Source organism: Vulpes vulpes, chromosome 7, assembly GCF_048418805.1.
Source record: "Vulpes vulpes isolate BD-2025 chromosome 7, VulVul3, whole genome shotgun sequence".
NCBI classification, from domain to species: Eukaryota; Metazoa; Chordata; class Mammalia; order Carnivora; family Canidae; genus Vulpes; species Vulpes vulpes.
Window position 1 is genome coordinate 28,404,100 of NC_132786.1, and position 56,324 is coordinate 28,460,423.

At 43.7% G+C, this 56,324-nt stretch overlaps 1 protein-coding gene across 1 annotated transcript; it reads right to left on the reverse strand.

The window, feature by feature from the left end:
• Window positions 1-2,123: 2,123 nt before the first annotated feature.
• GPAT4 (glycerol-3-phosphate acyltransferase 4) lies at window positions 2,124-34,594 on the reverse strand. Its single transcript, XM_072763467.1, has 13 exons — window positions 34,453-34,594; window positions 21,468-22,469; window positions 13,357-13,426; window positions 12,887-13,187; window positions 12,035-12,109; window positions 11,170-11,259; window positions 10,941-11,034; window positions 10,233-10,348; window positions 9,134-9,189; window positions 8,537-8,622; window positions 5,166-5,294; window positions 5,000-5,079; window positions 2,124-3,157 (listed from the first exon to the last, which is right to left on the reverse strand). Exons 2-13 carry the CDS (start codon window positions 21,894-21,896, stop codon window positions 3,049-3,051), a joined length of 1,635 nt encoding a protein of 544 aa, XP_072619568.1. The 5' UTR covers window positions 21,897-22,469; window positions 34,453-34,594; the 3' UTR covers window positions 2,124-3,048.
• Window positions 34,595-56,324: the final 21,730 nt, after the last annotated feature.

The following is a 56,324-nucleotide window of genomic DNA, read 5'->3' on the forward strand; positions in this document are numbered from 1 at the left end:
GGCCCAGGTGTCACGGACGTCGGAAGCACGCATCCCACAGACCACGGGGCTCCGGGCAATTCCAGGAGGGTGGGCGGGCGATAGGCCCAGAACCTGTCTGAGGAACGACGGGACAAGCGCCTGCTGCTGCAGGTGCTGTGTGGGGCGGGCCCCCTGCCACCTCTCAGCCAGCCCTTCATGACCTCCGAGGGGCAGCAAGGGGGAGCGGGGGCTGACGCAGTGAAGAATCAAGTTCTAAGGTTGGTTCTCCTGTCATCTCAAACCACTCTGTCAAGCTGTGCTTGCACAGCTCTAGCCTGGCTGACGGCCTTCTACCAAGCTTCCTCTGACAGGGGGATTTCACTAGCGTTTTTAGAAAACCCCTTCTCTAACACTCACAGTTGAGTGGAAACAGCTTTCCAAGATCCACATTCAAATCCACCCAGCCCCACCCAGGTCCACTTCCCCTAGAACACGGAGGCCTCTCCTTTACACCTGGGGCAGCCTCTGGTGCAGCTTCACCAGCCCTGTGTTCTAGGAGAACCAAGATGGATACAGACTGACCGATCTCTGAACCCAGATGACTGGAGAACCTAGAGCTAAAGTTCGAACCATGGTTTTAAAAATTATAGACACTTGCGGTACAAAGAGCTTGGAAGGCCTTCTAGCCCAAGTCCTTAATTGTGGGTTAGGAAATCGAGAAATAAACTCAAAACAGCAAATGAGTAGCAGGTCTGTAAGTGGGATTAGAAGCTGGCCAGTGCTCACCCCACCAACTCATATCACTGGTTTTATCCAGGATCCTCCTCATTGTTGCTAGGATCCTGAGAGTGAGTATTCGGTACTTGACACAGCTTTATGTGATCCTGTCGTCGTTCCCATGTGTTGGAAGGCTTTACCACCCAAAACCTGTCCAGTTATCCCAGACCAAGCATTTGACTTACGGGTAACACGGGGCCTGCAGGTCCTCAAATCAAAAGGATGGAGCAGGAGTGTCTCCATGCTTGTGACAAAGCACCAAATAAAAATGTTAGAAATTACTTTTCTAGGGGTATAATTCACAGCTCTTCTTAGTAAAACAGTAAAGTAAAATAATCCTTGCTTAGTTTCCACAAGTATTTCTTTACCAGCAGTGATTCTAACCCAGGCTCTTGTAACGTTCTACTAGGTCATCGACAGGCATTTTTTTTTTTTTTAATATTGTTTTGAGGTTTTCGCACCATCTTTCCAGTGCACCTAAGAAAATCATGATGTAAATTTACTAACAGAGTTTTATAAAGAACTTTTAAGAGGGAACTTGATCTTCAAAACCAACTTTAAAGATCATTCCAGAAGATTTTTAAGCACTGTAAATACTGCCTCCTCTAAAGACTAAAAACCACGTTTACTCCTTGGAAAATAGTTCATAAGAGGCTGTTCCTTACAGTCAAAAGGGGGATGATACTTGAGAGAATAGTTGTTTTACTGGTTAGCGACAGGGTAGGTAAGGGGAAATGGGCGGCCAGTCAGAGATATAAAGGAACAGGGAGCAGTCGGGGCAGGAGTCAGATGGAGGGCGGGAAGACAAAGTGCTACCCAAGTCAGTGCTCCTGGGGCAGGGCTGCCCTCCCACATCATCCCCCCAGCACAGGCCTGAGGCCAGCCTAGGAGAGGTGACATGTACCACAGCTGTGCCATGCTGGAGCTGGTGGGGTTACCTGGCTGTGCATCTGCCTTCACAGTGAGCGCAGGTGGGCACAGAAGACCCGTGAAGGCCACAGTGCATCGCAGAGCCTCCTGCCCGCCCTGTCCCCTCACTAACCCTTCTAGTACCTCTGCTCCTACCTGGCTCGGTACTCCCCGGCTGCTTCCACTGTCCTTACACCCAGACAGCCCTGCCCTCCTCACAGGCCTCAGATCCTAGGCACCCAACAGTGGAGAAGCCCATGTCTGTCTGTGCTGGAAGCTCTGAGTTAATCAAGGGAAGTGCAAATATCTGATAGAAGTAGTGGCTCCTTCTGAATAATACTATTCATCATTCCAGAAGTCAGTGGATTCCCCGCAGTCTGGGGTTAGGGTCAAGTCAGAGAACAGTAACTGCTATAAGAAACATGTTGCTTAGGGCCACATCCAGGGGACAAAGAGTGAAGGGAAAAACCCCTCAATTAATTGACCATCAAAGACAATTTTATTTACTCACAAAAACAAACCCAGAGCCCTTTGCAGCAGCTCTAAGCTCAGACCTTTTCCTGCCATATTTCATGGACCTATATTTGTAACACTGGGCAACATGTCCTTCAAAGTAGCACTTCAATCCCCACAACAACCCTGTGAGGTAGGTATCACCACCCTTCCCCTCCTGATCCAGGTTACAGATGGGGAAACTGAGGCACGAGTTAACAAAGAGCAAGTCACGCGGGAGTCGGGGGCGAGCAGTGGAGTTGGAGTTTGAACAGAAAACGACTCTCGGTTCCCACCACGCACTAGTCACTGGCCCACCTTGCTTCTTGCCATCCCCTGGGGTGACTACCCGTGGGCAGTGGCACAAGAATTAAAACCTCATTTTGCCGAAGGCACCCACAGATGACAGTTTCCTTTTATCGGGTCTGCAGAGCTCCAAGGCTTGGGGGTGGGGGCGGGGGTGATGTTTTAGCTGAAGCAAGCCACACAGCCTCAGCAGTGCGTCTCCTCATGGACGGGTAGGCCCTGTCCCCAGCCGAGTCCCTGGTGTGTGGCATCCGTAACAGACTGACATCCTGGTGTCCCGAACACGGGAGAACACGGCCGACTTCCCCACCACTCAGCCCCACGCATGTACGGGTGGAGAGGTGGCTTTAATGGCATTCCTCCAACGGACTTAGTATAAAAGAAACAAGAAGGCATCTCATCCTGGGCAGCGACCCCCAGCAGGGTCCACCTCAGCTGCTCGCCCAGGGGGCCTGGGCCAGTTCTGAAGAGGCTGGAGTCCTGGGATCCAGAGCGGCCTGAGGAGGATGCAGCAGTGGGGGCCGGGGGGGGGGGGGCGGCGGTGCCAGCTGGCTCACGAGGCAGGATCTGCAGTGGCGGCTCTGGGCAGCGCGAGGCGCGGGCTCAGGACCGGCTCCTGTCCTCGTGGTTGCCGACGATCATCTTGCTGTACAGCTTCTGCTGCTCCTCTTTGAACGTGTCCTTCACCTTCTCCCTCTTCAGTCCCCCATCCCTGATGAGAGAAAGTCTGACGTCACAGCAGAGAAGGCCTCCTATCCGCCTCATGGCACAGCCGGTGCGCTGCGCGGCTCAAACCCCAGGACAGCCCATCTGAGCAACGGTGCACCACGGCTCTCTCCCTGCTGAGGGTGACCTCAGACACCGACCCCGCACTACAACTCCACTGTGTCTGCCTAAACCTCTCACGTGTGCCCAAGGGTCAGAACTCCCTGCTTGTCTTCAAGGTACCTAGTGACGGCTCAAACCTACCTACCATGGAGCTGCCAGCACTGCCTGCTGCTCACACAACTCGCCCTCACCCTACCAGAGATAAAGACGTATTCCGGCATCATGGAAGGCAAGCCAAGCTGTAAACCTGATCTGTGAAATAAAATCTGCAGAATTCAGACCCAGGGATTCAGGCCAACAACGAATACGAGGGGAACTACAAGTCCTCACTCCTTCCAGGCTTGATGGCTGGTGCTGGAGAAGTTCTAAGTCACTCTCAGAGTCCCCAGCATCTCCCTTGGCTACCCCCAAATCGATCCCCTAGATCTGGATGTGCTTCCCCAAAGCCCTAGTCCCACCCGTCATCCCAACTGCTCACCTACATCCTAGAATTAGCACCACCTACCTTCAATGACTAACGGAAACCCCAGTCCACCTTCAGGATTTCTGCTACACCTTTATTTCCCCTCTGAGTCATGGAGGTAGTAGTGACAGAAAAAGTCTGACGAACTCTATCGCTAGACAGACCTTACACTGTGCGCCCTTATATGTGCAACACCCTTTACAATCCACAGCAAAGGCCTTTTAAAAGGTAGCCATGCTTGTCTTTCTAAGGCCCTGCCAACAGGGAGTGTGGAGCAGTGGTTAAACATTCCAGCCCTAGCAGCCTGTCACACCTGAGTTCAAAATCTGACTCCACTGATTACTCCATGACTCTGAAAAACAGTTACCTGACCTCTCTGAGCTGGTGTGTCATCTGTGAAACAGGAGTCACAATTCTTACATGACACGGGTTTACTGGGAGGATGGAGTGAGGTCATCACCTCCAGAGCCAGCAGCACAATGCATGGCTCACAGTGAGGGATCAATAAATGAGCACTTTTTAAAACGCCATACCTGAGTACCACGCCATTACCTAAGAATCCACTTCAGTGTAAAATGTGCATTTCTACATTTTCCCCATATCCTATAGAGCTGACCCTTGTGCTTAAAACAAAGGGTCCTAGAGGGTGGAGTGACTTTCCTGAACCAGCATTCCTCCCACTCAGCTCCTGTTACTTGGAGTCTAACTATCTCACACTCTAGCCCGTGGGCCAAACCTAGCCTGATACCTGTTATGGGAACACAGGCATGCCCATTTGTTTATCTAGAGAGACAAGGACCGCCTGGGGGCCCTGGGAGACTGAAGGTATAGTCAACTGCTTCAGTCCAAGCATGCTGCGCTCTCTGTCCCCAAGATCAAGGGACCAGGGGCACTACTGAGTTGGAACTAGGAGAAAGGAGTTAAACTGCTCACTCTCCAAGGCCGGTGAGCTTAATTCTCCACACCAGGGTGAGATGGATTCTTTGTAAGTGGAGTCAACAATTCAGCATCTGCTTTAGAAAGTCACATTCTGGACAGCCTGGGTGGGTGGCTCAGCGGTTTAGTACCTGCCTTCCGCCCAGGGCATGATCCTGGAGTCCCGAGATCAAGTCCCACATCAGGCTCCCTGCATGGAGCCTGCTTCTTTCTCCCTCTGCCTGTGTCTCTGCCTCTCTCTCTCCCATGAATAAATAAAAATCTTAAAAAAAAAAAAAAAAGTCACATCCTGCTAGACTCAGCTGATAAAACCTGGCTCTGACTCACCACAGCAGGTCCACGAGCCCCCCCTGCCTGGCAATGGCAGATTTCACCCTATTTGCAAACTGGACGGCATCTTCATCTGTCTGTAAGAAAGAATAAATAAGACACTCAACCCCGGCTGGTGTCACACAGCAGAAAGCAAAGACTTCTACACAGTGGGAGTACTCACCTCTCTGGTCATGGGAGGCAGGTACCAAACGCTGCAGACAATGGCCCAGCTGGTCATCATTCTCAGTAGGTACGTCACCATCCCATATTTGCTGCTATTCCAGAAGGCATCACCAAATTGAGGGTCATACTGAAACACAGTGGAAAACGGAATGGTAAGAAGTCGGTAGTTCTAAGAGAACGTGGGTGTCCACAGCAACTCTCATGACTCATCACCTGGGGTGTTATCAGTCCCAGAAGGCCACTCTCAGACCCCCTCTACCAACACTTCTGAAGTAATCCTACACCCGGGCAGCTCTGACCTCCAGCAATATGAGTCCCCCGATGGACTCAAGATTCTGCTGCAGACCATCAGGGAGGCCTCCCCGAGCTGCTTTCCTCAAACAAATGTCCTCCCTCTTTGACCCATCTTCATGTCTTCCTCACTCCTAGGTGTACGGAACTCTCGACATACTCAAGGACACCCCAAACCAGAAAGAACAGGATTAAGTTACCCCAGATTTAACCATGAGAACATCCACCGTGCGTGCTTCACCTCTCCCCACACAAACCCGATCTCCAGCACTGTGTCGTTCACTCATCAATACTTCTCCACACATCTCACCCAAACAAAGATACCAACTCTTTAATATCATTTCTGCTCCCCCTGACCAAGGACATGCTTCTGTAAGGACACGTCAAACAAGGCCAACCGTGTGAGCAGGAGGCCCCGCTGTGCCAGCACTGCCGGCATTCCTCAGGGAACGGGCGCCCACTGACCACACACGAGGCCTCTGCCCCGCATGCGCTGCACTTCCTACCAAGCAGCAGGCTCACCAGGTACTTTCTTTGCCAATGACTCTCAGGAAGCAAAGGCTGTACTTTGGTGACACGTTGTGGGAAAGGTGGCTGCTGCCATGACCCATAGTCCCACGAACAGAAGAAAGATTTAAGTGGCAGGTAAGCAGAGTGCAAGAGGTGTGGGAGGAAGTCCCGTAAGAAGCAATAGAAGGAACAGAGTGTCCTGCAGCTGCTGGCTATCACACACTAGACCCCAAGCCGTGATTATAAGGCAAAGACGAGAACCAGAGTGCAGAAAGAGAAACGGAGGACGGAACTGCAAGAGTTCTCCTACAGGACCAAGCTGCCACTGTTGTCGGAAACGCCCTCTTCCGGGGAGAAGCTCCAGAGGGAACACTGGCAGGGATGCCGTGGGCAGTCTGCCCTTGATGGGGTGCGGCGGACTTCGAACAATGTAATCTCTTAGGCTTTTCAGGCCTAGATTTTATGATTCTCAGAACAGAAATTGGATAATTATGCCCAGCGGTAGACCTGACTACAGGAAAGAGGACATTTAGATTAAATCACAGACTAAACCAAAAAATTTAGATTTAACTATAGAAAGCTTTGCGAGTTTATGAGAAGAATGAGTTTTAAATAGAAGCTAATGCTTATGTTTTGAAGAAACTGGTATTATATTTTACAAAGCACTCTATGGATAAAACAGTTGACATTATATCAGAGAGCCCTTTGTTTACAGAGTTGATTCTCTAGTCCATACGGGACTGACAATGCAGAGAGAAAACCAAAGCAGAAACTCAAAATAACAATAAATTTCTCAAAATCAAATAATTTTGGTGGAAATATAAGAGCCTTGAAACTGTTAAGGTTACCCAAATTTGGTTACCAATGAAGAATTTATAACAACTAGCAAATTTGTCAGAGAGGAGTTCTTAGTCATAATTTATTGGGCTTTAATAATAAATCTGTGGCTAAAATGAAATTATATGTAAAATTACATGCTTTTTTCTTTAAAGAGGAACCATAACTGTCCTAGGGGTCTATGGCTCAAAACTGTAAGAACCACTGCTCTGGGATGCGTGGGGGAACTCAGTGGTTGAGCATCTGCCTTTGGCTCAGGTCATGATCCTGGTCATGGAATCGAGTCCCACATTAGGCTCCCCACAGGGAGCCTCCCTCTCCCTCTGCCTGTGTCTCTGCCTCTCTCTGTGTCTCTCATGACTAAATAAAATCTTAAAACAAAACAAAACAAAAAAACCCACTGCTCCACAGTAGGGCTCCCAAAGCAGGTTCTCAACCAGCCCATCAGGAGCACCCAGGAACGTGTTAGAAATGCACGTTCAGAATTATTTTCCCAGTCCCTCCAGGTGATGCTGATACAGCTACAAAGAACCGATGTTCTGAGCAATAAAAGAAGGGCCTCTTGTAGTAACTTGTCTTTAACAGAGACGTACAGGGAAGCACTGGGCCCCGCATACTGCGATGCAGGATGGGATGCACGCACAGCCGCCACTCCCCAGGTCCTCATCCATGGCAGACACTGCTCACAGACCGTTTCCTTCCTCTCTGTTCTCAGAGATGGCACTGTCAACAGGGGGCTTGGGCAGCCCTAACCCGTGGATTAGTCAGTTATCCTACAGCCACTATTCACCTACCATCCTGCCCTAGTGCTCTGCCTCCCTGGTCAAGGGGAGTGCTAGTAAGCCAAAGAAATATTTCTTCCTCAACTGCACCAGCGGGGCTGACCTTTGCAAAAGTATGGAGACTGAATTCTAAGTATAACAGGCACAAATTTACCTGCTGTTCTACCCTGATCTCAGATTTCAACTCCAACACTGTAAACATACTGACAACAGCCTGTGGTATTTAGAAACAATAATGTGAATAGTAACATTCTCTTACAGATGGTACAATGGATGGATTTATAAAACAAGACCTGTGAAGGCGGAGAGAGGATGGAGAGAAGGGGGAAACTGCCTCACTGAATCCCATCTCCCCAGTGAGTCTGAACAGTTAGAGGTACAAGATCCTAAAAGGTGGGGGACCCTAGACAAGCTCTTTAAGATGCATTTCATTTTTATAAACAGTTCTTGGTATTTAAGATGGTACCACAGCCCAAAGTAGTGGAGCTGCTTCTTCCTTCAGTATTAAGGAAACACCCATAGCCATCCGTGCTTGCCTTTCCACTGCAGTACAAATCTAGCTGGGCCAATCCCCCCACTCCCTGCAGTAAACCTCCTCAGCAAGTGGGGTACCTTCCACTCCTGGGAGGTTTATGAAGAGGTCCTAAGTTGGGGGCAACATGCAGAGCTTGTGAAATTTGCAATTTCCTGAAAGCTGTGGTGGCAGCGAGGTGTGGGCGAGGAACCAGCTGTTCATTATGACCCTCCCCTGCCGGTCCACTGGGTTTTCAACTATCAACAATTCAACTCTCCTCCTCTACCACACTCTACCCACTCTACCCCAGCTCACGCTGCTCCACTGGAGACCAACCCACTGCTGGTGACACCAGCTTCCTCTTCCCCTTACTCTTGCTGTATCCCGTTCACCGTAGTGCAACAGTGACCACATGTGCCCTCAGGGGTCTTGTACCTTGATAGCAACAGGGTAAACCGTGGCTCCAATCTCAAAACTCCCCTTTTTGAACATCATCACTGATGTATTATTGATGCAGGTTCCTAAAATGTACAAGACAGTCAAATGTGATTTCTTTTGATCCTTTACCTCAGAGATTAGGAATTTAAGAACTAAATATAATAGTAAAAATTCTAATGGCTCTTCAAACAGGATAAATCTGTCATCTCCCTAGCTTAGGAATGAACAAGTAAAAAGGATAAGCAAAACACTGTACTGTTTATTACTCTGCTAATACAGGGTCACTTTCCCCAATTAACACACGCAGCAGCCAACTTGGGAACTCTCCGTATAAATCCTACAGGAAGCTGAGACCCCGCCGGCAATATTACGGAAGAGATGCCTGCATTGGGAAAATGGCATCCTCAGTTCACACGCTGAACTTCCCCGAGTTTTTAATCCCATCACCAATTTAGTGGAGGACTGAACGTCATTCAGTGAAAACAGATAACCCCAGCCAGAGTTGAGGGACTTGGTTCTGAGGAAACACCAGAGTCACCACCCTGCATGGCTTCCCCACCCAGCAGCTCTCTGCAGTGATCGACCCCTTCTTACCCTCTGGGAAGATGAGAATGGGTAGCTTGCTTTTATCCTGCACATGCTCAGTCAGTCTTTAGAAAAAGAAAATAAAACAAAGGTTCAGATAGCCTTACATTCGTCATCATTGAAATGCACTTATAAATAATCTACGCAGATGTCACACTGGATGTCGCATAAAAGCAAGTTAACAAATAGGACTATCTTTTATAAACCCACAGTCTAAGTCTCATAAAGACAAAACTTATAAAGACAGGGAAAATTGGGGGTCCCTGGGTGGTTCAGCAGTTGAACGTCTGCCTTTGGCTCAGGGCGTGATCCCTAATCCTGGGATTGAGTCCCGCAACAGGATCCCTGCAGGGAGCCTGCTTCTCCCTCTGCCTGTGCCTCTGCCTCTCTGTCTCTCATGAATAAATAAAATCTTTAAAAAAGAAAAGAAAAGAAAAGAAAAGAAAAAAAAGGGAAAACCAGAAGACTACTATTTAATTCCTACAACTGTTCAGTTAAGAACTAAGGTCTATGTAGAGGACAGTGCTCAGACCTGAAGAACATGCCTGCTACAGAGCCTGCAAACAGCACCCTCAACAACATGTGTTACGAGACTTCTGGACTTCCTAAGAGCCATGCTGGGTTGAACCTGCTGTCCACCTGACTTAACACTGTCCCTGAGAGATGCAGTAATGGGAATCCACTGGCAGCTTCATCTGTCCCTGTAGAAGATGGTCTCAGCTGAGTCTTCATTCCCCTCAGTTTCCTGCAAAGCTCTGGTATCTGCATTACTTGTACCAGCTCTACATTTTTTCCATTGCCTGAACTTTGTTTTTGTTTGTGATAGTGAATTCACTTTGAGATTTCAAACAGCATTTAAAGTTCATATGTTGTTTATTACAATGAGTACAAGTAATAAGAAAGGGAAGAGTTGCCAACAAGTTGGCAAATACTTCCAAGGTTTCTATACGTTTTATATTCCATGCTTTAATGAAAAATGTTTCCTTATGAACACAGCATGGGCTCGGTGTAGAAGACACCAGGATTTCACTGTGGAGGGATAACTACCTCTACAACGCACAGGTTTCTCTCTAGGGGCACACAGAGCAACAGGATCATGGGGATTTACCTTTTAGCCACCAGGTGGCGATCTTTCACTTCAGAACGCTCAAACCAGACGTGCGGGCAGGCCTTCACCATGGCTCTCTGAATCACACCCATAAGTCCCCCGTGCACTTGACCCACCTAATCTCACACAAAGGAATAACAGGGAGTGAAGCCACCCTCATGCAAATCCCCACTCTTTGGAAGAAGCCTCCGATCCCAAAAGAAAAGTACCCCAACTTCTCACCCTAGAACATTTAATTGATAAGCACAGGTTTTTCACTATTAAGAAACCATGACTCGACTCTCTGAATCTAAAGTTTTGCCTTTTATTTAGTGATATCAGGATATATGATTAAAAACACAGCCAAAAACCCAAAAAAGAAATAATGAAGCTGAATAATCCCTTATGTACAAATGCTTTTCCTGGACAGGTTCTCCAATGCTCTTGAGCCCACTCCCTTCAAACTCTCATTCCCTGTCTGCCTATACATCCAAAGTTCAATCTCCAATCACCCTCTTACTCTGCTCAGAATAGCTATCAAGGTTCCAAGGAGTTATCAAGGCAATAGAGACAAAGGCAACTATCTAAGCTGGGGCCTGAGTGTAAAAACATGCTTCCGTGTTTACACTCATAAGCAAGAGCTCTGTGAATGGTCCAGATACACCCCAGCCCTGAACATTCATTCTAAAGCCCTTACTTGCCCAGGAAAGCGACAGAAAAAGGTCTTACCATGGCATAATAGCCATCACTGGCCAAAATGATGACGTCAATAGGAGAAGTGTGATTGGCCACGCAGATGCCACCATTCCTAGGCCTGTTTTCCCTGTGTATGCAAAGCAACAAAAATTCATGTAAAACAACTCGTCTAGAACTCAGTCCTTACCTCACCCACCGGCCAGCTGCAGATGGGTTGTTTTGCCAGTGCCATTTCCCTCTGTGCCACAGAGAGTGTCCTTACCTGTCGTGGTAGGTAATGATGGCTGTCAGGGCTCGCACGCATATCCGGTAACACATTAAGTGAACATGTTTACTCAGGAACTCCTTAAACCTGGTATGACAGGACAAAGATTTCTGTTTTTACTTTACACATATGAAGTCAGGAAGTTATGGATTCGAACAATGTAACTATCACTGCTACAACCCTTTATGATTGCAAAGTCTTTTTATAAATATCAGTGCATATGGTAAAACTCTACAATGTGGTAATGCCATTATGCCTACATATGAGGAAACAAATGAGAACTGCATAAATTCACCAAAGTTACTGGGTTTAGAATTTACAGCCCTCGAATTTCCAGTACAAGGGGAGTCTCCTCGATTACTTTCCTTCCCAGTCAATGCCTAGAGGCAGGGCAAACGACAGAGACTCTAGCCTCACCAGGGTTTAGCTAGCCCTAAACTTCCAGAAGGAACAAATTTCTCCTTAAAAAACAAAATACAAAAAAAAAAAAAAAAAAAAAAAAACGACACACAAAATACACACATACACACACACACACAAGCCCTACCTACATTCTTATCTTTTTACCAATTTATCAACACAGCAGAATGCTCAAAACTAAACAACATGCTGTAAAATCTGCTGGCCCTGGACTCCACGGTTGTGAGGTTGCTCCTTCATCTTCAAAATGGGAAGAATATGAGTGTTAGAGGGAAAAGAACAGTAACTCATCAAGATAAATGCCGATGTCATTGTTCCCACTGAGTTGTTTTATCTCTGTGAGATGCCATGGGTCTGGTTGTCCCCAAAGGAGCGGCCTGGCTGGAGCCACCGTTTACAGAACTAAGTACCCTGCAGACGTGGACTCTCACACACCACTTACCTCCCGTTCGGCAGGTATCCCACCACGGTCGTGCCTATTACCAGAAGGCTAATCCCAGTGAAGGCAAGAGCTATCCTGTAAGAATAAGACACGTGAAAACACAGCAAACAAATGCTACAGACAGAATGTAACATATGAAGATGAAAGTGGGCGTCATGAAAACCACCAAGGCCTCATCACCTAGGATCCAGATAAGAGTTCCATCTAGAAATGAGAGCAGGCCTAGCATAGCCAGAGATCATTTTAATTCCAAGCTGACAGTGAGCTATGGAGCTGGCTCTCCACTGACACAATCTCCTTAAGCATGCAGCAGCCAGAACGATGGAAATGCCTACTGGCTGCTCTGCCCCTAGGCACCTGCTGTTCCGCTGTCTGACCCTTCCCTTTGGCTCTACACCCTAGCAGAAGCATAGCTTCTCTGTGGAGCAACAGGAAGTAGAGTCTCAAGATACCAGCAGCCAGCACACCATACTCAGAACTGCACTTGGTACAAACACCTAAGAGATCAATATTGCCTCTGTACTAGAGAGGCAGGCTTGTGGGAAAGCACCAGCCACACCCGGGGACAAGTGGCCAGAAAGTACACCACGTTCCCTGTCCGTGTTCAGGCCACTGAGGTAAGCAGCCTGATTTTAAGAAACCCAACTATTTCTGTCTAATGTGCAGAGAATCCAATGGCCTTTAAAAGATGACCACCAGTGTACCCTTCCAAGGTCGGATGCCAGTGACAGAATCATACTCATGCTCCTTCCTAATGCAGGAAAGCAAAGCAGGGTGGCACAGGTAGGTCAACCCCGCCTTGGGCGCAGGACAGCAGCTCAGGCCTTTTGTCCCCATGGGGCCTGATCTCACCTGAGTGGCAGAAGGAAGCAATAGCGAATCAGCACTCCTAAGCCCCATAAGACAGTGAGCCGAAGGCTGATGTACTGGAAGTTATAGTTGGTTCTGCTCAGCAGGTTCCAGGACTCCAATTCCTCTGCTGAGAATCTCTTTGTCACCTCATCATCCATAATGGTCTCCATTCCTTTCCGGCAAAAGTAGAAAATGTCAGAGAGCTCAAACTCTGGAGTATTATCCAGAGCCTTACTACTACCACTTCGACGAATTTCTTTGATCTCTTCTTCCAGCGAAGTGGGATCTTTTGCAATGATTCCTGCCAAAGAGAACACCCATGTCAAGCAGCCTGCTGCGATGGGGCACGTTAAAAATATTCAGAGTCCATTTCCTCCCTCTGATATAGTGAAGAGTATGTGTGGAATTAAAGCACTCAGGAATCTGTGTCAGAGGGATGCTCTGGGGCCAGGAGCACCAGCCAGTCTTACCGTTGGTGTAGGGCTTGTAAAGTTGATGGTTCTTCTCCTTGGCTCCCCTCTCCATCCTCAACGTGGCCCACTGTGGGGAGAAGCCACAACACACAAAATGAGATCCTTCTTCGTACACTGAATGCCTCTGTTTCCATACTGGGAAAGTCTCAATCCCAGTCACCTGAGATCGGACTGTAGCTGAGAAAGCACCCACTAGAGAAGGAAAGCCAAAAGCTTCTCTTCTAGAGCAGTTCCCTCCTTGATGACAAGGAACAAAAGATGAGTCACCTATAGTAAAGGCCTGGGGACTCAAGAAGTTTGGGGTGATCTCTTGGGCCTAGGTTCTCTCTGCCTAAATCTCTGTCTTCAGGGTACTCACAGACTCCACTAGTGCTTCTTCACTGCCACACAGCAGCTATTCACCAACAGCAAAATCCCACACCCTCTAAGCAACTGCCTACCACTGAAGCTGCCTACTTCCTGAATTACTCCAAAAGCAACAATTTTAGTTTTTGAGTATTTAAATAATATATATGTCTAGACTGTCCATCCACCTCTGCATTTAACTCTCCACCTGTTTTCTTTTTAAAGATCTTATTTATTTATTCATGAGAGACACAGAGAGAGGCAGAGACATAGGCAGAGGGAGAAGCAGGCTCCATGCAGGGAGCCTGACGTGGGACTCGATATGGATCCCAGGATCATGACCTGTGCCGAGGCAGACACTCAACCACTGAGACACCCAGGGGTCGCTCTGAGTAGCCTTTTAAACAGGAGGACCCCACAACCTGACTTAGAAGCGTTCAGTGTTAAAGAAAAACACACACAAACACCTTTTGGAGATTTAAAAAAAATCTTATTTGATAGTCCCTCAAGCAACTCATCCCAACACTCTTTCCCATCTACAGAATAGGACTAATAGTCCATCAACCTCCTAGTTCATGGGGTCACTTGGGAGCAAATGAGATCACATGACAGAACCTGGACACTGCAAAACGCCCTCATGTCCTCACTGTGACTGGACTAACAACGGACTCTAGAAGAGATCTAGAAAAGAAGCTTCTTCCGAGAGCCTCCTTTCTTTGACATCCATCTAACTCACTCTCCCACTATTCCACAACAAGAGAGCCTGTCTCTCCCACTATCCCACAAGAGGTAAAAACGAGCTCGCTAATCCCAAACTAGAATGTTACCACTGCATAGAAGGTTATATCCATGGCAAGTCAGAAAAATAGAACAGATATTTTAAAAGGTACCTTTTCAAACTTGTTTCCACAGTTATGTAGGGTGGGAGAGAAGCCTACATTCTGTGACACAGCAAAACCCACAGTCCAAAGCATTTGGTGTAGATTCTGCTGGCAGAGCCTCAAGTATCAGCAAGACTGCTCTGGATGGTTTAGAAGAGCCAAAAAGCAGGACATGAGTTTTTTTTGTTTTTGTTTTTTTTTAGAACGAGTTTAATCAGTGATCTGACCCTGACCTCATCTGGAAAAGAGAAAATTTCTTCAAACACAACTGTCTAGAAAAAGACAGCTTAGAGTCATCCACTCAAAGAGAGGTCTAAGGCAAGAAAAGCCACATAGCCCATTTTCTATACTTTGGACATTTAGTGTTTTGTTTTGGTTCTATGCATGGATGATCATTTCTAGAAGAAAATGTAAATGAAACTCCTACAATGGAGGAAGGTAGATTCAACCTGGGAATTCTATCTAGGGAAGAGGTGAAAAGGGCAAGACAGTTTACAGCAAGCCTGACATACAGACACAGGCCACTCTACCAGAGTTTAGGGTTTTCTATCTTGGCCAAGACTGCATTATACAGCCAGCATAGTGAGAATCAGAAAAACTTGGTTCTGTACTGACAATTCTGACACTCAGAAGAGGTTGCAACAGGCAGGTAATATATGACTCTGAGGCTCTTGAGGACTAGCATTTAAGTCTGTGAGGACTGCTTCACTCTGCAAAATTCAAAATGGTGGTGGTGTTTTACTTGGAAGGGTACAAGTTAGATGAGACCCTGCATCTCCTTGCTCTTACCATAGAGCTGTCGTAAACATCACCTTGCCCTTGTGCCCTGTCCATCCAGCTTCACTCGTTCACACTTCAGGTATGTTATAAGATGCTTCTGTCTGGTCACAAGAGTTGGGGGGGGGGAGGGCAGGGTTGGAGGAAGCTGACAGTTAGCTGGAAGAATCGGTTCAGGAGGAGAGACTGATCCGTGAATTGGACTGCTTCAGCCTGGTGCAGAAGACTGAATGAAAGGGCCCTGCACATGACCCATGTCTGATAACTCCACAACTGGTTTCTTGGAGCTGTCATTTTCAGAAACATAGTGTTCAGAAATCCAGAATAAAATTAAGAATCCTAGGCCCAGAGCTCATTCCTATAAACCTCCTCTCCTTCCCCTGATGTGAGATGACATTTACCATGCGATCCAGCATCAGATTATTAAACGATTTCCTTCTTAGCGTCCCCCAGACAGAAGAGACCATTTAAGGGCATTAACAATGCTGCACTCTTAGGTAACATTAAACCCAAGGCAAACCTTGGCAGATGAAAGGCAGGCCCAGCTCCTCGAAAGGCAGATGGTTCAATGGTGTACTTGTGCTATTCATTCTATTGAACACTACAATTTAGGAATTATTCACAAGTAACATCCAACAGACTTTGCGAGACCAATCTTAACAGAAACCTCTCCTATTTTTCAGTGAGTCCCCACTGCACTGTCCCATACCAACCATATATGCCCACAGAATGAGACCCTTAGGAAATTCAGGCTCCCATCATCTAGCACCTCTATTCCCCTGCAAACACTATCTCTCTTGTACCAGCTCTCTTTTCTCCCCCTGCTTCAGCTGTAACCTCTAAGTAGCTACTAGCAAATCTGTAGATCTTTACTTCACTCAAGTGTCAACCTCACATTCCCAATCACCTGCTGGTCACTTCCACATGCAAGTTCAACTAGCCCTCACCAGCATGTTGCAAATAAAAGACAACATACCTCCTCCCAGCCCGGAAAGTGCTCCCTTTCCTCCGACCCTCCTCTTGCGGCCCTGGGATCCCTCTGTTCATCCAAGCTTTCCAGCCTCCCATTGCTCATCAAGTCCTATTGATCCTCCCCTGAAACGGCACTCTTTCACAGCTGCCTCTTGTGATGTCATTACCTTTGCTCCCTAGATCATTCTCTTGCCTATTTTAACAACAGCAATTCAGTTGCTCTTTCCTCCCTTCAAATCACCCACCTGCTGCCAGTCTGATGTCACTTCCCTGATCAAAAACCTTCAATGCCTAAAGAAGCATTTGGTTTTATAATCTACCTCACACCCACCACTAAACTATGTACAGTATCTAAACAAGACCGTACCTTCTCATCTGCACTTCTAGAATGCCTTTTCCTTTTTGAGATCCAGGTCAAATGCCAACTCGTATATGAAATGTTACCTACCCAATTCCGGCAGATTTCATCTTTCCCTGTGTATCTGAAATAGCATCCAATTGTGAATTGATTGCGTATGCATATACTTGTCTTTCTTACTAGACTCTAAATACCCTGAGGGGCAGGAGATAGAACCCACCCATGTTCTCATTCCAGCAGAGTCTGACAGAGGGTTCGGCACCTAGTAGGCAGTCACTAATGGCTGCATTTAACTCCCCGTATTTCTCTTCATCAAGGTCTCCACGTGAAAAGATAGAGCTGAGACGATACAACCTACAACTAACTACTCTCCATCACCTGCCCGGCCAGAGTCAACATCTCACCTTCTTCAGTTCATTCTTTCAGCTATTCAGGGTTATGTTAAAATCATCTTTCTCAATGTGATAGAGAGGACATGCCTGACATGACCTTTCACTACAAGTACATGAAGCAGGTGTTATGACTTCCACTCTATAGATGAGGAAGCACGTGGTAAAATCTGACGACTTAGGTCAAGTTTCAAAACTTGTCAAAGAGCCCTAGATTTGAACTTAAGGCCCACTGGCTCAAAAACCCATGCCCATCCCACTATAATCCCACCGTACAGCCTCTTCAACAACCACTACTGGCTTTCTAGGATGCTCCATTGGCCACTCCTACTTTGGAATTTAATGTTTACAATTGTAACCTTTACAACCATCTCTGACTGACCTGATCAAGCCCTTGCCCGTGAGGCAAAATCACCTAGGCCATTTCTTTCCAACTCTCTATTTCCAGCTTTCTACTTTTTCTTTTCCAAATCATTCATCCTAAACTCAGTGGAAAGCCACTCTCAGGACTTCTACTCCAAAGAATACCATCATCACTGTATTGAGAGAAAATCTAAAGCACAAACATTAAGAAAACAAAAGCACTTTTTTTTTTTTTTTTTAAGATTTTATTTATTTACTCATGACAGACACAGAGAGGCAGAGACACAGGCAGAGGGAGAAGCAGGCTCCACGCAGGGTCTCCAGGATCATGCCTCTGGGCTGAAGGTGGCGCTAAACCACTGGGCCACCAGGGCTGCTAAAAACACTTTTAAAAAAGAACATTGCTCGGGATGCTTGGTGGCTCAGGGTTGAGTGTCTGCTTTGGCTCAGGTTATGATTCTGGAGTCCTGCAACTGAGTCCTGTATCAGGCTCCCCGCAGGGAGCCTGCTTTTCCCTCTGCCTGTGTCTCTGCCTCTCTCACTGTGTCTCTCATGAATAAAATCTTAAAAAAAAAAAAAAAAAAAAAAAGTAAAATAAAAAACACTGCTGCCCTCTACACACAAAAATCTGCAATTCAGCATTCACAGGACCTCCACTTCAGTTAAGTCTTCCAGGACAGGGGATTGGGAAGACACTGACCCACCCACATTCTCCCCCTGGCAGGTATAATGAGGTTCTTTTATATAGAAGGATGTGCTGATTATGCGTAACTAGTTGTTAAGCTAGCACTTGCTTAGTTCTGCCAAAAGCACAGGTATAGGTACTGCATGAACCAATCTAAAAATGGTGGATAAAATCACAAAGAAAACACATATACAAAATTATATATACATGTTATTACACAACACATGAACGCAGCTGCCAAAGACTGAAGAGTAATACATGTACAAAAATGTTAAGGTATTGTAAGCTGTGGAAAGATGAATGATTAACATTATTTGTCTGGTTATCTACTACTACATAACAAGCCACTCTCTAGCTTAGAAGCTTAAAACACCACCACCACTGACTTTGCTCATGAATCTGCAAACTGCACCAAGTTTGACACTGGCTGGGGGGCTGGAAGCTAAGGACTGGATCCCCTGCAGATCTGCTCATGCCTGTGTATGGCAGCTGATGCTGGCTGTCAGGGCTTCCCTGGGGCTGTGAACTGGAATACCTAACACATGGCCTGCCTCACAACATGCAGAAGCATCCCAAGAATCAGAAGTTACACTGCCATTTCTAGCCTGATCTCACGTGTTACACAGTGTAATTAATGTCCACCACATCCTGCTTATCAGAAACACAGTCGTAAAGCAGGCCAGTACCCACGAGGAAGTCAACCAGCCTCCAACTTTTGGTGACAGGCATTAGAATCACTTAGAGAGTTTTAAAAACATACCCATACAGAACCATTAAAATCAGAATCTCTGGGGGGAGATTCTAGTGCTCCCAAACAAGCACTTTTAAAATGCTCCCCAGGTAATTCAAATGTGTAGTTGGGGGAGACTCACAGAATTAAGATGATCTCTGAGCTTTCTTCCAGCTCCAAAATTATATATTATCAGCCGGATTCAGGAAGGATGAAGAGGCTTAAAAAGGTAAAAAATAAAAGTCGATTAAAAAACACCCACAAGCAGGGCGTCTGGGTGGCTCAGTCAGTTGAGTGTCCAACTCTTGATTTGGCTCAGGTCATGACCTCAGGGTGGTGAAATCGAGCCCCACACTGGGCTCTACTCTGTGCTGAGCAAGGTGCTTAAAATTCTCTCTCTCTCCCCGTCTCATCCACCCCCTATCTGTGCTCTCTCTTTAAAAAAAGGAAAAAACAAACAAAAATGCCCACAGACATAAATTTATTTTAGATGTATACATGGATACACACATGTATACTTTCCAAGCTCTAAAACCAGTTTGGCCAAATCCAACTTGTGTCTAATACTAATGCTGATGTATAGAGCATTCAGTTCTTACTATCCATTAAGGTCAACTCAGAACAGTAGGAGAGTCAGAGAAGACCAGACATTCCTGCAGTGTCACCTATAACCATACTAGAATGGTATAAGTCCTTTCTAGCCCATCCCTAACTCTAGCTTCTAGCCAGGATGTAATAATCATCCATGCAGCTCAGCAGGACAGCACCCAGGGTATCCAGAACCCCTTCCGTGCCTAATATACACATCTCTAGGAATAACACGTGCAAATCCAGTTCTTGAAATCTTAAATCTTGAGGTCAAAAATGGGTACACAGAAATATACACACAGATACAGACATTATTTCATAACCACTTCTAAATCACTGTACCTCAAACTAGTGATTTTCAAGATGTGGTCAGCAAGCAAGTCTCTGAAGGCCCAAGACTACCTATCCCATGGAATGGCCCAAAATATATATTTAATGAATTTCAGCTATGTAATTATGATCTACGCTAAGTCACAAGAATATACATTTAAAAATACAGTCACAATTAGAAGGATTTTAATTGACTGTGAACTTTAAAATATTAATTTTGGGGGACACATTCAAAATGGAATAGAGAATATACAGGGACTCTAGGCCTTTTGTGGCCCAAAGTGATCCAAGTTAAAAAATTTTACCTACTACAGAATAACCCTAGGCTGATAACTCCATGATTTTTATGTTTTAAAAGCAAAAATCGCCATACATCTATGAGTTAACCACTTGCTTATAAACTTGAATGAAAGCTAAGCACCATTCAATGTTGTCTCCTAAAAGTTTACCAGATATTCTACTGACTCTCTACTGGTTTTGCACAGTTGGAAATAGTTGCAAACAGTTGTGGAAAAAGTTCCACAGTTGCAAGAGAGCATGAATAGTAAGTTATATGGTCCACAAGAATCTGGGGCTCTAATGAAGAATTACTTAGCCTGAAATTTAAGAAAATTACATTTCATGATGAATTAAAATAAATACTACACATAAGCAAAATAGCTGGTCCAAAGGCTGACTAGATCACCACTTCTCAAACAGATTCTAATTTAGTAGGTGTGGAGGGGACCTGAGACTTCCACCTCTAATCAGCTCTTAGGTGACACTCATGCTGCTGGCATCCATACCATTCTGAGTAGCAAGTAACTAGATAACCCCAGAGACCATCCGTAGGGCTCAAAAATCCTATCACTGAAAACACTGCTATAGCAACAGTACTGACAACAGGCAAAAGGTGGAACCAGCTCAGCCATATCCACCAGTGGATGAATGGATAAGCAAATTATGACAGAGATACACAATGGAATATTATTCAGCCATTAAAAAAATAAAAATACTGCAATATGTCATAATGCAACCGAATCTCAAAAATGTTATGTTAAATGAAAGAAGGCAGTCGTAAGAGAGCACATTTTTTTTTATGATTCCACAAATACAGAATATCCAGCATGGGTAAATCCAGAGCTAGAACATAAACTCACGGTGGCCGGGGAAGGAGAATATGCAGGGTAACTGCTTCATGAGTGGGGGATTCCTTGTGGAGTGATGAAAGTGTTAATGAAGTAGGTAGAAGTGATGGCTATACAACACTGTGAATACAGTAAATGCCACTCTAATTGATATTTTTATGTGAAAAAAATCCTATTCTTATAGGAGTATTAAATATTGAAACCCAATATTCAATAATACATGTAAAAAATATTTCCCATTATAAAGTAACATTTCATACAGCTCACTTAATCTTTCAGACTCTTTAAAATAAATAAGCAAGGTGTGGACTTATGGAATAGGTTCCTTTGCTCACAAGAATCAAACATCCAAGTACCTTAGCTCGAAAAGAAAGTTTGCTAGAGGCTTTCACAAGTACACACCTAGGGAAATTGTTTACTCAAGACGCCACTTCCCATTCTCCCAACTTTCTCTGTATGCAATCAAGAGATAATAACCTGCCAGATAAGAAAAAGTCTTTACTAATATAGCAGCATTTCTTCCCTCCTTGGTGAAGCAACCATTTGTAAACAGCACAACTTACCGCAAAGATTTTTAACAAAGTTTTCATGTAGAGCTTTCGGATACCAAATGAGACTCCAAAAATGGCCGGGACTATGATGAAAACAAGAAGGAGGGTGAAGAGGACAGTCAGGGAGATGCCCAGAAGGTTGACAATCAGGCTATCAAAAGGCAGCAACAGGAACATGGTGGAGGATCCAGGCAAGGCCAGTGACCCCCAACTCAAGAACAAACCACCGTCTTCAGATGGTCCTGTCAGACAGCACCAGCCTGGGAAAGAAAGTGAGTCCCCATAGGACAGCAAACCCCATTCCAGGTTCACAACATTTGACTGCCTGGGGGCAGGAGGAAGTAAAAAGGGCCACAGGAGACAGTCCCAAAATGCCAGCGCTCCCCAGAATAGATGGACTTTGGAGGTGAATGAGGCAGGACCAATCTTCCATACAAGCATCCGAGTCCAGGTGCAGTTTCTGTGAAAGTGAGTACTCAGCGAGGGAGGGATCTCTGCTCTGCTACCCTTCTGCTCCTTCCAGTTTTCCTTTTTCTTTCGTGCTCCAGAGCATTTAGCAGATCAATGTGTCCTGAAGATCTGTCATTGCCAGAAGTACCAAGAAGAGTTCCAAGTTGGTGCCAGAACAATCTTGATAACTTCTGTGGAGGGGGGTGACTGCTGGCACTTCACAGAGAAGGCTTCTGAACTTGAATATGTGGAAATTAAATAATTGTTTTACTTAAAACTCCTTCATAAGCTGAAAACTGTGTTCATCGTAGAGTTCATATCTGGCCCCATTCTTCCTCTGGAGAGGTTCCTGGTGCGTGCTGCTTCCAGGACCCTCCAATGTGGAGAGCTACAGTCTTTGCCAGTAGGATACAGATGCTGGCACACAATGTCTCATGCTGCCTGTGTTGAGTGTCACTCCAGGCGCATCCAGCATTGGTTTCCTCTGGATATTCTTCTCCCTAAGGCCCCCTTCTCAGCAGTGACCTGGGTTCTTGGCAAGAAGTTGCTTACATGCTGCCAAAGCTGGGGGTGGAAACAGAAACACCATCAGTCACACAAGTCAAGAGGAGAAACATCAATATGCTTTGGGGGTGGGGGCGGTTTTAGAGGAAGCCTAGATTCAGTGCCAGCTTCTCAAGTCATCAAGGTCAAAGGGGAGAGGCAAACAACAGGTGGCAGGCGCAGATGTGGAAGGAAAATGGTGAAGTTTCATATAGCTTCAATTCCAATGATATGATCTGTGGCCAACTTTCTGAAGAGAAAATATATTGATAGAAGCAACATTTCATTTATATTACAAAAAGTCTCCCTCCTACTTGTCCCCAACTACCCAGAGTTCTGTCTGCAGATGCAACCATGTTACCACAGCTTCATATTCTTCCAAGGTATTCTGCGCTAAGATGAAAAAATCATAACTGATGTTTTCTACTCACCCCCCTCACCCTGATAACAGTAACGATGCCATACTCTGTATACTGTTCTTAAACTTGCATTTTGTTTTGGTTCTTTAGCTTACCATATCTTGGAAAAGCGCTCCATCAACACATGCAGGGCCCCCTCACTCTTTACAGGTGCACAGTTTTCAACCTAAGAGTATACCATCGGGGCTCCTGGATGGCTCAGTTGGTTAAGCGGCCACTCCTGGTTTTGGCTGAGGTTGTGATCTCAGGGTCATGCAATTGAACTCTGCATCAGGCTCATCATGCTCAGTGGGGAGTCTGCTTGAGATTCTTTTCCCTCTCCCATTGCCCCTCTCCCCCGTGTTTGCATGCACACACTCTCAAATACATAAATCTTAAAAACGACAACAAAAAAATGTACCATAAGTTAGTTAACTGGTTTCCTAAAGTTGGACACCAATGTTCCCACTTTTTTGTTATAAATACTTGAATTAGTAACCAACTGCATACATGATTTAGCATACAAAATGCAAGGCAAATATAAATATACTTTCACGATAAATTCCTAGAAATGGAATTGGAGGAGAAAAGGAAATAGTTTTAACTTTACAAGATATTGCTGCATTTTCTACATGGAGATTAAACTCCCTCAGTTGTCTATCTCCTCACACTGGTCACTCTTTTTTGTTTTAAAGACTATTCTACTTAGGACAGTTTTGGGTTCACAGCAAAACTGAAAGGAAGATACAGAGATTTCCCACATATCCCTGTCCCTACATATGGACAGCTACCCCCATTATCAACAGTCCCACCAGAAAGGGACATTTGTTCCAAGTGGCTGATGAACCTACAATGACACATCATAGTCACCCACAGCTTACATCAGGGTTCACCCTTGGTGCTGTCCATTTTAGATGTCTGGACAAATATATGACATGTATCCATCATTACAGTATCATACAGTATTTTCATTGTCCTAAAAATTCCCTGTGTTCTGATTATTCACTCTTCCCTTCCCAAAGCCCTGGCTACCACTGATCTTTTACAGTCTGGATAGTTTTGCCTCTTCCAGAATGTCTTATAATTGGAATATTTTCAGATTGGCTTCTTCCACTTAACATAGTCACGCATGAACACCACTATTTTAAATGCCTTACAAAAGTACTTCAATTTTATATTACTTATCCCTAACCACAAGTTACCAATGCCAAGTCCTGCACATAGGAACATCCTTTCAAATCTCTGGCAAACACACTGGGGCTTCACACCAATCACCTTCTGTTCCATTCCTATACATTAGGAAGTTCAAGAAATTGAACAAATAAGCAGGTTACTACCTTTATCTTAAATTTTGCCTGGTGCCTTTATAGAACTCTCAGATACCTTTCACAGGTTCTTTTGTAACATGTCAACATTACTTCCTTTTCACCAATTAGGAAATAAAGACAGAGACAGATTCAGTTCTTCTGACTCCTAACCCAGTAATGCTCCCATTACAGTCTCACACATTTAGTGATTAAATTAAAAGAACATGCTATTTTGTGGCACTGAGTCACAAATATTAGCTCCTAATTTGATCACCATCACTGCTAACATTTATTGAATGCTAACAACACGACAGATCTTGAGCTAACGTAACAAACATTTTACATCACTGACCCTCACAGAGGTCTCACAACCCTGTTACGGTGGAGTTCTTGCTACCACTGCTATTTTACACAGAACAAAAATCGAGGTTTAGAGGATTAAGTAAATTTCCCAGAATGACACGCCTACTCAGTAGGAGAGTAGGAATTTAGACCAGGGTATCTGTCTCATAGCCCATGCTCTTTGCCCTCCTAGCTCCCAAACCACCCTGAAATAAATTAACACTTCCCTCATGCCAGGCCTGCTCTACAGAACTTCTTGTGGTCACAGAAAAACCACAAGGCAAATCTGGATTCATGTATCAGAATTTGGTGTTCTCAGAATCCAAGGTACAAACCTGCTCTTTCATTTTTATAAACTGGCCAAACTGACTCTATATGCCAGATTTCTCACAACAGCCCAGTAGAGGTTGAGGAAATTAGATATATTTCTGAGACTTAATTCAATTTGCTGAGTCACTGTATTCGTTAAGCCTATCTAATTCCAGCTTAATTCTAGGGCCAAATCTCTGTTCTACTCTCCCATTCCTGTCCCCTTGTCCAGAATTCCCATGGGACATAAGCAGCAAAATCTCTCTCACTGGCCAAGGTTACCCTGAGTTCTATGGACCCAAGATGACAGACACTATGGTCACTGTGACTTCCCATGACAGAGTTTAGATCTCTTTTCTTGAATCACAATCAACTAAGAATTCCCAAGGTTATTCTGGGTTCATGTCCCCAAAACATTAAACACATTTAGCAATAAACTAATTTCTTCACTTAGCTCAGGGGTTGACAAACCACAGCCCATGGGCCAAAGCAGGTTTTGGTCTGTTTTTTCTAAGACTCATGAGCTAGGATTGGCTTTGACATCTTTAAAGAGCTGTAAAAAAAAAGCTGTAAAAAAGAATAATTTGTGACTGAGACCACTACCAGCAAACCCTAAAATACTTACTATCCAACCCTACACAGTTTGCCAACCCATGACCTAGCCACTACTTTCTCCCCCAAGAGGCATTGAACTCTTCTCTATGGTCCTGCCCCACCCCTTGAGTTCATGTTGATGAGTGCCAGACTTTAGAACAGAGAACAGTAACCTAGCCAAACAAGTTATCTGGCCAATGCTAAACAATCCTCACATAAATTCTTAGAAGTAAAGAGAAACAGCAAGCAAACTAATTATCAAACAGAGTTCCAAACATCTTGCTGGATTAGCAGAGTAGCCACTGAAGCCAGAAGACTGGTGCCTTAGGCCCCCTTAACACAAACAGACCACAATGCCCAGATAACTGCTCATTTAGGAGAGGATATCACTTTGCTTCAAGTAAATAGAACCATGATTCCATAAACATGAGGTAGTATTTGCACATTCTCTTAATTTCCATAGCTTTCAGCCAAACTCATAGTTATCTGACCAAAGTTCTCCCAAGGGGCCAGAGAGAAACATAAGAAACAAGTAGTTCTGAGTTTTAGAAAGAAAGGTGGCTACATCCTAGGAACATGACAGAGCTCATCACTAAGCTAACTAAACTTTTCAATCTGGACCTTTAAGCTCCCCCTCCCCCCAAAATGACCCAATTTCCAGTGCTCCTCAGTTCTCAGAGTGACAAGTTCACAGTCAACAAATATTCACTGGGAACATAGTATGTGTCACACATTATGTCAGGTGGAATATAGTGGTGAATATGCCTAGAGACAAGTGTTCAGCAAATAAATATACAGAGTCATAATTTCACACTTTAATGATTGTTAGCAAGAAAAAGAGGATCCAAGAAGAGAAAATAACAGGGGAAACTTCATTTAAATCAGGTCATCTAAACCAATTCTGACCCAAGCACTAGATAGGGACTACTATGATTCCCAACTGCAGAATCAAATATAGCCAACCCTTGAACAGCAAACAGGTTTGAACTGTGCACGTCCACTTATATAAGGATTCTTTTCTAATACAGTGCTGTATTTTCTCTTCCTCATGATTTTTAAAAATTTGTATTTATTTATTTTGAAAGAGAGGGAGCAGAGGAAGGACAGACGAGGAAGGAGAGGCAAAGGGAGAGAATCTCAAGCAGACTCCACACTCCACGCAGAGCCCAGTGCAGATCTCACAACCCTGAGATCATGACCTGAGCTGAAACCAACAGCTGGATGCTTAACTAACCAAATGAGCCACCCAGGCACCCCTTGTTATGATTTTCTTAAGAACATTTTCTTGTTCTAGCTTACTTTTTTGTAATACGGCATGTGATAAGTATACAAAATATGCATTAATTGTATCAATAAGGCTTCCAGGCAACAGTAGGCTTTGAGTTAAGTTTTAGGAAGGTCAGAAATTACACAGAGGTTTTCAACAGTGCAGGGAGTCAAGGTCTCTAACACCCATGTTGTTCAAGGGCCAGTTGCATTCCCTTTCAGCTAGCTCTCTGTGACACAGCCTACTTACTTCAGGAGATCATTACTACCAGAATATGTCCAGAGAGAGGCCACCTACCAACTCAAAGGAAGAAAACGTACCATTTTATTAAACATCAACACTTAGGTTACACAGGGATAATGCATTTTTTAAGCATACCAAGCACAATGTCTGTCACGTATTAGATCTCAATAAATGGTATGCACATCATTCCATTAGGATCAGAAGAAAACCAGGGTACTGTCTTCAGTTTCTGTTCTTTAAAGACAGATTGATTTATTTATTCATTCATTCATTCATTCATTCATTCATTCATTCATTTAAAAGAGAGAGTGCACACACATGCACCTGAGAGTACATGAGGACGTGTGTTTGAGTGAGGGGCAGGATGGAAGGAGGAGAGAGAATCCCAAGCAGACTCCCAACTGAGAACTGAGCCCCCAACCTGGGGACTCGATCCCAGGACCCTGAGATCATGATCTGAGCTGAAATCAAGAGCCTGCTGCTCAACTGACTGAGCCACTCAGGTGCCCCCATCTTCATTTCTAAATACCAAACTAAATACCAAACTTTAAGAGAGCAAGATAGAGAGGAAGGCATTTCAAAGTAAGTCACAAAACCCAAAGACCAAAAAATACTACATACTACATGTAGCATATTACATGCCTAGCAAGCACTAGGTGCTCAATAAAAAGGTTAGTTGTAAAGCATAGAATTGTGAATTAAAACTAGTGAGAGAGCAAAAAAAAAACAAAACAAAAAAAAAAACCTTCTTTTATAAACTACCATACTGGTGAAAATGAGAAAATATCCTCAAATACTGCTAGTTGGAGTGTAAAAATGGTACAACATCTATAGAGAATAATTTGGTAAACGCCATTAGAATTTTAAGTGTACATAACCTTAGTGCCAGCAGTTCTACCTCTAAAAATTTACCCTAAAGACAAATTAGAGGGGTGCCTGGGTGGCTCAGTCAATTGAGCATCCAACTCTTGATTTCAGCTTAGGACATGACCTTAGGATCCTGGGATGGAGTCCTCTGTCAGACTCTACACTGGGTGTGGAGGCTGCTTTAGATTCTCTCTCTCCTCCTCCCTCTCCCCACTTGCACACTCTCTCTCCCTAAAAGGGGGGAAAAAAAAAAGATAAATTAGAACAGCAGTTTTCAACCAGGGGCTATCTCCCCTCGACAACCTCTCCTCCAACAACCCCCCAACATTTGGTAATGTCTGCAGACCTTTTTAGTTGTCACAACTTGGTATAGGAGCTACTGACCAGTACAAAAAAGACTGGGATACTGCTAAACATCCTGTAATGCGTAGGTCTCCTCCAGCAAAGAATTATCCAGCCCCAAATGACATTGGTGCTGAGGCTGAGAAACCCTGTATTGATGTATATACAAGATGATGTGTGTGCACGGTTATTGACTGCAGCACTGTTGGTAATATCCAAAGAACATCAACATCCACAACTAACAGAAAATACAATGGAATACTATTCATCTGTTAAACCAAAAAAGACATTTACTTGTGCACTGATAAGAAACAATCTACCAGTTAGATGCAGAACAATGTCCACAGTAAATACCAACTGTGCAAGGAGGAGGAAAAGAAAAATATATACAGTTTATATGTATTTGCAAAGATACAGATCTCTGGAGAGATATAAGAATGACTCTAGTTCTGCCTCTAGGAGTGTGCGGGAGAGGTCACTTTCTCCTTTTGCTACCTTTAAAATTGTATTTATCATTGTGAATAGGTGATAATGCTGGGTGAATTGAATGTCAAGTGTATCAGAGTGGTGAAGTATAAAAAATTTGCTTCAATGCAACTGATGCTTAGAAGGAAGTATACAGTTTCCAAGGAAACAAGGCAGCACTCAGAGCTACTAGGTTGAAATGAACCTAAAGTGCTAAAAACCCAAAACTACAAATAAAGTTGACATCAATCCTGGATAAATAAATGGTTCAAGACAAAGGCAAGATATAGTAAGCCAAAGGATAACTCAACTCACTAGAAAGAAGACAGTAATACTGTCAGTTGCAGTCTGACAAGACTGGTTCTTGGTCTTAACTAAGATCACTTTGACCTTAAGTACTTTCCCCTTGCCTACAAAGGACTAATGTGAGTTGGAACTGGGTAATAAGGAACCTGGTACCAACTTCCCCCAAAGCAACATGAAGTCTTCCAAGCTGTGAAAGCAAAAAAGGACAAAGGACACAGGATATGTTGATATTCGTGGGCAATCAGCCTAAGAAAGGACACGTGCATTACACATTGCATTACCCAACTTGAATGCTGCTCTGAGAGCTCCATTTCAGAAATGGTGCTTTTATATTTGAGTATTGTATACGTAACTGGAAGCAACTTCCTGGCCTTTTTTTAAATCTTTTTTTGTATGGCTTATTTCACTCCGCATAATCATTTTGAGAATCATTCATGTTGCTACACATGTCAAGAGTTCATTCCTTTTTACTGCCGAGCTGTAGTCCAATGTATGGATATACCACTTTCGTTTATGCATTCATCTACTGATGGACAACTGGGTTGTTCCAGTTTGGGACTGTTACAAATAAAGCTGCTATCTTCAAGTCTTTGTATGGACATACATTTTAATTCCTCTTGGATAAATACCTAGGAATGTAATGAGTGAGTCTACAGTAGGTGTATGTTTACCTGCCAAACTGCTGTCTAAGCTGGTTGTATCATCTTGCATCCTCACCAGCAGTGTATGAAAGTTCCATCTGCTCTACAGCTTTACCAATACTTGACAGGATCAGTCTTTTTAATTTTAGACACACTAATGGATGTGAAGTGGTATCAAATAGTTTCAGTTTGCATTTCCCTGGTGACAAAAGATATTAAGCATCTTTTGTACTTATTCAACATCCAACTATCTTCTTTGGTGAAGTGTTCAAATCTTTAGCCTATTTTCTTTTAGGTTATTTTATGACTTAGTTTTGCTACTGGCTATTTTTTAAAAATCAAGCTTTCTCCCCCCAAAGACTAGACAGTGTTATTTAAAATGAGAAAGCATTATTACTGGACTACACACTTTAAACCACTTACCAAGGATTTTTAAAAAAGAAAAAGGGAGAAGATTAATCCCAAAGACAAAAAAAAAAAAGAGAGAGAGAGAGAGAGAGAGAGAGGACCTCATCACAAAGGTACAAAATTCGTGGACCATCAGATTTCTTTGTTCAACTTGCTACAAACTTGAAACGCGAATTACACAAAGAAAAATCACTAAGACATGAGACAAAAAAAAAACCAATGGTCAAAACCACAGCTCTATTTTAACCTCGGCACTGTGTATTACTAAGGACCTAAAATCCTTCTTTATCTTTATGCTCAGCTGACAGTGATTCTGTGCTGTCCAACGCAGCAGCCACTAACCACATGTAACTCTTGAGCACTTGAAATGTGGGTAGTCCACGATGAAATATGCTGTAAATGTAAATAAAATACACACTAGATTTAAATGACCTATGAAAAAATGAATGTAAAAGACGTGATTAAAAATCTGTATATAGATTACATGTTAAAGTGATATTTTGGATAATTTGGGTTTAAATAAAATACATGAGTAAAATTATTTTCATGTGTTTCTTTGTACTTTTTAAAAGTGGCTATTACAAAATGTAAAATTATATACACGGTGTGTATATTGTATTTCTATTGGATAGCACTGATCAAAAACTTATTTATTAATTTCATTTCATTTCATTTAACTTAAGTAGGCTTGGAGCCCAGCATGGAGCCCAACAGGGCTCGAACACACGATCCTAAGATCAAGACCTGAGCTGAGATCAAGAATTGGATGCTTAACTGAGTGAGCCACCCAGGTGCCCCTGACCAAAAATTTCTAAAGCAGACCCTGAAAATAAAATACATGTAACTAGTAAAGGAAAAAAAAAAAAGTAAATATTTTTTCCCCTCCTCATTCCTCTGCTATGAGAAGAAAATGGTATGTACTATGGAGGAGCTTAGAATTGGAACTCAGGAGTCTTCTTAGCTAAGGGTTCAAGCACAGCTCTGTAAAGTCATTCAGCTTCCCTGGATTTCAATTTCCTCACCGGTTTTTTGGTAGTTTAATTCAAAAGGTCAACAAAAATTCATTACGCTTCTACTTTTTACAGAGTATTATTATGATATTGCAGGTCTTGGGCTTACAGTTTAAAAGGAGGTACAATCCAAACAAGAGTGCCCAAAGAAAGGACACAAGGTTCTGTGACTTGTGTCAGACGTGTGGGTGTTTTAAAAGAGAGTACCTTTAAAGAAGTTAGGAAAAACTGCAAGTTTTATAACATTCCTACTAACTAAAATTCAGTGCTCTGAAAAAGCATTCATCATTCTATCCTAAGTATTTTGTAGTTTAGTGATACATGGAATTGATGATATTTGGTTCAAGTCCTCCTTTGAGCATAAAGATACAGAAAGAAGTAAATACCACACCATAATGAGGTTCTACTTTACCTGAAGAAACAGTTTTGCAGTAGAGTTCAATGAGGATCAAATAATCTCTAGCTTCTATCTCCAGAAAGCAAGAGATTTTTAATAAAAGGTAACATTCTGTGGTGTGCACACAGATAAGAGGTTTATTCTTCAGCAGACACTAGTTACCGGGTTAGAATCCTAGCTAACCACTGCACTCCTTCTGATACCACAGATACACACACACAGAAATAACAAAAAACAAAAAAACAAAACCCAGACAAGGGGCGCCTGGGTGACTCAATCGATTAGTTGCTGAGTCTTGATTTTAGCTTGAGTCATGACATCAGCTCAGGTCCTGACCTGAGGGTCGTAAGTGTAAGGCTCTACACTTGGTGTGTACCCTGGTTAAGGTTCTCCCTCTCCCCCTTCTGCTTCCCACTCCCCCCCCATAAAAAAACAAACAAAACCCCAAAAAACAAAACCCACACAAAACACAGAAGTTCTCCCCCACACCCATATTTTTAAGGTAATGATTTACCCAGAAACCCTGATGCTATTACCTCAACAGTTGTTTCCACAAACTAGATGCAGGTGATAACCACTGTAAGTCACAAACTAACAAAAGTATATCTTGAAAATAACTTATAAACAACTATGCCACATCACATAAACTAAACTTAGAAGCAAATTCGATGAACTCTATATACGATGATTCCTTAGCTCACAGCATTCATTGGAATTTTAAGGGCAAAGACTGAGGTATAAGTACTGAATTTACCTGTTTTTCCTGAGATAGGGAAACTGAACAGCAACAAAGTGTGCTAAGGAAAAAAAAAAAAAAAAAAAACAAGAAAAGCAAACACCTAATCCATGTTACATCCAGCCTAGGATTCTTAATCTGTTAATGGCAAGTAAAGATGTTTTATGGAAGGGTACTCTTGTTCTCTCTGCCATCAAAAGCAAAACTTCAGGAGTGCATGCCAAATCATCCCAGTTTCCCTTACTCTTTCTTAAATAGTGGTGAATGTTATCTACATCTTTTGAAGTTTGCTCTTATTCTCAATTTGGTATTTTCCTTCTAAAGTCACAACTTTCCCATGCTTACTGAAAGCTGTGATTCATATTTCTCGTTTGTCCAATATCTGGTTTAAGAAGTATTTTAAGACATATCCCCTAGTTTTATTATTCCAGAATTTGATGGAAAAGTTCCTATTATTCCATCCAAACCTTTCATTGTAAAAATCTTCTGTTAGAGTGCTTCCACACATTTCCTCTTCCTGTAAGAAACAACTTAAAGGCAGGTACTATGGTAGAGTAGAAAAAAGACTGGGACGCCTGGGTGGCTCAGTGGTTGAGTGTCTGTCTTTGGCTCAGGGCATGATCCCGGAGTCCTGGGATCGAGTCCTGCATTGGGCTCCCCACAGGGAGCCTGCTTCCCCTGCCTCTCTGTGTCTCTCGTGAATAAATAAATAAAATTTTTAAAAAAGAGAGAGAGGGGATCCCTGGACGGCTCAGCGGTTTAGCACCTGCCTTTGGCCCAGGGCATGATCCTGGAGTCCTGGGATCGAGTCCCGCATTGGGCTCCCTGCGTGGAGACTGCTTCTCCCTCTGCCTATGTCTCTGCCTCTGTCTCTGTCTTTCATGAATAAATAAATAAAATCTTTAAAAAATAAATAAATAAATAGAGAGAAGAAAGAAGACCGAATGTGGAGTCAGGAGAGGTTTCCAGCCTCAGCTGGACTCTTATTCCCTGTTGATCTGGACATGCCACTGAACCTCCATGGACCTTGAGGGTACAACAAAATGAAAAAAATTAGACAAGATGATCTGGAAGTTCTCATCCACACCTGAAAGACTTTTGTATGAACTTGCCCTCCAGCACCTTGATCATTTTAGGTGCCCTTTTCTGGCCTTTCTCCAATGCAAGGATTTGATGTTCCGCTCCAGAGCTTAGGGGAGGGGGGGACATGGATGGGACAGGCTTAACTTGAAGATCGTGTTGAGGCTGGATGATGGCCGCAAGCTGGCTCACTATTTTATCACTGTTTTATTTTATCAGACATTTTTGTACGTCTGAAATTCTCCATAATACAAGGTTGTTAAAAACAAAAAACACTATCAAAGTGAGAATAAAGAAAGCCAGACTGGCATTATTATAGGACTCGTTTCTACAGTCTCTGGCAGGAGAATAACTGCTTTCACACCATTTCTCTTGAGTTGAGATAAAATCTCCAGGAGATGAAAACTAAGCAGAGGCACTCAAAGTTCAGTCAAAATGAAGGAAAATGAACCAGAAAGGAAGTGCTCTCAGGAAGGTTTTCACTGAGAAGCTCCATGGCACCGAGGGCGTGAGCAGAAGGCACTGATCATCTATCTAGGACAGCGTGGAACTCACTTCCACCGAGGTATACCATACAATGGTTTCATACAGTATATTCTCCCTAAGTTTTAAAGTGCAAAAGTTAAAACCCTACGTGCAACGGGAGTAAATACACAAGACCCTCTGGTAGGAGGATGCCTTGCAGGGGGTGAAATCAAAACGGAGAGGTAAGGGATTTCTGGGGTTAAGAAATTCTAAAAGAATGGGTTCCTCCGGGGAACAAGCGAGGAAGACGTACAGCCCAGGGACGCCGAAGGACCGAAGGACAGGAAGGCGCTTCCTCGCCATCTCCTGCGCGCTCGGGGCGGGCGGGCCGCGGAGCACCTGGGGCGGCCGGGGCGGCTAACCCCGACGCGGGGCCGAGCGGGCCGGACGGGGCCGGGCGGGGCCGGGCGGGGCCGGCGGGCTGCAGGAGCACCTGGGATGCGAGAGGAGGCCGGGGAGCCCCCCCGGAGGGGTCGCGGCCGCCGAGGACACAGGTCCCGGAGGGCGGGGCCGGGCTCGGGGCGCCGCAGCGGGACCCAGGGACGGCGCGGACTGTTCCACTGCGGCCAAGGGGGCGGAACGTTCCGAGCGGCCGGGAAGCCCCAGGAAGCGGCAATGGTGCCTCCTGACGCCGGAGCGGCGGAGGGAGGGGGGTCCCCGGGCCGCAGGCCGCCCGCGGGGCGCCCGCCCCCGCCCCAGCCCCCGGCCCGCCGCCGGCTCCCCTGGGGCCAGCGACCTTGGGGACGGGGGATCGCGGTCCTACTCACCGACCGCGAGGCTCGGGGCTGCCCAGGCCCTCCGTAGACGCCGCCGCCCGCCCTGGGCCGCCGCCGCCGGCCGAGGCGTGCGTAAAGACGTGCGCGCGCCCGCCCTTTGTCTACGCCGCTTTGACGTGACCCCTCCCGCCCCTCCCGCCCCTCCCGCCGTGTAATCTCCCGCCGCACCCGCGCGCCGGGCGCGCGCCGGGCGGGGACCCCGAGGGGCGGGGCGCCGCGTCACCTGCGCGGCTCGGTCTGGCCGCGGCGCCCCCTGGCGGGCGAGGAGCCGCAGGCTCGGGCCGCCGGGCGCTGGTGGCCGGGGCGCGCGGCCGCGGGGCTCCGGCTTCGAGGAGTGAGCGCTTGCTAAAGACCCGGCTCCGGGTCTCCGGGCTGTGCGCGGGCGGGGAGGCCGGCCGCTTCCCTCAAGGTGCGCTCGCGTAGGGTGTAGGGAGGCTGAAGTGAGCCCCGATCGGCGAGAAGGGCGGAGTCACTAGCCGGTCCTGTCGTCTTCGGACTCTTGTGCGTGTGCGGTGAGATACAGCTCTGCACGCAAGGAGCCGGGCTCAAGGCCGGCACGCGCAAGAAACCTTCGCGGCCGCCACACCTGCCTCACTGCCGCCGCCACCGTCACCACCATCATCATCATCATCATCATCATCATCATCATCTCCGAGTCCCATTTGTCTTACTGATGAAGCCAGGGAGTGCAGAGGGTTTGTGCGGGGGATCTCCGTGTTCCCTCGCGGCTGGGACTTCCCAACGTGTCTACCTCAACTCGGAGGGGACCTCCGCTAAAGTCTAGCTGGTGCCTGCTGGACTTTGTGTATTTCTTTACCGGCCCTTCAGACCTCAAATGCCTGACCCAACTTTATCACCTTCCCTAAAATGAATTCTCCCTAGGAAAAAAATTAGCCCTTCTCCTTGTTCTTAAAAGACATTTTTGCCTCCAAGCCCAAGCCCACCCACCCCACCCCACCCCACCCCACCCCACCCCCCAGTTTATTCTGCATGCTAGTGTCAGATTGCCATTCCGTGCTGAATAACCCGATGATAAACCTTCTAGGTAAAGTCCACATTCTTAGACCTCGAAATCTGACTATAAAGGCAGCCCGGGGGGCTCAGCTGTTTAGCGCCACCTTCAGTCCAGGGCGTGATCCTGGAGACCCGGGATCGAGTCCCACGTCGGGCTCCCTGCATGGAGCCTGCTTCTCCCTCTGCCTCTCTCTCCTGAGTGTCTCTCATGGGTAAATAAATAAAATCTTAAAAAAACAAATCTGAAAAAAAAAAAGAAAAAAATCTGACTATAAGAATGACGCTCTGCTCCAAAACGCTGGACCACTCATCCCCACTCATCACCACACCTGTTTGGGACTTACCAGTTGTGAACTCAATCATTTATCATTTAATAAATCTTCACTGAGTGCTTTCCATGTGGCCAGTTTTTGCGAGGGTCCCAATGATATAAAGTTGAATAATGCATGGCCATGTCAAATCTTCAACCAGATTAAATTCCATTAAAAAAAAAACTAAAACCTGGACATCGTACATTTTTGTGTCCTCTTCAGCGCTAGCGCTAGAGCTTTAAAGTGGTCACCATCATCTTAAATGCTTTTTGGATTTTTTTTTTAAGATTTATTTATTCATTCATGAGAGACACAGACAGAGGAAGAAGCAGGCTCCACGCCGGGAGCCTGTTGCAGGACTCGATCCTGGAACTCTGGCATCACGCCCTGAGACTAAAGTAGACGCTCAACCACTGAACTACCCAGGCGTCCTGCTTTTTGGATTCTTATATCTGGTCTCCTTTCCTGACCCTAGAACAGGTCAAAACTTGGAAGTAGTCTGTGCTCTGCTTTTGTGTTTACGTTTTCTTATAATTCTCACCATATATCATTATATGATAATTTTGAAATTAAAAAGTGTTAAAAAAATAAAAAGTGTTTCACACATTTTAGAGACTCAACACGAATGACATCGATTGATTCTTTGTCTAGCCAAATAGTAGACTCAGTTGTTGAGTATCAAAGCACACACACACAAGAACATGCACATACTCCCTGGCATACTATCTAAACTTCTTAGTGCAGGAAAGCAATCAAACTTCCTTTAGAAGAGGGAGCCAATAAGAACTGGGTTAATATGGTTCTTTCAGGCTCCAGAATTTTGTTTGCAAAGGTCAATGATCAGAGCACATTTCTGTCATACCCATTTCAAGGCAGAGGAATACAAATGGGAGAGATAAGATGAGCAAGAAATGTTTGAAAAGTTAGACACAAAGTAGGTTTATCTATAGTGAAAGGCCCCCTGCCTATAGCATGGCTACGCTTACATTCAACACTACATTCCTTGTCACTAAGAATTTGGACTGTCTTCAGATTATTGTTGAGGTATTTGTACATTCTAGAATGAAAATACTCTTTTAATACAAAAACTATGTGAGTAATCTTAAAAACCTGACGGAGGATAGTCCATTAAGAAAGGGGGATCTTGGGCAGCCCTGGTGGCTCAGCGATTTAGTGCTGCCTTCAGCCCAAGGCATGACCTTGGAGACCCTGGATCGAGTCCCACATCAGGCTCCCTGTGGGGAGCCTCCTTCCCCCTCTGCCTGTGTCTCTGCCTCTCTTTCTCTCTGTGTCTCTCATGAATAAATAAATAAAATCTCTTAAAAAAAAAAAGAAAGGGGGATCTTGGGGCACCTGGGTGGCTCAGTCAGTTAAGTATCCAGCTCTTTATTTGGGCTCACAGTCATAAGATGGAGCCCTACCTTGGCTTCATGCTCAGCAGGAGTCTACTTGGGATTATTTTTCTCCCTCTTTCCCTCTGCCCCTCCCCCCGCAAACCTGGTGAGAGTGTGTGCTCTCTCTTTCTCACATAAATCTTTTAAAAATATATAAATAAAAAGTATAAAAAGGGGGCACACATTCTTTAAGGTTTTAGTGAGAGGTTTAACAACCCCCACATCATTCTGACTTTGAGCTAATTCCCCAAAATGTGCCTCTATAATCATTGTGTTTGCTGCATGTATGGCATATGGTGCTATGAACCTGGGAAGATACTCCTTTTAAAAAATCCTCCTTCTCCCAGTAGGATAATCTCATAAAGTGTACTGCATAACATCTCTCCCTTCCACAGATACTTTTTCCTTTTTTTTTTTTTCCACAGATAGCTTTTCATGTATAAAGTCTTTGACATTCATTAAGAGGTGAAGCACAACTGTTTACTAAACAACTGGCAATACCAATGTTCATTTCCAAGCACCCAGAGAAAAAGACAAATTACGCAAAAAGGGTGTTCTTTTTTATCTTATTTTTATTTTTTAAAGATGTTATTTATTTGACAGAGAGAGAGCGTGAGCATGCATAAGTAGAGGGAGGGGCATAGGAGAGGGAGAAGCAGGCTCCCCACTGACGGGGAGCCTAAGGCTTCCCTAATCCCAGGACCCTGAGATCATGACTCGACCCAAGTGGAAGGCAGAAGCTTAACCAACAGCCACTCAGGCACACCAAGGTGTGTTCTTTACAAAAACAAATTTAATTGTGGTAAAATAGCACACAAAATTTACCATTTTAATCTAAGTGTACAGTTCAGTAGTGTTAAGTATATTCACATTATTGTGCAATCTTTACAGATTTTTCATCTTGAAAACCCAAAACTTATATCCATTAAGCAAAAATTCCCCATTCCCTCTCCCCACAGGCTGAAGCAACCACCATTGTACTTCTGCTTCTGAGTTTAATTACTCATGTCTAAGTGAAATCATATAATATTTGCCTTTTTGTAACTGGCATATTTCACTTAGCTTAATGCCTTCCAGGTTCATCCATGTTGTAACATGTCTGAATTTCTTTCCTTTTGAAAGCTGAATAATGTTGTGTTGTAGGTCTATGCTGATAGGAAAGGACATTAGGGTTCAAAGCCAAGGGTTAAGAAAGATTTCTCGAGACAGGTTTGGTTCAAAAAGGTGATTTTATGAAAGCATGGGGAGAGGACCTGTCGGCAGAAAGAACTGCATCAGGGTTATGAGGAGTGGCCTATTATATACTTTCAAGTTGGGAGGGGGTTAGGAATAGTGTAAATCTCTGAGGAATTTTGGAAGCAAGGTTTCCAGGACCTTGAGGAGGCTAGCTATTGTTGGGAAAAGGTCATTTATTACCATCTAATAAAACCTTTGTCATGAGACCCTTCAGATGTATATCGGTGGGCCATATGCTTGGGGGATGATTGCCAACATGTATCTTGAGGGATTTCAGAGATAAAGGAAATCTCTAAAGGAATCTTTATATGGTAAAGTAGACCTACAGGATCTGGGGATTGGGCTAAGATTTCCTTTAGCCTTTAGCAAAGTATCAACATCAAGGCAGTTGAGTCTCTAGAGGAATGTCACTCTGCCTGTTTCAAGGACTTGTCAATGTGCTGTATAGGTAGTAAGGACCATTTAATAATTTTTCTTCTGCCTTTGCTTCCCACATCATATGCCACATTTACTTTACCCACTCATCCACTGATGGGCATTTGAGTTACTTCCACTTTTGGCTATTATGAATAATGCTGCTGTGAACATGAATGTACAAATATCTGGGATGCTGCCTTCAATTCTTTTGGATCTATTCCCCACAGGGGAATTGCCAGATCATGTTGTAATTCTGTCTTTAATTTTTGGGAGAACCACCATTTGTGGTGCTCTTCTTTGATATAGGAGTCTGAAGTTGGAAGGAGAGAATCTAGTAATTTAAATCTGAGAGTCATCAGAATATGGCTGATACACATGTTGGATCAGATCAATACAAGAACACTCTGACTTAAGAAGTAGAAACTTTGTAGTTTCAGGCAAAATAAAGAAGACAAGTTTTTCAGTCTGGATCCACCCTGTGGTCCTCAACTTAAAAATTCACAGACCCAACTTTGCCAACTCACAGCAAAATAATCTGATTCTGGGGACAGATTTAAAGTAATCAAATCTATAGGAGACACTGGTAAAGGGGGCTAATTTATTAAATTAGGTGGATAATTAAATGCAAAATCAACTGCAATAATAGAATCCATAAAGTTAATTCATACCCGTATAGCCATGCCTACTTGGGAGACCAAATCAACATCAACAGGTTGATGATAAAGTTTTTTAAAAAAGGAAATGTATGGCTCTCAAGGATTCAGCTTGATATATACTACCTGCCAAATAGCCAAAAACACTGGCTGAGCAGAAGGCCCTCTTGGATGAATACAGCCACCCCTTCCTCTTTGCCCAGCGCTCCATTTTCCAAAATTCACTCCTGCCTGCCATTATCACCTTCATTAAAACAATGGTTGCCTTCCTGGGATCCTCAGGAGAAGAAAAGGGAAGTTTCCAATTAGTGTTACCAATAATTCAAAAGTCACATCTATAAATAAGGCCACTTAAGCTAACTGAAGTATAATTTTTGGCAAGCATTTACTCATCTTTTAGGCACTCATTTTAGGGGTCAACTCCAACAAGATGTTTTCTCTGATTTCTTCCTAGGTGTTCACTCCTCATGTTTGTTTGTTTCTTCTTTTATTTCTTTTTTTCCCCCTCCATGTGTTTCTAACACTACCTGGTACCTCTAGCATTATTTTAACTGATCAAGATGAATTTTGTTCTATTCATCTTTCTATCCCCAATAGTTAAAATGATGTCTGGCACATTGTAGTTGCTCAGTAAACGTTTGTTGAATGACTCAGAACTTCATGATGACTACCAGAAGCTTGACAAACTATGCATGTATTTAATAAAATCATGAAATGAACTAGTACTTAATGCATGAAATTTGGTCGACAATACAGAGTGTGTGCGGGAAAGACAGTAAAAGGGATCACTGAATGGAAAAATTACCTACATAGGAAATGTCATAAATTAGACCAGTTTATCTTAGTCTGGATGTTTGAGAGGTCAAGAGTCCTGGGTCACTTTTGTTTTTCTGAGATTATCACTATAAAAGAAAAGAATTACAGGATTACAACTGTGGCATATAGTACATGTGCATAGTTCCAAAATTAGCAATTAAACACTATTACAAAATAAATAAATAAATAAACACTATTACACTATTTGTAAGATAAGGCTCTATAAAAAAAATATCAAATTTTAATTTAATAGTGTACTTTGTGACCTGGCAATGAAACATGTGAAATTCAAAGATGACTAATGAGGAGCATCTCTTTTCAATCCTGTTAGCTGTCTATCTGATCGTAGGAGTAACGTCATTGGAGATAATAGCCTAAGTCTCGATTCCTCAGCTCCCCTAAACTGAGACCTGACCCACATGGTCTTCCAGGACTTCTTTTCTTCAGTGGCAAGCCTTGACCTCAACTGTATTTTCTTAGAGGCTCATCAATGAGGTTTTGGAAACCCTAGTGTCATGAGAATTATAACATATTCTAGGGGTAAGTCAGCCTTAGAGCTGACTACTCATTTTTTCTGTTGATTCTTACCAGCTGTAATTTCAGAGATGGACTCGACTATCAAACCTGACAGCATACCCTGTGGGGACCGCCCACCCTTTTCGTGATCATCTCTTCAATGAGTCAGGATTAGAAGCTTGGAGTAGGGGGGTGGAGAGGAAACAGTAATGATACAGTAGCATCACTTATCAGACAAGGAAGCTGTAGCTGTGTTCTCTGTCCCTGGAGGCTTGCATGTATGGATCCTTCGATCTTTACCCTGTTAGCCACCTGGCTGATTCATACACAGAGGGTGTCAGCTGGGGGGCGGCCTTCTAGGGACAAAAATAAATAAAGCTGATGTTGCTTGCTCAACCATTATGATTACATGCACTTGCCTGTCACTGGCACAAACAAATGTAGCCCAAGAAGTCAAGGATAAGAGGAGATAGAGGTTTTTTTAGTAACACTTTTGTTTAAAATTTATCATCTATGAATGAGAGCATGAACAATCTTTGAAAAGAGGTTAAAATCTTCCAGAGACTAAGCATCTCAGAAGATAATAAATTGAAGCTGGGGGCATACTTAACATGAATACTCATACACTCTTTCAGCCCATATGTTTTGAGTGTCTCAGGAGTGGCCAGCCTATGGGACCAGTGCTGTACACGGTGGACCTGTCCCAGCCTTCCCAGGCCCTGGGAAGGGGTTTCAATACAGGGGATAAATATAACAGGGAAAGTGTGTGTTTTGGGGGAAAGGGGGGCAAACAGGACAAAAGATCTGGCTTCTGGATCTAGGTAAACTACACTCAAAAGAATGTGCTAAACAGTTAAAAATGTTTGTTTTTTAAGTACATTTATTTTGAGGGAGACAGTTTTCCCAGACTCTTACCTGCTGGAAAATGAAGGAAAGGTCAGGAATTTACAAGGTGAACTACTGTAGATGCTTTAACTTTTTTTTTTTTTTTTTTTTGGGCAAAAGTTGACACAGGAGACTAAGTTATCAGAAAACTAGCCCTTTCTAAACAGGAAAGTAAAAGAGCACATTTCTGTGTGGCATCTCTATCTTCAATGTAAAGAATGTCTCCGGACCTCTCCCATACACCCCTTATAGACACTCTCTGCCAGGCCTTTTTTTTTTTTTTTAATATTTTATTTATTTATTTGTGTGAGAGGGAGATCGGCATAGAGCACAGAGCACAGAGCAGAGAGCCTGAGGCAGGGCTCCATCCCAGGACCCTGAGATCATGACCAGAGAGCTGAAGGCAGCCGCCCAGCCAACTGAGCCACCCAGGTTCTCCACTGCCAGGCCTTTAAAGAATTAAATGTAAAAGCTTTATTTATGTTTCTTCTGTTTTACACTCCAAAGGCTTCCTAACCTGCAAAGGGTAAAGTGTGGCATTCCCAGCATCTTCCTGAAGAAACTGTCTTCCCCTTGGTCAGACAGTGAGCCTGCCCGCCTGAGACAAGAATGCGAGGCATTCCAGGCCTGGGGGGCTGGGGGGGGCGCAGGAGGGGGACGCGGCTGGAAGTCACCTCGGTTCCGGTTCCCCTACGAATCCAGGAGCGAAAATAGTCTGGGTAGAGGGAGGAAACACGCACCACCACCCCGGCAAGAAAATCAAGCTTTGCCTGTGCAGAAAAAGTAACCCCGGAGGGCTCAGCCTGCAGGCCGCGAGGGTTCAATTTTCAGATTCCTGAGCAGGACTGTCAACTGGGCACCAAGCAATAGTTTTATCATCCTTGATTGATGTCCCCCCAAAGCTGCTGAGCACAGTCTAAAGAGAAGCAGAGCCGGATGGTGACCTCGGGGCGCGGGGGCTCTAGTTGCCGAGCCACCTGGAAGCCGCAGGTGTCAGTGTCGCCTCCGCAAGGACGGGGGCTGAACGCACGGCGCTTCTTGGGACGCGTCTCCGGCCTCAGAGGTGGCGCGCACCTGCTTTCCGGAGTAGCCGGCCTCCAGGGTGAAGCGCCTCGGCACCGCCTTCTCCAAAGCCCGGTGCGCGCCCGCATCTTGCCCTGCGGGCGCCCTCCCGCGCCGCGCTGTTCCCCGGGCCCCGCCCCAAGGCTCCCGAGGGCCGCGCAGGTGCGGGGAGGCCGGGGGCGCGGGCGGGCGGGGGCGGCGCCGGGCGCGGGGGCGCGGACGCGCGACGCGGGCCCTCCCGGGAGGCTCCGCCCACGGCGTCCTGCAACCAGCGCACCCGCGTCGGCGAGAGCCTCGGGTGTCTGCAAACGCCACCTGCTTCCCGGGGCTCTGGGCGTAGGAGGCCGCGCCAGGCAGGAGCGTCGGGGCCGCGGGGCTCGCGGGGGCTGCCGCTGCGCCGCGCTGCGCTTGAGGCACAGGCGCGTGGGGCGGCGCGAGGACGGCGGCCGGCGGCACGGGGACCTTCGCTCTGGCCACGCGGCGGGAGGGCCCGGCCTTCGGCCCGCGCCCGGCCCGCGGATGCCCGAGGCGGGCAGCGTTATGCGCCAGCCCCCCAGCCGCGAGCAGCCCCGGGGCGCTGCCCCCCTCCCGGGGGTGGAGCGGAGAGGATGTGACCCCGAGTGACTCAGACACGTTGCCCCGGGCCGCCCGCCCTGCACCCCTGACGGCCTGGGGGTCGCTGTGGGGTTCCCTGCGGTTGTGGTCTAGGAGGGGGGCAGGGCCGGGAACCAGACACGGGCTTCGGGGGAGCTGAGGGCTCCCACCACACTGCACGTCTCCCCTGGGGAGACAGACTTTCTCGGCCTCTCCCTGACGGCGCCCGCGGGCTGGGCTGGGCTGCTCTTGGCCTGGGGCTTCTCCTCGCTCCACCCCAGGGGTTCTTCCCCGTCACTCTTCTTCGGCCGCTGCCTTCTTTCTGTCTTTCTGTCTCTGTGTGGACGTAGTACTCTGCAGCCTTGCGGGCTGTGTGGGGGGCTGTGACCCAGAGAGGAGGCCGCAGGGTGAGGCACTCCCTGGCCCATACGGCTCCTCTAGGGCCTGGGCTTGCATCTCTGCTTCGGTCAGTTGTGGCCAGTGCCAAGGTCACAGGATACAAAGTACCTCCACGAGGAATCCCCCGCCCTGCGTGCATGGCACCCTGTGCTGGACACCGGCAGGCCGCCTCAGGGGCTGCACAGCTGCCCTTAGTTCTTCCCTCTGGCAGCCTGCTCAAGTCTCCTTCACAGACCACTTAGTTCTCTCTTTCCCTTCAATCTTAGTACCCCAAGTCCTCAGCCCTCTGCATTTTTCACTGGAGACCTTTTTCTTAGAGATCCTGATTTTGACAATTATTCAATTACTTACCTATGCTAACTCCCGCATCTGGATCTAGCTGAGACCTTTCTCTCTGGCACTCCAGACTCCTAGATAATGGTTCTACTTCTTGATCTTGGGGGCTGGACCCACCCCATGGGGGGGGGTGGTGAGTTCCCTGTGTAATTTTCTGGATGTATGTTTTACCTCAATCAATCAAAGATTCATTTAAAGGGGGAAAAAAAAAAACAGCAAGAAGGCAAAATTGTTAATTATATAGTGGCTTGGAGATTTTATTCTTAGAAAAATGGCCTCAGAATGAATATATATAAAGGCAATATGTATTTTTCACTTATGTACCACAGTGAACATCTTTTCATATTACAGGTGTGGCTCATTTTTCACCCATGGTGCGTGGTATTCTATCCTATGGGTGTACTGTGCTCTACTACACACATTTAGGTGATTCTCAATTTTTAGAAAAAGAGAGAGAGAGGACAAGCAGGGGAAGGGGCAGAGGGACAGAGAGAGAAGCTGACTCCCTGCTGAGTGCAGAGCCTGAGGCAAGGCTCAATCTCATGACTGAGATCATGACCCAAGCCTAGCCGAAACCAAGAGTTGGATGCTTAACCAGCTGAGCCACCCAGGCGCTTTGTAGGTGATTCTCAAATTTTTGCTTATAAAATAGTGCAACTAAAACTCTTGCATACCTACATTCGTGTACATGTGTGAGAATTTCTCCATGACAGATATTTAGAATGAGGACTGTTAGTTCAGAGGGTACCCACATTTAAAACTTTGATAGGTACCACCATATTGCCTCCAGAAAGGCTGTGTAAGTTTACAATTTCACCAATAACCTTCAAGAGTTACCCTATTTCCATAGCTTCACCATCATGAAAATGATCACACTTCACGATATTTTCCCATAGATGAAAAACAGTTATCTCATGACTGTTTTGATTCTATTTCTTTTTAAAATATTTATTTATTTATTAGAGACACAGAGACAGAAAACTGGGGGAGGGGGCTGGAGAGAGAGGAGGAGAGAGAATCTTAAGCAGACTCCATGCCCAGCATGCAGCTGGATGTGGGGCTCAGTGTCACCACACTATCATGACCTCAGCAGAAATCAAGATTTGGACACTTAACTGAGCAGCCCAAGTGCCCCTGCTTATATTTTTATTTTTATTTTTATTATTCATTTTATCATTTATTTTTTTTAATTTATAATGAAAAAAATTTATAATTATTCTTTTTTAATTTTTTTAAACGAGTTTATTTATTCATGAGAGACACAGAGAGGCAGAGACACAGTCAGAGGGAGAAGCAGGCTCCATGCAGGGAGCCCGACGTGGGACCTGATCCCAGGACCTCAGAACTACGCCCTGGGCCAAAGGCAGGCACTAAACCACTGAGCCACCCAGGGATGCCCTGATTATATTTTTAAAGGAAAATGATATGTAGTATTTTTTCATATATTTTCTGCCATTTCCATTTTCTTATCAGTGAAATGCAGTCAGATCTGTTCCAATTTTTATAGTAAGCTATTTGTTTGCTTGTTTATTTATTTATTTATAAAAGGTTTTTGTTTATTTGAGAGAGAGAGAGAGAAAGAAAGCACAAGTTGGGGGAGAGGCAGAGGGAGAGGAAGAAGCAGTCTCTTCACTAAGCAGGAAGCCCCCTCGGTGCCTCAATCCAGGACTCGGGGATCATGACCTGAGCCAAAGGCAGATGCTTAACTGACTGAGCCATCCAGGCACCCCAGCCATTTGTATGTTTTTAAATGAAGTGGTAGTTCTTGGGTTAATAAATAACAGCACAGTGGGCTATCTATCTGGATATTTCACACCAAAGATAACTGAAGACTTTAATTTAGAAGAGCTATGAATTATAAGGAAGAGTTACAGGTGAGTATAATTCAGGGTAAGAGAAATGCTGCATGGCTAAAAACACAATAAACAAAGGCAACAAACCAAAGACTGGGAAAATGTGTTTGTAAATATTTGACCAAGGTCATGTTACTCCTTGAGTCAGTTTTGATCCTTTGCGTTTGCTTTAAAAATCAGCCATTTCCTCTAAACTTTAACTTTTACAACAAGAAGTTAAGCACTGTGTTTTCTTAATTTTTTATTTTATTTTATTTTATTTATTTATGATAGTCATACAGAGAGAAAGAGAGGCAGAGACACAGGCAGAGGGAGAAGCAGGCTCCATGCACCGGGAGCCCGACGTGGGATTCGATCCCAGGTCTCCAGGATCACGCCCTGGGCCAAAGGCAGGCGCCAAACCGCTGCGCCACCCAGGGATCCCTGTCTTCTTAATTTTTAAAAAGCTCCATTTTCTCTACGGTTCTTTTATTATTCCCAATATTCTTTGGTTGTGTTCTCTATTTTTTTCATGGTCAGACTTGAGGTTTTCTTATCTAATTTACTTGGCATGCTGGTTTTCTTGATGTCTAGTCCATTTTTTTCTGTTTTCACTCTATGATTTCCCCCTTTTATTTTTCTACTTTCTGTTTCTGCCTTTTTCAGTGGAATGCTTTATTTCATTTATTTTCAATCTTCTGTGTTTTCCAAGAAATGGATTTTCAAAAAGAAAATCCATGGACTTTTATACAAAGTACTCTGATTGCATTTATTTTTAAATGCATTCTAGTTTTCTTCCTTCCTTCCTTTCTTTCTTTCTTTCTTTTTTTTTTTTTTTAAGATTTTATATATTTATTCATGAGAGACAGAGAAAGAGAGGCAGAAACACAGGCAGAGGGAGAAGCAGGCTCCATGCAGGGAGCCCGATGCGGAACTTGATCCCAGGACCCTGGGATCACGCCCTGGGCTGAAGGCAGATGCTCAGCCACTGAGCCACCCAGGCGTCCCCTAGTTTTCATTTTAGCTTTCTCTTTGACGCTATTATTATTTTTAAAAATATTTTATTTTTAAGCAATCTCTGTATCCAATGTGGGGCTCAAACCCACACCCCAAGATCACATGTTTTACCTACTGAACAAGCCAGGTGCCTCTGTTGTGAGAATTATTTTTAAGCATGTTATTGAAATTTCTAGGGACAATCCTGGGGGAGGATGGATATATTTTTCATGTTGATTTTGAGTTGTATTATAGGTCACCTTTCCTTGCTTCCTTATGCAACCAATACTCTGAATCCCTACAACATGGTAAACGATGTGTAGGTGCTAAGGTACAAAGGTGAACAGAAATGGCAAGGTTGCTGACCACATAGGGTTTAATTTCTACCATTTAGAAAATGTGGTCTTTATTACCTTTATTTTAGGGAATTTATTGGGATTTTCCTTGTTGGCTAATAAAAAAGTTTCTTAAAAAAAAAAAAAGTGTTTTCTTATTTTGTCCAAATAAATTTCCCTACCTAGGATTTCAAATTCTGAGAAAAAAGTGTTCAAGTCTTCTATAATGATTGTATTTTTCTCAAATTCATATATTCTCTGAAAACTATGCTTTATATTATTGCAATACTATCTTGTTTGGTATATTAAAGCTCAGCACTTCTTAGTGAGTTTATCTTATATCAATGGATGATAACCCTTTTTCCTATTTAATTTTTTTTTGCCTTGCAGCCTATGTTGATAGTTCTATTGATACCCCTATTTTGCTTCATCAATATGTCTATTATAGCTGTATTTAGTACTTATTATCCACTTTTCTATTATTTTAAGTGTGAAGTTATTTGGGGGGAACAGAAATAGCTGAGCTGTTTTTCTAGATTTCTCTTCTTTTCCTCATACTCTTGGTCCTTTCAATAACCTCTAGGTTTTCAAATGACCTACATTGCATAAGAGTTGGTTTTTCTCCATCCTCATTGTCTAATGCCAAACATCTAGTTCAACGAGATCCTAGCATTGCTATCAAAGCTAGTGTGGACAGAAAAAGAAGTTTCTGGCTATTATCGAGACCTTCTTTTATCAGGATTGTGTGCATTTATCCTGTATATCTAAACTTCCCAAATCTAGTAAACACAGAAATACACACATATGTGCAGGCATGCAAAAAGTTTCAAAGATTCTAAAAACCTTTCACCCACAAAGAGATCTTGAGTTGGAAGAACATACTGAACCACAGTGAGAAGTGTAAAAGATTTACCACGAGATAAGCAACATTGCTACCTAACACGGAACATGGGAATTGGGTAGTTGGTAGGCATTGCATGTGTGAGTGCTATCTGAAGACCACAAGGATGGAACATTTTCCTGCTGGACAAACAGTATGGAGTCAAGGAAAGACAACTGGTTTTCTGAGTCAGAAGTGCTAGGTTTTATTCTTCACCAAACCACTTACTGGTAATTATGAACAGCCATGACAGTCTACAGATGGGATAGAGATCTCTGTCTACATCAATGTATTGTAGAAGACAGTGATAAATGAACACATTATATACGAATTCAATTTTTAGAATTTTCAAAAACCCTTTAACACCTCATCTCACTTTTTCCTTACGACAACTCTATTACATTGGTGTTACTATCCTCCTATTTTACAGATAAGGAAATGATTTTCCCTAGGATCCTGAGTTGATAAAAATGCAGATTCAGGACTTGTGCCTGGTTTTTTTTTTTTTTTTTTTTTTTTTTTTGTGCCTGGTTTTGACTCCAAATCTCAGCATCATTTCATGGTAACTTGTTCCTTGTGAAAGTATTTTGAAAAACAAAAAGCACCTTGCAAATGTAAGCTAACTTTCTGAAAGAGGCGTGTGTGGGTCTGTGCATCAAGCTGCAGAAGCCTGCAGGGCAGACTGAAGACTGGGAGGGAACTTGGGAGATTTTTCTGGTTTAATCCTTTGCAAGCATTGGGCAGGCAAGTGTTGAAATCTTTCAGGAACAAAAAAGAATGACTCTTTTCTTTTCTTTCTTTCTTTCTTTTTTTTTTTTCATCTCCAAGACGATAGCTTCTATAGCCTTTTCTGGTAGACCAATCCAGTGTTTTGTTATCTGGATGACAAAAGCCTTTTTCTTTGTGATACCATATAGGTCTGTCTCCTTCCTCTTTGTGAAAAGTTCTAGGTTTGGATTTGTCACTTGTCACTTTTCTGATTCTTTTGTTCTTTATATATGTTTCTAAGTGTGCCGACTTCCGAAAAGCACTTTGATTTTTGAGATTGTTTCTTTTTTTTCTTTCCTCTTTTTTTTTCTTTTCTCTTTTTTTTTAAAAAAAAGATTTTATTTACCTATTTGAGGCAGAGAATGAGTGAGACAGAGAGAGAGAGAACAAGCCAGGGAAGAGGCAGAGGGAGAAGGAGAAGCAGGCTCCCCACTGAGCAAGGTGCCCCATGCAGGGTTCCATCCCAGGACCCTGGGATCATGACCTGAGCAGAAAGCAGACACTTAACTGACTGAGCCACCCAGGTGCCCCAAGACTCCATTTCTTTTCCATTGTTTTCCTCTTACTAATCATAGTATTAGGGAATTTTGGCCTTTTACCTTTCTTTTTTTATTTTTTATTTATTTTTAAAAGATTTTATTTATTCACGAGAGAGAGAGAGAGAGAGAAAGAGAGGCAGAGACACAGTCAGAGGAAGACGAAGGCTCCATGCAGAAGCCCAATGTAGGACTCGATCCCGGGACTCCAGGATCATGACCTGAGCCAAAGGCAGATGCTTAACTGGTGAGCCACCCAGGTGTCCCCCCTCTTTTTTATTTTTAAAGCTGCTTAATTCCTTCCTTCTTCCTTTCAGTTAAATAACTTGCCAACCATTTCCTCCTGCATTTTTTATCCCATAAAACTAATTTGCTCCTTAAAAACCAAGATCAAATTGGCCATCAGATCTAGTTTATGCTTCTAATGACCATGTACAAATTGATGGTTTTATCATTGGTCATCATGTCCAGACTCCTATTTAGTTTTATTCACTAAAATTAAGCAGTTTCATTTTTTAAAAATTTTAATTCCAGTATAATTAGCATGCTGTTATATTAATTTCAGGTGGTACAGTATAGTGATTCAATGATTCTATATATTGCTCAGTGCTTATTATCATAGGTGTTCTCTTAATCCCCATCACCTAGTTCACCCATCCCCCCAACCACCTCCCCTCTGGTGACCATCAGTTTGTTCCCTATAGTTAAAAGTCTGTTTTTTTGTTTGTCTCTTTTTTTCTTAAATTCCACATATGAGTGAAAGCATATGATATTTGTCTTTCTATGACTAACTCATTTTACTTAGCATGGTATAATGCTGTAGGTCTATCCATGTTGTCACAGATGGCAAGATTTCACTCTTTTTTATGGCTGAGTAATATTCCATTGTGTATATATACCGCATCTTCTTTATCCATTCATCTATAGATGGACCTTGGATTGCTTCCATCATTTGCCTATTGTAAATAATGCTGCATATATCTTTTTCAAATTAGTGTTCTTGTATTCTTTGCAGAAATACCAAAGATCATAGGGTAGTTTTATTTTCAATTTCTTGAGGTACCTCAAAACTGTTTTCCACAACGGTTATACCAGTTTGTATTCCAACCAACAGTGCACAAGCATTCCTTTTTTTCCACATCTTTGTCAACATTTGTTTCTTGTGGTCTTGACTTTAGCCATTCTAACATGTGTGAGGTCATATCTCATTGTGGTTTTGATTTGCATTTCCCTGAAAATGAGTGATGTGCAACATCTTTTCATGTACCCATAGCCCATTTTATGTCTTTTTAAAAAAGATTTTATTTATTCATTCATGAGACGCACAGAAAGGCAGACAGAGGCAGAGGGAGAAGCAAGCTCCATGCAGGGAGCCCCATGTGGGACTTGATCCCAGGACTGCAGGATCACGCCCTGAGCCAAAGGCAGATGCTCAACCCCTGAGCCACCCAGGTGTCCCACCACTTTATGTCTTTATTGGAAAAATATCTATTCATGTCTTCTGCCCATTTTTTAATTGGATTATTTGGGTCTTTTTGGTGTTGAGTTGTACAAGTTCCTTATACATTTTGGATACTAACCCTTTGTTGGAGATGTCATTTGCAAATGTCTTCTCCCATTCAGTATGGTGTGTTTTAGTTTTGTTTCCTTTGCTGTGTAGAAATTTTTTATTATGATGTAGTCCCAATAGTTTAATTTAAAGCTATTTCATTTTAAAAGTCACTGGAGTCTAAAGCATCTTGGTTGGTTGCGAATCACAAGCAGTAAGGAAGTACCACTTTCCCATTGACAGAGCTACATCTTTCTCAGAGACACCTAGGATGGAAATTCCATGGAGTTTTTTGCTTGCTGTCTTCGTTCAGGCTATCAAAACAAAAACCATAATCTGAGTGGCTTAAAAAACAGACAACTATTTCTCATCGGTCTGGAGGCTGGAAGTCTGAGATGTCAGCACGACTGGATTCTCGTGAGAGATCACTTCCTGGCTTGTAGTTGGTTACCTCCTCCTCCTCCCATAGTGGAAAAGGAGGGATCTCTGATTTCCTTCTCTTTTTATAAGGACATTCATCCCCATCATTGAAGCACACCCTCATGAACTCATGTACACTTTATTACCTCTCAAAGACCCCATCCCCAAATAGCATCACCTTGGAGGAGTGGGACTTTAATATGCATATTTACTAAGCAGGAATGGAGTAACCATGAAGCTGCCTGCAACTCTATTTCCTGCTCAGGAGAAACCTCATCTGCAGGAGAGAATAAGGCCAAAGGACATGGAGAGGCAGGAGAAAAGATAGAGACTGGGACACACACACACGCGCGCACACACACACACACACACACACACATGCACCCTTCTCAAAGTAGTGTTGGAATCTGTGGACCTAGTTGGTCATTGGAGGCTAGCTGCTGTTTTTGGTAGCTAGATTTTAGGAGCCAGTAGGTTCCTCTTCCCAAAGCTAACTCAGATTGAGTTTCAGCACTTGTAAGCAGAATTCCTGATCTATGAAACTTTCTTCACACCCTGTACTCTATACTTGTCCTTTGGTTATTTCATCTGCTACTAGGACTTCAACTTCACTTGAATACTGACTTCCATGTTCTATTCTATACCAGACCTCCTTTCTGAGCTCTGGCCAGTAAGATTCCTGCAGGAATTTCCACTTTCATGTCCCATGATGCATTAAGCTTCATACATCTATGACATCATCATTTTCTTCACTCTACTTCCAACAAAGTTTTTCTACATTCTCCTATACGAATTAATATAATTATTGTTTTCACAATTAATGTAATCATTGTTTTCACAGTTCCCCAGATTGGGTGTCATTCTAGACTTCTCTTCTACTATAATTTCCACCCACATCGAATCTTAAAGGTCATCTCCTTCTTTTAGACTTGCTCATTGTTAATCTTTTTTTTTTCAAATTTGCAATGTTATTTTGTATTGTTTCTAGTTCTTCACTGAAATTTTTGAATTCATCTTTTATCCTCATGAATATGGATGTTTTACAGCCTGTGCCTATTAATTCCACCATTTGGAATACCTGACTTTCTGTTATCTGTTGCTTCTGTTGATTCTCTCTCATATTATCTTTTTTCCTTCTATGCCTAGTTAACTTTATATTAGAAGTTGTATTTGAAAAATTGTTTATAGAAATCATTTGAGGCCTAGAATGTTCTCTTTGCTTAGAGGTGATTTTAGTTCTATTCACCAGCAATCTGGATTGCTTTAATTCAATTTACAAGTTTGAAATTTTCAGACCATCCACATGATTCAAAGCTGACCTAAAATCTGTGTGTAGGGGCTTGTTTTACTTCTAATTCTCTTTTGCTCTCTGAGTCTTGATCCCAAAGGAGGGTAGTTTACCAGAACTCTCAACCTTTACAGGTACTGCACTCTAACTCTTGTGCCACTGGTTCTATTAGGCAAGACATGCTCAACCTCTTTTGTCCTTTGACAATCCGATGGACCTATGGACTCCTCAGATGTTTTGTTTTTTAAAAAGTTTTTAAAGTAGGCATGGAGCCCAACGTGGAGCCTGAGCTCATGACCCTGAGATCAAGACCCAAGCTGAGATCAAGAGTTAAATGCCTGGGGATCCCTGGGTGTCTCAGCGGTTTAGTGCCTGCCTTCGGCTCAGGGCATGATCCTCGAGTCCCGGGATCAAGTCCCACATCAGGCTCCCTACGTGGAGCCTGCTTCTCCCTCTGCCTGTGTCTCTGCCTCTCTCTCTCTCTCTTTCTCTCTCTCTGTCTCTCATGAATAAATAAATAAAATCTTTAAAAAGAAAGAGATGCCTCACTAAGCCAGCCAGGGGCCCCTAAAATCAATATAAATAGGATTACAAAGGAAACCTATTATATTGAAATAAAGTTATCAAAATGCTGATTAAAATTTGTGATACAGTAATACATGTGCTTCTTTATTAAAGTATTAAATAGCAAGTTCTAGCAGCAGGTCAAATACCAACTGTAATTTAGAACAGTGATGAATGTAAATGACATTTTGAGATATCTACAACTATAAATATTGTATGAAAATATCTGATTTCCCGCTGATGACAAAGTCACAATTACTTTGAATATTAATATGGCTTGCAGCCTAGATTAGTAATAAAACAAAAGTGTAAGCTTCATTTAGTGGTTAAGGAAAAGAGAGATGTAATTTTTCTCTTAACCAAGGTCATAGGCCCTTGAATTGAATGGTCTGTGAACCTCAAATTTAGGATCACTGCATTTGGCTGTTGGCAGTGCTATTCAGTTTCTTGGCTAACACCTGGTCTGGGTGATTGCTGAATTCTCTTCTCTGGACTTCTGTTTTCTCCTAGATCTTGGTGCAACATTTCATCACTAGCTCATCAGCAATTTGATGTCTTTGGAAAAATGTTTTTGTATTTTTTCCAATGTTTATTATTTTTTATTTTTTTAAAGATTTTATGTATTTATTCATGAGAGACACAGAGAGAGAGGCAGAGACATAGGAGAGGGAGAGGCAGACTTCCTGCAGGGAGCTCCAAGTAGGACTCGATCCCAGGACCTCAGGATTATGACCTGAGCCAAAGGCAGATGCTCAACCACTGAGCCACCTAGGTGCCCCTATTTTGTCTAATTTTTAAGTTGTGTTAAGTTACCTAGTCTGCTATTACAGGAGGCAGAGTTGCCTGCCCATCGCCATGTTATCCCCACCTTTATGTGCTATAGGGGCCTTATTTCTTCTCACTTGGACTGCCAGCACAGCCACTGATTTCTAACCCTGTGGTGTGCCCTCCATTCTCCATAGTCGCCAGAAGGATTTTTCTAAATGCAAATCAAAATTTAAAATATAATTCTAATCATTTCAGATCTTAGCTTCAAGTCTTCGGAGGCTTCCAGATGTCTCCTAGGGGACTCTATAAGTCGGGAAACTGTCCTCCTCCCACACCCCACTCTCGTCCTATGCTATTGCCATGCCCGGCTTCTTGGATTGCCTACAATAGTTTATGTGCCCTATGGCTTCTGTCCCTCGCCATGGTATTTCTACCTAAAATAGTCATATTCTCTTCCCTCCTCAGCCTGGCTAACTGCTCTAGTGTCCTAAGTCTTGGCTTAGGCCACCTTTTCCGGGGAGCTTTTGGGATTTCTTGTCTTTGGAGTCCTTCCTGTGTTCTTTTCTACCACTCATTCCTACTTTTATGAAAGCATATTATTCTGTGATTTGTGTTCCTGTTGGTCTCCCTTGCTGGGCAATACATTTTCTTCCTCTGATGCCAGGTTACATGCAGGTTACGTACCACAGTGTCTGACCTTATGTTTGTTTACCAAATTGAGAGGAGTTATACTTGGCATACTACTATTTTTTTATTTTAATTTTTTAACCTTCACATCTTTTTTACTATTGAATTTTAGATGAAGCCCAGCATATCACTGTTTTTATTGTGTCATTTACACAATCTATTCACTCTTTGTAAAGTTCTAGAGTGACAGGACACTACAACTCTTGCCTTCATTACTTTTGCTTATGTTCCTCACCTAGGAAATTGTATTCATGAAATTGCTCATTCCTACACTTTTTAAAAACTGGGAACACCAGGTTACTAATATATACCCAAATTGCTACTATGTATCTATTCATCCTTAATATTTGGGAGTAGCTTTTAAATTAAGACAAAGTAGTAAGATAGTATAAAAAGATCAGAAACTATTTTAGGAAAGACCCAGTGCAATGTGATAGCAAGCTGTGGTGAAGCAATGAACACAATACTTGGCTCTGAGCTCCCTGGTAGGAAGGCTAAAAACTAGAACCAGTAGGACTCCTCTGTCTGATACAATGAATCATCGAAGTTTGAAGAGACAAATTTTTACTTGTACTAAATTCTGAGAAAAATTTCTTACATCGATCCTTATAAAGATAACCAAAGGTAACATAATTGAGAATGTCTTCGACTATAATTTTTGGAAGACACAGATTTTATTCACATGGTAGCTATTTCTCTGCTAAAATCAAGGAACTAATACAGTCCCATTAGTTTAGGGGAACTGCTTTCTGGTTTTTCTGGTTTTCAAGTTTGGTACAAAGTAAAAGTGGATGAACCAATTGAAAAAGACTGATGATATGGCCCTTAGCACCTCTCTTGTTCTGTTGATTAACCTGTTGATGTGCCATGGTTGGTGGTCTATTCCTCATAACAGAGTTCACTCAAATATAGATATGTGATATTGTTGATTGTAGATCAGAAAGGCTTAAATACGAGGAGATGGCAAAGTTAATGATCTATTATAAAAATGATGGAGGTGGACTGTGGTCTCACTCAGCTTGAAGGCCAGTTGCCACTTCTGGAGGTTGAGGGCAGTGATGCCTGCAAACACAGCAAGTGCACACATGCCGTGTTTGCAAACAAATGAAATTAGATGAGGCATATGCCATTTCTCATTATGTTATTTTCATGATCTATTCAGGAAATTAGATTGCAGCCATGCTTAAATCATCTTGTTTGTTTCAAGTATTCCTAATATAAAATTATTTATACCTTACTTAATTCTTCAAAGGATTTTGGTGGAATTTTAATAAATATAAAATAGTAAAACTAAGTATAAAAAGATTAGAAACCATTTAGGGAAAGAGAAAGAGTGATTTAACCAGGAAGTTGGGAGACAATGGTGAGACGAGTGCTCATCTCATAGGGTTGTTATGAGGATTAAACAAGGTAATTTGTGGAAAGCAATTCATACATTGTCCTGGACACAGGTGCACAGAAAATATTAACCTTCTTTACACAATTCCTTTTTGTAGGCAGTGGGTAGCCACTGAAGCTTTTTAAGAGAGGCAATGAAATGGGCAGAATTATACTTGAGGAAAATTGCAGCTTCAGAGATAACAGAAACAGCAACTTGAAGTTTAAAA

Coding starts and splice junctions, on each gene's coding strand:
- GPAT4 (XM_072763467.1), bottom strand. CDS start 21,896: ATGCTTGTATGGAAGATTGGTCCTGCCTCATTCACCTCCAAAGTCCAT. Junction 11,260..12,034: donor GGATACCTGCCGAACGGGAG/GTAAGTGGTGTG, acceptor CTGTCATACCAG/GTTTAAGGAGTTCCTGAGTA. Junction 3,158..4,999: donor GGGCTCGTGGACCTGCTGTG/GTGAGTCAGAGC, acceptor TTCTCTCATCAG/GGATGGGGGACTGAAGAGGG.